General features: G+C 44.7%; 5 protein-coding genes across 5 annotated transcripts in view; 2 read left to right on the top strand and 3 right to left on the bottom strand.

The window, feature by feature from the left end:
* The first annotated feature begins 18766 nt into the window (after positions 1-18766).
* On the top strand, positions 18767-24883 carry acvr1l (activin A receptor, type 1 like). Its single transcript, XM_056295275.1, has 10 exons — positions 18767-18903; positions 19819-19902; positions 20202-20456; positions 20643-20854; positions 21220-21319; positions 21736-21882; positions 22446-22721; positions 22987-23184; positions 24029-24159; positions 24736-24883. The coding sequence occupies exons 2-10, from the start codon at positions 19830-19832 to the stop codon at positions 24865-24867; spliced, it is 1524 nt and encodes a 507-aa protein (XP_056151250.1). The 5' UTR covers positions 18767-18903; positions 19819-19829; the 3' UTR covers positions 24868-24883.
* Positions 24884-26402: 1519 nt separating this feature from the next.
* On the bottom strand, positions 26403-31963 carry d2hgdh (D-2-hydroxyglutarate dehydrogenase). The gene is made up of 10 exons (XM_056295274.1): positions 31808-31963; positions 31117-31476; positions 30167-30224; positions 29927-30066; positions 28715-28908; positions 28423-28591; positions 28057-28200; positions 27766-27908; positions 27480-27645; positions 26403-27128 (listed from the first exon to the last, which is right to left on the bottom strand). Exons 2-10 carry the CDS (start codon positions 31457-31459, stop codon positions 26866-26868), a joined length of 1620 nt encoding a protein of 539 aa, XP_056151249.1. The 5' UTR covers positions 31460-31476; positions 31808-31963; the 3' UTR covers positions 26403-26865.
* Positions 31964-35094: 3131 nt separating this feature from the next.
* LOC130126540 (RNA polymerase II elongation factor ELL-like) lies at positions 35095-50227 on the bottom strand. The gene is made up of 12 exons (XM_056296108.1): positions 49972-50227; positions 48556-48600; positions 48343-48464; positions 46824-46987; positions 44591-44880; positions 43721-43845; positions 39248-39746; positions 37407-37491; positions 37145-37211; positions 36623-36794; positions 36407-36451; positions 35095-36286 (listed from the first exon to the last, which is right to left on the bottom strand). Exons 1-12 carry the CDS (start codon positions 50104-50106, stop codon positions 36167-36169), a joined length of 1869 nt encoding a protein of 622 aa, XP_056152083.1. The 5' UTR covers positions 50107-50227; the 3' UTR covers positions 35095-36166.
* A 5907-nt stretch (positions 50228-56134) lies between these two features.
* Positions 56135-61383, top strand: LOC130126037 (ankyrin repeat domain-containing protein 34B-like). The gene is given in 6 exon segments (XM_056295411.1): positions 56135-56219; positions 56222-56312; positions 56600-56823; positions 58229-58407; positions 58964-59071; positions 61327-61383. Coding segments are annotated over 6 exon segments (744 nt in total).
* Positions 60308-70903, bottom strand: part of zgc:110158 (uncharacterized protein LOC553590 homolog) — an 11426-nt gene continuing 830 nt past the window's right edge. The window contains exons 2-13 of the mRNA XM_056296540.1: positions 68977-69036; positions 67794-67860; positions 67137-67201; positions 66876-66937; positions 66634-66679; positions 66501-66536; positions 66296-66350; positions 65915-65985; positions 65642-65720; positions 64952-64980; positions 64708-64809; positions 60308-63662 (exon numbers count right to left, since the gene is read on the bottom strand). Coding sequence (XP_056152515.1) covers positions 63633-63662; positions 64708-64809; positions 64952-64980; positions 65642-65720; positions 65915-65985; positions 66296-66350; positions 66501-66536; positions 66634-66679; positions 66876-66937; positions 67137-67201; positions 67794-67860; positions 68977-69036 — 702 coding nt within the window. The 3' untranslated portion in view covers positions 60308-63632. The remainder of the gene's footprint in view (positions 63663-64707; positions 64810-64951; positions 64981-65641; positions 65721-65914; positions 65986-66295; positions 66351-66500; positions 66537-66633; positions 66680-66875; positions 66938-67136; positions 67202-67793; positions 67861-68976; positions 69037-70903) is intronic.

Raw genomic sequence — 70903 nt, forward strand, 5'->3', positions numbered from 1 at the left:
AGTTCCATCGAAAATGAATGGGAGTGTAGAAATTGCAGGAAAGTAGAGATGGACAATTTCTCTCACTGACTACACGAACGCGTGTCTCTTAGGTCCCTTTCACACTTGAAAGTCCAAACCAAGGTCTGAACCAGAGTCTGGTTCTGGTGCTTTCACATCTGTTATTTTATAGTCATTAGGTTCAGGACTTTTGCTTTCATACCAGCGGACCTTGACTTGAACTTTTGGCTCGTTGTTGCCGCCAGGTGCGCTCGTTGTTGCCAGGTGCGCTCGTTGCCAGGCGCGCTCGCTGTTGCTAAGTGTTACTGTTTGTGTTTGTTTTATCACTTCCTATGATTGATCCGAAAGTCCGAACCTTTGATTTCACATTAGACATTCATGAACCTTGGTCTGAACCGAGATTACCTCCTGAGCTTGGACCAAAGACCGAGTCTTTGATCCCTGTACCCTGGTCCAAGAGGTTTCACACCGGGCAATCTGGTTCGGACTTTTCTGGAAAGTCTGAAAGTCCGGACTAAACAACATAAGTGTGAAAGGGCCCTTATTTTATCTACCAACGAACAGCCCGAGCAATATGGCGCTCATCAATCATCGACGTAGCTCACCCTGTCAACCCGGAAACACTTTTTCTTAAAGAGAGATTTACGTGCCCTTTCTGAAAACATTTTTTTAACATTGGGAGTTTGAATCATAACCGAAAATAGGTGTAGTTTTATGACTTCAACGCTATTGGCTACTGTCTTCCTGGGTGGGTGGGGCTCGGTACCGCTCGTCACTTGTTATTTACAAAAAATGTTGGGTAGCGAGAGCGAGAGGGAGATCCTCAGTGATGATTACAGTTTCGAGGAGGAGGATTCGGTGATAAAAATAACTGTTAGATAGATAGATGATAGATATTCAGATAAATAGATAGACAGATAGACAGACAGACAGACAGACAGACAGTTAGCTAGCTAGCTGGCTGGCTAGATAGATAGATAGATAGATAGCAATACGTCGTAGCAAGATTGATAATAAAGTCTCAGCAAAATAGCACAAACTTGAGCCAAGTAGCTAGCAGGAGGGGGTGAAAGAACAGCGTCTCCGTGGTTTTATAGCATCTCGCTATGGACACACCCTGTATGCAAATTGACTGATGTCTACGTATCCACCGGCAAAATATGTCATTGGACACCATCTACAGTCAATCACAGATCTCTCTCAAGTGTTGGCAGATGTGCTGTTTTGGCCACTAAATCAATAGGAATTTTCAGATTTTGATGTCAGTATCACTTTAAAGCAACCAGAACCTATTATGGTGAATTATGTCCATAGAGTCCGCTACATATGCCCCCCCCCAGAATTCACCATAATAGAAAAGTCAACGTGGAGGGGGGCGAACGGCCCGGCCGCAATGGCTTCGCCGAAAAGATGCAGAGGCCAGGGGCCCACAGGAGAGGCTTTAGGGACCCTGCGGTTGTGTGCGGGTAGGGTGGGGGTCGGAGGAACCTTCAGGGCCTTGTTGGGGGGGGCAGGGTAGGAGGGCGCCCCTGCAGTGGGGGCTGGGCAAGTCCAACAGGTCGGTCCAAGTTCAGGTTAGCCGGTTTGAGGCAATCCACTAAAATACGGTCTGGCTTGTTGTTGACTTCCATGACAAAGTGCTTGTTCATGGTCTCCAGAACGCAGAATGGCTCGTTGTAGTAAGGCTGCAGGACTCCATGGTTGGTGTCGTGGCGGATGAAAACGTATTCCGCCGACTGCAGACTTCCAGAGATGTGAGACTGTGGGAGGCCATGTTGCGAAATGGGGAATGGTGCAAAAGTTCTGGCGTTATCCAGGAGCGTGGTCCGTTGATGGGCTGCAGACCAGAGAAACGTGGTGTTGGGGACGAAATCCCCTTGGAGCCGCAGCTGCTGTCCATAAACCAGTTCAGCGGACGAGGACTGGCGGTCCTCCTTAGGGGCGGTCCTGATGCCCAGCATAACCCACGGAAGCCTGTCAACCCAGCTGCTATCCTCGAGGTTGACCCGAAGAGCGGCCTTCATAGAGCAATGAAACCGCTCGCACAACCCGTTGGCCTGCAGGTGGTACGTAATGGTGTGGTGGAGCTTCACCCCTATGCTCTTTGCGACTGTGTTCCAGAGCTAAGACGCAAACTGTGATCCCCAGTCTGAGCAGAGGTCAGATGGGGCAACCCAGGTCCTGATGAACGCCCGGGCTATGTCGGTGGACATCGTCCATGACAATGGGACGGCTTCTGGCCATCTAGTGGTCCTGTCCACCATGGTGAGGAGGTAAGTAAAACCGTGAGAGGGGGGCAGGGGGCCTACTAGGTCCACATTTACATGGTCGAACCTCCTTTCAGGCACCGGGAACTGTGCCAGGGGGGCTCTGGTGTGCCAGTACACTTTAAAGTGCTGACACTCCACGCAGGTGTCACCCCTGTTTCTCACATCTTTTTTGAGCCCATGACAGATGAATTTGGCCACCACTAGTCTTTGAGATGCCTTTTTGCCAAGGTGAGAGAGGCGATGGACAGCGTCGAAAACACGCCTCCAGCCAATGGGAATGACGGGCCGGGGCCGACCCGTGGAGAAGTCGCACAGGAGTGTGGTGCCAGTGTCGTCAAAAACCACGTCCTCTAACTGTAGCCCTGTGACAGCCGTCCTGAAAGCCTGTATGTCCGGGTCTTTGGCCTGGTCAGCTGCCATGCGAGCATAGTCAAGACCCAAGTGGACGGCCCCCATTATGGCTCGGGAGAGGCAGTCAGCAACGAGGTTGGTTTTGTCAGCAACACGCTGTATGTCGGTGGTGAACTCCGAGATGTAGGAGAGCTGTCGTTGCTGGTGGGTGGACCACAGCTCAGCCACCTTGGCCATGGCGAACGTCGGTGGTTTGTGGTCCACAAACGCCGTGAACTGGTGGGCCTCCACCAGGGAACAGAAGTGTCGAATAGCAAGGTAGAGAGCAAGGAGCTCCCGATTGAAGGTGCTATACTTCTGTTCACTGGGGCGTAAGTGTCTGTTGAAGAAAGTGAGCGGCTGCCAAGTGCCGTTCACCACCCCAAATGCGTAGTCCGAAGCATCTGTGGTAATGGCGATCGGAGCCTTGGGTGATGGGTGCGCCAGCCAGAGTAGTCTTGGCATCCACAAATGCCTTGTCCCTCTCCGCAGACCAGTCACAGTGTGTTTGGTGGCCTTGCCTTTCAAGGCTTCATACAGGGGTCACATGAGTTGAGCAGCTCGGGGGACAAAGTGACGGTAAAAGTTCACATGCCGAGAAACTCCTGTAGGGACTTGACTGTGAGTGGTCGCAGAAAGTTCACGACGGCGTTCACCTTTGACAGGAGGGGCACCACCCCGTCTTTGGTGACTCGGTGTCCGAGGAAGTCGATGGTGGTCAGCCCAAACTGGCACTTGGTTGGATTGACGATCAGCCTGTGCTGGCTGAGCTGCTCGAAAAGAGTCCAGAGGTGGGACAGGTGTTCTGCTTTGGAGGTGCTGGTGACAAGGATGTCGTCTAGATAGACGAAAATTAAAGGCAGGTTCCGTAGCACCGAATCCATGAGGCACTGGAATGTCTGCGTGGCGTTCTTGATGATGAACGGCATGCACAGGAACTCGAACAGTCCAAATTGGGTGATCACCACCGTTTTGGGGACATACAGCGGGTGGACTGACACCTGATGGTATCCACGGACGAGGTCCACTTTGGAAAAGATTACTTTTCCAGCCAGGTGGGTGGAAAAATCCTGGATGTGTGGGGCCGGGTAGCGGTCCGGTGTCATCGTATTGTTGAGTCGGTGGTAATCACCGCAGGGGTGTCACCCACCGCCAGGCTTTGGGATGATGTGGAGGGGTGAAGCCCACAGGCTGTTGGAGCAGTGAATGATGCCCAGACGCTCCATATTCTCGAACTCCTCCCTGGCGACGGTGAGCTTGAGCATAGACTGGTGGGCCATGTGGTGGTGATGTGGTGCTCCACTCCGTGCTTGGCGGTGGAAGACGAGAAGGTGGGTTGCGTGAGGAACTCAGCGAGAAGCCGGCGAAAATCGTCTGTGGCGGAGAGCATGCTAGACAGTCTGATGGAGTCTGCTCCACTGAGAGTACCCACATATGGCCAGAAAGTGACAGCGTCAATTAAGCGGCGGTTTTTAGCATCCACCAGCAGCCCATAGGTGCATAGGAAATCCGCGCCGAGGAGGGAACGGCCACGTTTGCCGTGACAAAGTGCCAACCGAACAGCTGTCTTCCGAAACACAGCTCCACGTACCTAGTGCCGTAAGTGCGGATGGGGCTGCCGTTAGCGGCTTCCATGGGGGTCATGTCCGCAGGACAGGATGTCTACTCTCGATGCGGGCAGGACACTCCTATGCGCGTCCGTGTTGCACAGGAACCGCCGTCCAGAAATTGTGTCTTTGATGTAGGGCAGCCTGCCAGTTCGGCCGACGCACATAGCCACTACTCAGCTCGGCGTTTCCCGCCGAGCTGAAACTGCATGGAGATCGGCACCGCTGGGCCTTGGGTCCAAACTTTGCGTGGTAAAAACACAGGCTGTGGTCCTGCCGCCGTAAAGGAGCTGTTGCTGCGGCGGCGACTGTTGTGTCTCCAGGCAATGATGAAAATGTTTGAGCAGGAAAAAAACGCGGCCGCGCAGTGCTGTTGACTAGGGCTGCACAATATATCGAAAATTTACCTTCATCGCGATATCAACATGCGCGATATACGTGTCGCAAGACTGCTTGAACTGCGATAAACGGTGCTAGGAGTTTGTGTTGACTTTGGTGCCCCCTTCTGGAAAAAAGGCAGTAGTGCCACTTGCTGATTCCGCCTCAGTAACAACAAAATAAAATTTCCATCCATCCATTACCGCTTATCCTGCTCTCAGGGTCGCGGGGATGCTGGAGCCTATCCCAGGAGCCACTGGGCGGCAGGCGGGGAGATACCCTGGACAGCCCGCCAGGCCATCACAGCCCCCCCCCCACACATACACACACACACAATTCTAACATTAGTTACTCACTCTGCAAAACTGGTAAGACATCACTTTTAAATTGAGACTGTAACGTAATCATTTATAATATAAACTCCTAGTAGTTGCTTTAAATAGGCCTAGATGTTCCTGTATTGCCATGCAACGAAGTTGGTGGTATTTGTTCATTGTCAATATAGCGGCTCTAGCCAGGTGCATCCCCCCCCAATAAAACCAGTTGCTGGAATGGAAATAATGCAAGTCATTTTTTTTTTAATTCAGTGTTCATAGACTGTTCATTGTCTGGGGTCTATGTTAGCAGTAAACCTAAAGCAGAAAGACATTAAAACTGGTGACTTCATTATGTTTATTTATCGTGAGTCATATCGTCATCGCAATATTCAACAACATTATCGCATATCACGTTTTCCAAATATTTACTCTTGACCAGCCAAGAAAAATGTATCAGCCTCTTCGGCCAGAGCACGACAGTCAGTGATGGCGGTGTTGGCTAAAGCAGCCCGCACCTGAGAAGGCAGCTGCCGCAGAAACAGTTGGATGAAGAGGAAGTCGGGCTTGTGCTCTCCCTGGAGATCCAGCATCCTGTCCATAAATTCAGACGGCTGACTGTCGCTGAGGCCTGTAGAGAGAAAAGCCGGCTGGCCCGCTCACCGTCAGAAAGTTAAAAAGTTTTTAACAGGTGAGCCTTGAGTGTCTCGTATTTATCCTGCTGCGGAGGATTTTTGAGGAGGCTCGCCACTCTGGTTACTGTTGAACTGCCGAGAGCCGACACCACATAATAGTATTTTGTGGCATCCGCGGTGATTTCCCGCAACGCGAACTAGGCTTCTGTCTGGGCGAACCAAGCCGAGGCTGACGACTCACAGAACTCCGGCAGGTTGAGAGAACTGCATAAGTAGTCATGTTCAGAAAGAGTTGTGTCTGGAAACGTCCAGCAGACAAACGTCGGGGTCACCAGTGTAGAAATTGCAGGAAAGCAGAGACGGACAATTTCTCTCATTGACTAGACAAACGCGTGTGTCTTTATTTTATCTACCAACCAACAGCCCCAGCTACATGGCGCTCATCAATCATCGCCGTAGCTCACCCTGTTAACCCGTAAACCCTTTTTCTTAAAGCGACCAGAACCTATTGTGGCGAATTATTGCACTTATGACCTCTGTTGACCAGTAGCTCTCCTGATTTCCTACGTTAAATGCACTTATTGTAAGTCGCTTTGGATAAAGGCGTCAGCTAAATGGCTGTAATGTAATGTAACTATGTCCACAGAGTCCGCTACAGGAGACTGAATTTATGAATTTGCACAATACATTGTTTCTGAACTTTTATGAAAAAATGAAAGATGATCAGTTACTTCCAGTATTGAACCAGCACATGTACACTCATCACGAGAAAATCACTGAAGGAAGGTATTGTCACAATAATCTTCTCTTGCCTGTTCATGGCATTTGAAGGTATAGGATCAACGCCCCCTTCTTGACTCTGGTCATGGGAGACATAAGCAAATACACACCAGTACAGTCAAAAGCTGAATTAGAAAAGATTTAGTTGAAATTAAAGAAAGATGCCTTAAATCTTTACCCCAACAAGCCTACTTTCTTCCGGCCCTTTTCTTGTTAAGAAGACAGAATTTAAAGAAACCGCAGAAAAACTGGAGACTTCGTCTACTAGTTAGATTTATACATGAGTGTACACTTAAAGAGTGAAGAAAATAACATGGGAGCCCTCTTACAAGTTCACTCTGACCTTGAGAGTTGAACAACTTCCCATTTATACTCTTTGAGTCCATTCAATACAATTCCATAAACCTTGGATACAGTGACAAAAGAAAAACATGGGAAACTCTGTTTAAAATATACCAGCCAAATCGTTTCGCTATATGGAATCTTGCACAACAGTCTTACCATACATCCCCATTCATTCGACTTGGGATCATGTGGTTTTGTAACATCAATTGCCCTCACTGTCAATGGACCTATGCTGCAAAACTCAAGCCCCTGGACTAGATGACACATGAAAACAGATCCTCAGGCCATGTGTTCGTCTTATGGTTGGAACATGTCACAGAAGGATTGTTTATATGCGCCTCTCAACATCAGACATGTGCTATATCTACTACTACTAATTTTGGCTGCTCCGGTTAGGGGTCGCCACAGCAGATCATCTATTTCCATTTCTTCCTGTCCTCTGCATCTTCCTCTGTCACACCAGCCGCCTGCATGTCCTCACTCACGACATCCATAAACCTCCTCTTTGGCCTTCCTCTGTTCCTCTTCCCTGGCAGCTCCATATTCAGCATCCTTCTCCCAATATATCCAGCATCTCTCCTCCATATATGTCCAAGCCATCTCAATCTTGCCTCTCTTGCTTTGTCTCCAAACTGTCCAAATTGAGCTGTCCCTCTAATATAATCGTTCCTAATCCTGTCCTTCTTCGTCACTCCCAGTGAAAATCTTAGCATCTTCAACTCTGCCACCTCCAGCTCTTCCTCCTGTCTTTTCGTCAGTGCCACTGTCTCCAAACCATATAACATAGCTGGTCTCACTACCATCTTGTAGACCTTCCCTTTAACTCTTACTGGTATCCTTCTGTTGCATATCATACCTGACACTCTTCTTCACCCACTCCACCCTGCCTGCACTCTCTTCTTCACCTCTCTCCTATACTCCCCGTTACTTCGGACAGTTGACCCGAAGTATTTAAACTCGTATGCCTTCGTCAGCTCCACTCCTTGCATCCTGACCATTCCACTATCCTCCCTCTCATTCACGCATAGGTATTCCATCTTGCTCCTACTCACTTTCATTCCTCTTCTTTCCAGTGCATACCTCCACCTCTCCAGGCTCTCCTCAACCTGCACCCTACTCTGGCTACAGATCACAATGTCATCCGCAAACATCATCGTCCACGGAGACTCCTGCCTGATCTTGTCTGCCAACCTGTCCATCACCATTGCAAACAAGAAAGGGCTCAGAGCTGATCCTTGATGTAATCCCACCTCCACCTTGAACCCATCTGACATTCCAACCACACACCTCACCATTGTCACACTTCCCTCATACATACCCTGCACCACTCCTACATACTTCTCTGCAATTCCCCACTTCCTCATACAGTACCACATCTCCTCTCTCGGCACCCTGTCATATGCTTTCACTAAATCTACAAAGACACAATGCAACTTCTTCTGGCCTTCTCTATACTTCTCAATCAACATTCTCAAAGCAAACATCGCATCTGTGGTGCTCTTTCGTGGCATGAGACCATACTGCTGCTCACTAATCGTCACCTCTCCTCTTAACCTAGCTTCTATTACTCTTTCCCATATCTTCGTGCTGTGGCTGATCAACTTTATACCTCTGTAGTTGCTACAGTTCTGCACATCGCCTTGAAAGTCGGTACCAGTATGCCTCTGCTCCACTCCTCAGGCATCCTCTCACTTTCCAAGATTGTGTTAAACAATCTAGTTAAAAACCCACTGCCATCTCTCCAAAACATCTCCATGCCTCCACAGGTATATGTCATCAGGACCAACTGCCTTTCCACTCTTCATCCTCTTCATAGTTGCCCTCACTTCCTCCTTGCTCATCCATCACACTTCCTGATTCACTATCCCCACATCATCCAACCTTCTCTCACTCTCATTTTCTTCATTCATCAGCCCCTCAAAGTACTCATTCCACCTTCTCAGCACTCTCCTCGCTTGTCAGCACATTTCCATCTCTATCCTTGATCGCCCTCACTTGCTGCACATCCTTCCCCGCTCAGTCCCTCTGTTTAGCCAATCGGTACAAGTCTTTTTCTCCTTACTTAGTGTCTAACCTGTCATAAAACTCACCATATGCCTTTTCCTTTGCCACCTCTCTCTTCGCTTTACACTGCATCTCCTTGTACTGATGTCTACTTTCTTAATCTCGCTATCACATTTCTTCTTTGCCAAGCTCGTATAATTTGCTGTACTTCCTCATTCCATCACCAAGTCTCCTTGTCTTCCTCCTCTGTCCTGATGACACACCATGTACCTTCCTAGCTGTCTCCCTCACTATTTCTGCAGTGGTTGCCCAGCCATCCAGCAACTCTTCACTACCACCTGGTACCTATCTTAACTCCCCCCTGAACTCCACACAACAGTCTTCCTTCTTCAACTTCCACCATTTGATCTTCGGCTCTGCCTTCACCCGCTTCATGTGCTATATAAGGCTCTGCCTTCACTCGCTTCATGTGCTATATAAGGATATATAGCACGTCTTCACTCAGACATGTGCTATATATCCTTGAATATTGGCACTAGTTCTTCTCCTGGATCGTCACCTTGCTGTGGTGGAGAAGCTTGCATGTACTAATGATCCCAAGAGCTCATCCGGAGCTTGGCTCCTGGTAGGGTCACCCAAGGCGGACAAGTCAAGAGGGAGGTTCCAGATGTAGCATGATCCAACAAAGACCTCAATGGCAGAACTGGAGAAAGATGTCCCCAGGTCTCAACGGCAGTGAAGGTGGACGAAGGCTACAACAGAGGGTGGGCCCCAATCATCTTGGTTCCCCAAGCCATTGGACTCTGGCCACCCCCTGCCAAGGACCGTGTGGTGGCTGTAGGCGCATCAGCCTCTCCACAAAAAAAGCTGTCATGTGCAAGCGTTCCCCCATTATGCGGCTCCAGAATGGGCCTCTACACCAACTTGAGGACCCAGAGGGACCCAGAAGGAGGACCGTCATACTCGACCATCGATGATGATGATTACCACTAGCATGAGAATAACTGTACCACGTCTTTGGAATGAACTAATTTAAGGGTGCGTTCAGTTAAATTATTCTCTTCTTTTACTGAATACAAAAATCATACAATGATCAAATTAAACGACCGTTACTAGTGGACCAATAGGGTTAAACAAACCCCTCTCACTGTTCAGAAATAATTCAGATACATTGGTTTTCACTTAGGAAAAATCCTTGTCAAAATGTCAGCTGAGTGTAGCAGTCTATTTTGTTGCCTACCAACACGGGGATCGTCGGTTCGAATCCCCGTGTTACTCCAGCTTGGCTGGGCATCCCTACAGACAAAATTGGCCGTGCCTGTGGGAGGGGAGCCAGATGTGGGTATTTGTCCTGGTCGCTGCACTAGCGCCTCCTCTGGTCAGCCGGGTCGCCCCCCGGATCGCCAGAGAGGGGGTGGAGCAGCGACCGGGACGGCTCAAAAAGAGCGGGATAATTGGCCAGATACAATTGGGGAGGAAAAGGGGGAAAACTGAAAAAAAAATAGCTTATATGCACATTCTCTTCCACATTCTGACTTGGACAGCTCGATAATATGGACAACCGACAAGCGAAGCAATGGCGTTTTTCACTCAGTCTCTTCAAGGTCTACCCAACTCACAGTTAACGACATTAGTCGCAACATCCAAGAAGCATGCCATACTTCAGTTATTAAAAAGGAGAAGGGTTTCAAACTTTACATTTCAAGCTACAGCCACAATTACTAAGGTAAGATCAGGACGTGTAATGTTAGCACCTAGCATGTTTTTGTACATTCCATTCCATTACAGTCATTTAGCCAACACTTTTATCCAAAGCGACTTACAATAAGTGCATTTAATGTAGGAAATCAGGAGAACTACTAGTCATCAGAGGTCATAAGTGCAACTTATCTCTAAACAAGCATCTAAGAGCAAAACCAGTGCTAAAGTAAAAGCGCAAGAAAGATTTTTTTTTAAATGAGTGAATACAATAAGTGCTAAGAGCAAGTAACAGGTAGTAGTTCTTGAAGAGGTGAGTTTTCAACCTGCGCCGAAAGATGGGCAGCGACTCCGCTGTCCTGACATCAGTGGGGAGTTCATTCCACCACTGTGGGGCCAGGACAAAAAAGAGCCATGACCGGGTCGATCGGCAGCAGGGGCCTCTCAGCGATGGGGCAACCAGGCGTCCATAGGCAGCAGAGCGAAGTGGTCAGGTGGGGGTGTAGGGCTTGACTATGGCCTGGAGATAGGAAGGAGATGTTCCTTTCACTGCCCTGTAGGCTAGCACCAGAGTCTTAAATTGGATGCGAGCAGCTACTGGGAGCCAGTGTAGGGTTATGAGAAGGGGAGTTGTGTTGGAGAACTTAGGGCGGTTGAACACCAGATGAGCTGCAGCTTTCTGAGCAAGCTCCAGAGGTCTGACTGCCGACACCAGGGCACCAGCAAGGAGGGAGTTGCCGTAGTCCAGCCAGGAGATGACCAGAGCCTGGATGAGCACTTGTGCCGTCTCATCGGTGAGGAATGGGCGAATCCTTCTGATGTTATAGAGGAGAAATCTGCAGGAGCGAGCAACCGATGCAATGTTAGCAGCAAACGACAGTTGGTCCTCCAGGGTCACACCCAGATTCCTCGCAGTCTTAGTTGGCGTCACCACCACCACCATTGTTGTCAATGGTGATCTAGGTCTCGGTGTGGGCAACCTTTCCCCGGAAGGAACATCAGCTCTGTCTTGTCCAGCTTGAGCTTCAGGTGGTGTGTCGCTATCCACTCCGAGATGTCAGTCAAGCACGCAGTAATGCGTGTCTCTACTTGTGTGTCAGAGGGAGAAAAGGACAAGATCAGCTGGGAGTCATCGGCATAACAACGGTAAGAGAAGTCATGCGAGCGAATAACAGAACCCAGGGATGTCGTGTACAGGGAGAAAAGGAGAGGACCCAGAACCGAAACTTGTGGAACTCCTGTAGTCAGTCTGCGAGGCTCCGACACATAGCCCCTCCATGTCACCTGGTAGGAGCGACCCGTCAGGTAGGATGCAAACATTGAGAGTGCAGAGCCTGTGACACCCAGCCCCTCGAGGGTAGAGAGGAGGATCTGGTGGTTCACTGTGTCGAACGCAGCTGACAGGTCCAGGAGTATCAGGACAGAGGAGAGAGTTTGCTCCCGCAGAGTGCAGCGATTCTGTCACTGCAAGGAGGACTGTCTCTGTCGAGTGACCCACCTTGAACCCAGACTGGTTGGGGTCAAGGAGGTTGTTCTGGTGGAGGTACAAAGAAGGTTGGTTAAAGACAGCACGTTCAAGAGTTTTGGATAGAAAGGGTAGAAGGGAAACCGTTCTGTAGTTTTTGACATCAGAGGGGTTAAGTGATGGTTTCTTGAGAAGGGGGGTAACTCTAGCAGTCTTGAAGGCAGATGGAAAGCATCCTGCCTGGAGGGAGGTGTTGATGAGGTGGCTTAGAAAGGGAAGGAGTTCAGGTGCTGTAGACTGAAGAAGAGGGGAGGGGACTGGGTCAAGGGAGCATGTGGTGGAGCGACTGGATGTGATGAGGTTGAGGACCTCACCAGGGGAGAGGGGAGTGAGGTGGGATAGGGTGGGATGTGGAGAGGTGAGGGAGGGTGCAGAGGGTGGGCTAGTGTAAGGAGCGCTACCCGGGTGGTGAGAAAAGGAGGATCTGATGTCGTTTACCTTCTTGTCAAAGAAGTTAGCGAAGTCATCAGGGAAAAGGGAGGAAGTAGGAGGAGGAGGTGGGGGTTGAAGAAGTGTAGAGAAGGTTTCAAAGAGTTTCTTAGGATTAGAGGCAGAGGATAGGATTTTAGAGTGATAGAAGGCAGCTTTAGCAGCAGAAAGGGAGGAGGAGAAAGTGGAAAGAAGAGATTGGAAGTTGAGAAGTTCCTCTGGGAGTTTGCCTTTTCTCCATTTGCGCTCTGCCACTCTTAGGCTCCGTCTGTCAGTATGTACTGAGTTGGACAGCCAAGGGGCAGGTGGAGTTGGGCGTACAGGCCTGGAGGTAAGGGGACAAAGATTGTCCAGAGAAGATGAGAGGGTAGAGAGAAGATCAGTAGCAGTGTCAGGGGGTAGGAGAGAGAATGATTCAGGAGTAGGGAGGATAGAGGTAACAGAGGAAGAAAGATCAGTGGTGGAGAGAGAGCGGAGGTGTCTATGGGTGGAAACCATGTGGGTAGGGGCAGGGGCTGAGGGGGGACAAGAGAGGGAGAGAGAGTTGGACATAAAATAGTGGTCAGACAGTTGGAGGGGAGTAACAGAGATTGGAAATAGGACAGTGTCTAATAAAGATAAGGTCCAGCTGGTTGCCGGTCTTGTGGGTAGGAGGAGAGGATGAGAGGTGACGTTTGAAGGAGGAGAGGAAAGAGAGAAGAGGATCTAGCTTGACAGTGTGGACGGTGAAGTCCCCGAGAAGGATAAGCGCAGAGTCATCAACAGGGAAGTGCGAGACAAGTGTGTCAAGCTCCTCCAGAAACTCACCAAGGGGGCCTGGTGGGCGGTACACAAGCACAATAGTGAGTTTGACTGGATAAGAGACAGTAACAGCAGGAAATTCAAAAGAGAGCGAAGAAAATTGTGGAATGGAAACAAGAGAGTATTTCTGTTTTGGGGAGATTAGCAGTCCAGTACCACCACCTCGCCTCCCTGCTCTGGGAGTGTGAGAAAAAGAGTACACATCTGACAGAGCTGCGGGTGTGGTAGTGTTTTCTGGCGTGATCCAGCTTTTGGCACCGCAGACTGGCAATTCCAGAGCCATCCCGTCACCACTTGCTCAACGTGAGTAGAGAGAGTGGGATAGATGAGATTGGTAGGGTCACAGCGCCTAGGAGTGACCCAACGTCTATGCCAGCCCCGGGAAGAGGAAAGGACAGGAATGCGAAGGAAACATAGTCTATACTAGGTACACAAAATACAGAAGACTGGCCAGATCTAAAAAGAGCAGTCCTTGCTTGATGAAATCTTGGCTTGAAGAAGTCGCGCTTGCCTTTGTTCACTCTAGCCTTCGTTCAGCCCAGACCTGTTTGACTGATGCTTGGAAGCTGACGCTTCCGAGTAGCAGCAGTGATTTAAAGAACACTGATTGCTAATTGTCTGCCAGGAGTGCAGGCCACACCCTGGCCACTTAACACCCAACTGGCCAGAGAGGTAAACTGAAACTAGGCCTATTGCCCAGAAACTGGTCACTTATGTAAAACTCTATCAAACCTCACACAAAACTATTAAAACTGCAAACAGCAAGTTACCAAGGAATTTATTTATAGGCTAAAAGGATAACTAAGTTAAAACAGCTAGGCAACAATAAATATTTAAGGACACACTAGGTGAAAAACAGCTACAGCTAGAATAAGATCCCACTAGCTGCCACTAGGAACCAGCAGAAGATCTATAGAGAAAAGGACTAACACTCAAGCCGCTGGAATAAGACTAATAGCAACTTGTTAAGCAAGAAAGATGATACTTACTCTATTCTAGATGAACCAGCAATTCAGAATCACTACAGAAGTTAAAATGTACTAGCCAATGCTAGTGTAGTGATAAGTTACTGTTAATGTTATGTTTCTATTGTTTTATATTGTTCAATAACTTGAACAATATAAAACAATGTAGTGTATATAAACAAATAATTGCCATTTACAAGATTCACATTTTATCCTCAAGATTGTATACAACTAATTTCATCATCATTGAACAAAGTGAAATGACTTCAATAAACCAACATCGAACAACTTTAACAATATAAAACAGATTTCATATAAGTATACAGATAATTGCAATTTACAGGATTGACATTTTGTCCTGAAGACAATACACATCCTCTACTACTACTACTACTACTACTACTTTGGCTGCTCCTGTTAGGGGTTGCCACAGCGGAACATCCATTTTCATCTCTTCCTGTCCTCTGCATCTTCCTCTGTCACACCAGCCACCTGCATGTCCTCACTCACCACATCCATAAACCTCCTCTTTGGCCTTCCTCTTTTCCTCTTCCCTTGCAGCTCCATATTCAGCATCCTTCTCCCAATATACCCAGCATCTCTCCTCCACACATGTCCAAACTATCTCAATCTTGCCTCTCTTGTTTTGTCTCCAAACCTTCCAACCTGAGCTGTCCCTCTAATATACTCGTTCTTAATCCTTTCTTTCTTCATCACTCCCAATGAAAATCTTAGCATCTTCAACTCTGCCACCTCCAGCTCCACCTCCTGTCTTTTCATCAGTGCCACTGTTTCCAAACCATATAACATAGCTGATTTTACAACCATCTTGTAAATCTTCCCTTTAACTCTTGCTGGTACCCTTCTGTCGCAAATCACTCCTGACACTCTTCTCCACCCTGCCTGCACTCTCTTCTTCACCTCTCTTCCACACTCCCCGTTACTTTGGACAGTCAACCCTCAAGTATTTAACTTCATATGTCTTTGTCACCTCTACTCCTTGCATACTCACCATTCCATTGTCCTCCCTGTCATTCATGCATATGTATTCTATCATTCTTCTACTGACTTTCATTCCTCTTCTCTTCAGTGCATACCTCCACCTCTCCAGGCTTTCCTCAACCTGCACCCTACTCTGGCTACAGATCACAATGTCACCCGCAAACATCATAGCCAACGGATACTTCTGCCTGATTTCATCCGTCAACCTGTCCACCACTACAAACAAGAAAGGGCTCAGAGCTGATCCTTGATGTAATCCCACCTCCACCTTGAACCCATCTGGCTGATCAACTTGACACCTCTGTAGTTACTACAGTTCTGCACATCACCCGTATTCTTGAAAATCAGTACCAGTATACTACTGTTCCACTCCTCAGGCATCCTCTCACTTTCCAAGAATGTGTTAAACAATCTAGTTAAAAACTCCACTGCCATCTCTCCTAAACATCTCCATGCCTCCATGGGTACATGTCATCTGGACCAAATGCCTTTCCACTCTTCCTCCTCTTCATAGCTGCCTTCACTTCCTCCTTGCTAATACACCGCACTTCCTAATTCACTATCCCCAAATCATCCAACCGTCTCTCTTTCTCTCTCTCTCTCATTTTCTTCATTCATCCGCTGCTAGGCGTTTTTGGGGATGGAGGTGGTGGCATCTTCAATAAAGCTACTCAGGCTTCTTTGCCCATGCCTTTACAAGAGGCCCATTTTCATAGTTTGTCAGGAGACATGCAATGGTGTACAGCTGATTAATGTTGCCAAAAAGCTGCAGTGGAATCTCTGTGTCAAAGAACTTGTGTTCCTTCACTTGGCGTATGAGGCACTCCACATGCACCCTGAGGCGTGCAATGGCCTGGGTCTCCCTGACCTCAAAGGCAGACATCTGGGACCTGCCAGAGAGAAATGCCAGCCTGTAAATCTTACACGGCACCAAGTCACCAACAAGAAAACCTCGGTCGACCAAGATGGCCAGACCAGGTCTCAAAAGGGAGAAAATTCCAGACTCTTTCATGATCTGTTCGTCACTAATAGATCCGGCATGTAGTGGAGAGATGAATGTGACCGCCCCATGAGGAGCAATCCCAAGCAGACCTTTGAGAGTACAGTGGGACTTGTATGCAGAAAACACTTCACTTTGGAGAAGAGGCGATGATGGGTACTGGTACCTCAGCTCCATGCAGTCCAGGATGACTGTAGTGTCTGCATAGTCCTTGAACTCTGCTGGCAAATGTTCCCTGATTTTCTCCTCTGGTATCCAGATCCTCACTGCCCCAAGCAAAGTGTACAGAAAGTTGCTCCACATTGTAATTATGCGACTGACTGCTGACTGGTGGACTCCATACCGGTCAGCAAGGTCACACTGTTTTGAACCCAGTGCAAGATAGTTTAGAAACATGAACATCTCATCAATGGGCTGCAGGAAACGAGTCTGTTCGAAAAGAAATGAAAAGTTACATTATGTTTCTCTCAACTTATTTTAATTCCATCAACCCTGACCTTTGTCAAGTTGTACTGTAATATTACACTATATAACAAATGCATATGTTTCCCATTAATTACATACATACAATTACATAATTAGACTGTGGCAGCCCACCACAGTCTAATTTGTCCAACCACAGTTTCATAATGAACTGGAAATATTTTACACCTGTCATGATACAACAGAAATCTCTCACTCCCAGCCAGTCAGTCAAAAATATGGTTTACAAGAGCAAGAAGTTCTTCATATATCAAGCCCCTTAATTTTGCTCTCAAAGTGCACCAGGCTGTTTCATTTAACTTTAAAATGTACAAAATGTCCTTCCAGAGGAGTATGCCCCCGGAACACACTAGTGTGTTTGAGGTCCATCCACCAGTCTTATAAAAGCCCATGGGAAAACACTGAAATGCATAATACTACAATATATAGCAATAACACAGAAATACGAAAATAAGAAATATGCAAAAATTTGGATATTACAATATACAACAGTGTTAACAGATAAATAGTTATTGCATGGTTGAATTACTGCACAAAACTGTTGCTAGAATCAGTATTGCACAGTTAAAAACATATCAATTATAAATGGGGCTATGGAGGTACTGACAGGGGTGAAATAAGTCCAAAGGGCCAGTCTATTGACACAGAGTGTCTGACACTCAAAGCAAGGAGTTGAAATGTTTGATGGCCACAGGCAGGAATGACTTCCTGTGGTGCATCATCTAATAATAATAATATCATTATTATTATAAAGAGTACTTACTGCAGTGGAACTTGGCTCTGTGAAGCTGCCTCTCTGTGCTTGTGTCACACTGACCATAGAAGGCAGTGCAGGCTCTATTTGGGCCCAGAAGCGCATGAGGAGGTCATAAGATGCAAACCTACAGAAATGCAATTCAGATTTTACCATTTAAAACTTGCATCAATGTCTACTATGAACTTAGAAGTTCGACAAATATATGATTACATTAGCCTTCGTCTCTCTCTCTCTCACACACACACACAATACTATCTGCTGCTATTACATAACAATCAGGAGTACATTTGACAATAACAGTAGTTTCATTAAATAGCCATTAAACTTTAATTGAGACAGCTGAATGTCCAAGTTTAACACAATTTAGTGCATCTAACGTTACCTCTCATCTGAGCCTCCTGGTCGTTTTACCTTGTGAAAAACCGTATGTCTCTGTCTGAGCCAGCAAAACGGTGAATGCCAAACCGCTGCTTCATTGTAAGCTTCTCGATTTGTGTCCTCAGCTGGCAGATCTCCTCTCTGAGAGACATGTTTTCATCGAGAGCTAAATCGACAACTGCAGGATCCGGAACCGAAGCGTAGTCGTGGTCCCCGGGGATTGTTTCAGCCTCCTCGTCCAGTGTGTCATCCTCCGCCGCGGGTCGCTCTCTCCTCTCCCAAACCCCCGGTCTTGGAAGTGGGACGGAGAAATTGTTCCACTCAAACAACGCCGGAACCACTCCCTTCTTTAACATTCGCCGACCTGTCTCGGACCCTGGCTCACGAACATCCTCTTTTTTAAAATGCCGGCTACAAACGCGGGTATGGTGGCTAATGGTGAAGTTGTCTCTCCCGATAGCGACAATCCATTTTCGCCTTGTATCCGCATTGGAGGGAAACGTATGAAAACTAAGTACTTTGTTGTACTTACTAGAGGCTTGGCAAAAAGGCACACAGCAATGTTCAGCTGTCGTGCTATCGGTACGTTGAAACTTAAACTTCTTTTTCTGAGACGGCCTCGCCATTTGACAAAAACCATACAAACGGTATGGATAACGGAAGCGGAATGGAAGTGAACAAGCTGGCAGAGATTTTACCGGAACTGCGTCAGCACCACTGTGTGCATTTAGCCTATTGGAAAGGGTGTTGTTCATAAACTTAGATCTGTAAAACACAAAACGTACGAAAAGTAAATGTATAACACATTGATGTTTGGGCCTTTATTCAATAAAATGGTAAAAAAGAGAAGTTATTTATGTTTTATTTTGTTCCTTATTTTTTTCCCTATGGACCTCCTACAGGCTGTAGGAGGTCCATAGGGAGGGGGACACGCACCGCCCCACAATGCATCTCGATGAGAATGTTTTGGTGACGTCACGTTTAGCTAAAAAAAAGAAGAAGAAGAAGAGCCAGTGTGTGGGCTGGGCTGTGGTCGTCCACCGCCTAGCTTTAATCGCAGGCTACACAGTCATTAATAACATAAATTACAATCATTCACACGTCAGGAGAATGAGTTAGACACCGCATTCCGTCCGTGCCAGGTAAGACAATGTTTGGATTGCTCTCTTTATGTCCTCTTGTTTAGGAAGCTAGTGTCGCCGTGCCCTGTGCTAACTACAGCAGTTAGCCTGCGGAGTCTAGCAGCGGGCAGACGTCTGTCTCCCTGGCGCCTCAGACGGCCAATAAAACCTCTTAGAGTTAATGGCCTATTAGCTTCTGCTAATTACCGAGCTTTGTATCTTTCCTATATTCCTCGGGAAGACTCGCCAGCTTCGATCTCTCAATCAATAAATCGTCGTCAAAGGGAAGCTGTGACATTGAGATCACTGACGTTAGCTCCCTGGCCAAGAAGCGATATTAGTTGTCAATTCAAGCGAGCCGCGTCGCGTTAGCATGTAGATGAGCAAATCCACTGCTTTCCTGGTCGGATAACGTTCCTCTGAATGTCACTGGTGTGATGTCCTTACGTTTGTTGAACTCTACCGCTGGTTATTTAAGATAATTCGAGCTAACCATGCGATGACACTCGAGGAAAACCTGGATCTGCCTCATATGATATTCTGCACGGTCTTTGTGCTGTGCGAGATGTTAACTGATGTAGTTGAGTATCGCATAATATGCAGTCATATGCAAACAATGTTGGCAAAATAAATAAAAAAATCAACCAATTTCAGGGTGGTCGTTTGGGGGATGAATGTGGTAATACTTTTGACTAATGTGTGGATTCTTTTTCTTTATACGATTACATACAGTAGTTCTGCTGGTGTATTAGGTTGCGCCTTCCTATTCCCTCATATCACTTACTGTCCACAGCCTTGTTACAGATTATTAGAAGAGACATAGAGGCTAAATGCTATTATACCGTGTACATCCTCTTTACAAGGGTTGACCCCATCCAATTCTCTCTGATCGTCTCTTTGTGTCCTTTTCCTTCTCTCCTTACATCCTGCTAACAGTGCACTGAAACATGGGTCATTGCAGTGTCCAAGTCCTTCTGCTGCTCTTGCTGCAGGCCCTGCAGACATTGGCTGAAGGCACAGGTACTGTTTTTGTGTGGGTTTTGTTTTGTTTTTTCATTATTTTCCTCTAACAATTGTTGTAGTTTATGATGTCTGAATTATGTATGCCTGTCTGATATTTTACAGATAGGCAACTTGACAGATGATTTCTTTTCCCTGATATGCAGATGGTTCTGATAATGCAGATTCCTTATATGTAGATGGTGCATATGTGTTAGTTTGATTGCCTCTATGTACTTAAGGCAGAGAGTCTGGCTGATAGAGAGAAAGAAAGTGAGTAAATGAGTGGTTAACACTTCATAACCTCTCCTCCTCCACAGATGGACAGCTGGTGTGTCTGTGTGACAGCCCCAAATGCCCTCAGGCTACCCAGTGTCATGGCACCCGGTGCTTCTCCTCTGTAAAAGTAGGCAGTAATGGGGTGGTGTTTGAGCGGGGCTGCCTGGAGGGCCCGGACAAGATCAGATTGAATTGCTTAACAGCACCCTCCCTTCATCAGGCAATTCTCTGCTGTGCTGTGGACATGTGTAATGGCAACACTACCAGGAGCTCAGTTATGCCTTTGCTGCTATCAGGTAGATAAGTGGCAATAAAAAACTGCATTTCTGTAGCTATTGTTAGTTTTAACAATCTCAATGATTATTTTGCCACTCATCTCTCTCTCTCTCTTTTCCTCCTGCATTCCATTTCCCCCCCTTTCCATCTCTGCCCCATACCAAACTCTGTCCAACTCCTCATCTCTCCCTCCATCTTTCCTACAGCCCCAGAGGGTGAGCCGGTCCGGTATCGTGTAGAGACTCTGGTTCTCTTTGTTCTCGGTCCAGTGGTGGTTCTGGCTTTGCTGTCTGTAGTGGCTGTCCTGGCCTGCAGGAGGCTCCACCATGGCCGTCTACAGAGGCTGCAGGAGTTTGACACCGAGCAGGGAGCCATAGACGGCCTGATCACCTCCAATGTGGGAGACAGCACTTTAGCGGTATGAAAAGTGATCCCAGTTTGTTTGCTTGTCATTTTTTAAAACCAAGAAAAAGTGTTATCTTTTTTTCACCCTTGATGCAGTGTTAAAAAGTGATGAGCCAATAAATGTGCTGTTTCAAATTGTAATAAAAAAGCTACATTTTTCTTTATAGAAAATAATCTCAGGTAGTTGGTGTTGTATTTGGCAGCTGCAATGAAGTCATGTTTCTATTTCAAGGATGTATTTCTTTCAGCCCTGATTAATATTTATTTTTAGATACTAGAGTTCTATTTGTTTTGTCATAATCACATCTCCCAATATCATCAAAGTTAAAGGTTGTGGCTTCAAAAGAAAACTTAACTGAAATTCTCCTCTGTCCGTAGGACCTGTTGGACCATTCCTGTACATCAGGCAGTGGTTCTGGTCTTCCCTTCCTTGTTCAGAGAACTGTGGCAAGACAAATCAGTTTAGTGGAGTGTGTCGGTATGTATCCTACCAAGCTCAATCTACAGACAAGCTAAAACTGGGCTCCTGTTACAAGGGCCAGATGACCACCTGCATATTGAACACAAAATTGATTAATTAATTAATTAGTTGGTTGATTTGTCAGTATTTTTTTTTTAGTTTTGATTGGGAAATTCATTTTAACAGCAGGGCCAACATTTCTGTGTCACAGAGACAGAAAACAACAACATAGATACATTAATTAAATCCAGCCCTCAGCACAACTTAAAATGTCTAATAGCAGTGGCCCCAAACCATTCTCTGAATCTTTTAGTATTGCCTGTAAAATTAAATACCACAGTAGGCACTTGTGATTGATGAACCTTTTAATGCTCTCTTTTCTTCCTTCTCGAACTTTTTCCTTTCCCTTTTCCTCTGATGAATCCTTGTCCTAGGTAAGGGTAGGTATGGAGAGGTGTGGCGGGGCCAGTGGCAAGGAGAGAATGTGGCTGTTAAAATATTTTCCTCGCGAGACGAGAAGTCCTGGTTCAGAGAGACTGAGATCTACAACACAGTTCTGCTCAGACATGAAAACATACTAGGTAAGTCTGGCTGTATTCAAGAACAATAGCTTTCATACAGAGACATCAAGATGGGGGAAATGGAGAAAAAAATTTCTGATAAGGACAGCTTGGAAGAGTTTAACTATAGAAGAGAATAGATGTGGTGCTGTGGTCATCTCTTGTCCATCAGATAGTCTTCATCCAGGATACCTGATAAAAATTGGAAGCTTAAAACATTGCATTAACTCCTACTAAAGGAAATGTATTTTGGCAAGCTGAAACTGTGTGTGGGGAGGGCTTTTTCACTTAACTTGGCTGTCTTGATGCTTTCTTTTTCTATTTTTGTATTATGAAAATCAAATGTAGCTAGGCATAAGGTTGTCAAAGTTGTTGATAGAGCAGGGAGAACTTATCCACCATCAATGGTTATTCTCTGTGCAGATAACCCTTTATCTATCTCTCTATCTAAATTGAAAAACCATGGAATCTTACCTACCATATAATCTTTTAGGCTCAATAATATCTTCTCATTTACTTCACTCTCTGTCCTACTCTGTCCTCTCTTTCACCTCCTGTCTTGTCATCTTTATCCTCCCTGACAGGTTTCATGGCATCTGACATGACATCTCGCAACTCCAGCACCCAGCTGTGGCTCATTACCCATTACCATGACAACGGTTCCCTATACGACTACCTGCAGCGAGTGGCCGTGGAGACGTCAGAGGGCCTAGCGATGGCAGCATCGATAGCGTGTGGCCTGGTGCACCTGCACACAGAGATCTTCGGTACAGAGGGGAAACCGGCGATCGCACACCGCGACCTAAAGAGCAAGAATATCCTGGTCACCAAAGAGCTGCGCTGCTGCATTGCCGACCTGGGTCAGCCATTAATCTACTATTTCTCTGTTTTCATAGGCTTGGGGTATTCCAGCCATATAGTCAGTCCATTCTTTTTTTCTTCATGTAAGCATTCAGCCATCGATTTAACCTTTTTATTAACCATTGTAGTGTGTCTTTGTTTCTGTCTCCTTCTGTCTTTACGGTGTTATCTATTTCTTTGTTCTTGTTTTTTATTTAAAACGTTTCATGTCGTGGAAAAGCTTATGTAATTACTACACTGATACCTTCTGTTTGCTTCTTACAGGGCTGGCAGTAACTCATTCCCAGGCAGACAACCTGCTAGATGTGGGCAACAACCCCAAGGTAGGCACCAAGCGCTACATGGCACCCGAGGTACTGGATGAGACCATTCAGACAGACTGCTTTGATGCCTATAAGAGGGTGGACATCTGGGCCTTTGGACTGGTGCTGTGGGAGATAGCAAGGCGCACATACAGTAACGGTAAGAGGCAGTTACATGTGCACTGCGGAGTCAGAATGTCAGTTTAAAAGCTGTATTTTGACTGATGCTCACTTAACTCGACAAACATGTCACTGTTGAAGGGCAAAACTAGTCTTGAGGCGAGTACTCAAATGCTCTTAAGAAAATGTAATTTACCACATTCATATGAGGAGCAGCAGAATCAAGTTTCGAGGAAACCTTAGCACAATAGTCTACACATGCAATATCTTCCCCATTTCTGATAAACCTTATTTTACGCATGAAATATTGAACAGTAGATTAAAAAATGGCTAAAGCTAAATACAACCCCAACTGCATAAAATCACTTGGGTGTTCAAACAGACACTGTCAGTTTGTTTTAGTTTTTATTTAGAAATATCAGCAATATTTCCGCATGTTCCGGGGTTGCATCTTGAGTGTAGTCTGTTCACTTATTCTTCCTGCTGTTGAAGACCCTGATTAACTATTGGAACAGTTTGTTTAGTCATCAAGCTTGACAGATGTGGTTGCAAAAAGTGAACGTTGAATTATTCATAGGTCTTGTTTTCATTATAAAAAGGCTAAGTTGGTTGGTTGAGATGGTAAATGTTACTGTGAACTTCAGGATACATCAAGTTCTGTGGCTGGGGGACAGAAAGGTAGTTTTCAGCCTTTGTGATAAGACTCTACTTTAAACTATATACACAGGCAAACAGACGTATACCTTCTTTTTCATGTTACTCACTTTAGTCCCTCTATGGAGACTAATAATAAACAAAAAAATCTGTAAGTTTGTGAAAGACATTTTCACATTCATAGGCTCATCAGTGTCGCACCATCTTACTTTTAATGCCATTTGTTTTAGGTATTGTAGAGGAGTACAAGCCTCCATTCTATGACCAGGTGCCAAATGACCCCAGCTTTGAGGACATGAGGAAGGTGGTGTGTCTGGAGCAGCAGAGGCCCTTCATCCCCAACCGTTGGTTCTCTGATCCTGTAAGTAATACTAGTACCAGTAATGATACTAATCATGTAATACATAATTGATTTCTGTAAGTAAATTGACATTTTGCTTGCCCTCCTTTTGCATTTGTGTGTTTGTATGTGTATGTTTACATATTGATGGTGAACACAAATCATTTTAGGTTATTAAATATATTGAAGGATAAAGTTTATGTAGACTTCTACGAATAGATACATGTAAAAAAGAGCAAGGTTGGGGAAAAAAAAAGCTTAACAAAACTGAAAAAGGCATGTCAATAGGGTTACATGCTCATCCACACTTTACTCAGATCCCCACCCAAAACATATATTTAAGGAAACCAATATTATTTAGTATTTTTTATCTTTTTAGCATGTAATTTTTGTATAATGTTCACTGTAGTAGTGTCTAGTGTCGTTGCCAGTGATTTAACAGCACCTGGCAAGCTCCCAGTGTGTATCCACAATGTGGCCATCATAGTGATCAGTGTTTTTTTTCTGTCACTCTGAATCAGTCTTTCTGCATGCTTCCCACTCAGTTTCCAGTCCTTCTCTTACCTTTCTCTCTCTCTCTCTCTCTCTCTGTCCCAGACTCTTTCTGCTCTGGTAAAACTGATGAAGGAGTGCTGGTACCAGAACCCTTCTGCCAGGCTGACAGCACTGCGCATCAAAAAGACCTTGGACAAGATCCACAGCTCTCTGGAGAAGGGCAAGGAGTCCTGAAAAAGGGAGCGCGTGGTCACAGTGGGGATATCGAGCAGGGTCGCTTAATGTCAAGAATTTTTCCGGGAGAAGTGCAAAGACTTATCAGTTCAGGTGAGGGAGGCTGATAGCGGGATGGACAAGAGGGAAGTAGTCACAAAGAAGCACCATCCATCCTTGTCCTCCCTCTCTCGCTCTTCCTTTCTCCACCTTCTTCTTTTGGTTGCCTTCTGCCACCGTCCCCCTCTTTCAGTCTGGAAGCCCATGCAGAAGTTTGGAACTGCACCATGTCAATAAGCCAGCCATTGCTGTGGGACAAAAAGCCAGTTGCCACTGTGTCTAAACTGACCCAAACTCGTGGACTGTTACAGAGCGTGAAAAACAAAGGTGGCAAATTGTATCGCCCAATGACAACGCTTTATCACCCATACAGGACTGCTCTCGGTTACGCCTTCTAAAGTAAACACCCACAGACATACACACACTCGAACACACAAACACTGCACACTGAGTGTCTCTTACCTGTTTGTTTGTTTGTTTATTATCTCTTTGACATCCTATCATGGCGTTCAGCTCAGAGACAATCATGTGTGTTCCATTCATTTAGCTTTATTGGAACAAGCCAACCGTTACCATACACCCACAAATGCACACACCCAAATACATGCATTAAGTTACAAAGGAACAGAGCCAATAGAAATCAAATGTTTTTAAACTTTTTAAAAAAAAATAGTATGATATTTATGTATTAAATCTCCACTACTACCACACTACTGAGGATATGTAAGACTGATATAAAATGGTGCGTGAAAATGACTGTATACATACGTAGGCATTTACTGTACTTGGATTTTCTGTACCCATACTGTCATTATTGGAGCTTGTAGGGAACACTGCTTTGGAAAAATAGTGAGGTAAAATAGGGCAGCCATCCCCACTGAACTTATGTTTCTTGAAAAGAAGCGGTGTGTACAAAGGGGGAAATTACAGCAGCGAGGACATCTTTTTTAAGTGGGTGGTACCTGAGATAGACGTAAGTACAAGCCAATAGGAAATAGGAATTTTTGGCCGTGTCTTATAATAGGCTGGGAGTATGAATCGTGAAAATGTCTAGATGTGTTATAAGCTTCCTCATCCTCTCTTCCTTGCATTCTGTAGAGCCGTTTCAGCTGGTCAAAACTATTCTATGCAAGGAGAAAGAAGTCAAGGGAAGAATTGCTTGTGCTAGACGGATGAACTGTTTTTCTGTGCAAGAGCTGGGGGTCATTTTCTCCTTTTTGTCTCCCATTATGCCATGTTGTATGAGTTGCTGGAATTATGACAACACTCCATCTTTATTTGGAATTCAAGTTCATTTTTAAATGGACGAAATCATTAAAATGTCAAGTTAGATGAATTTGTTCACAAGGGATGCTTGTTTTGTTTGAAAACAAATGTTGCTTTGTCTTTTTTATATGTAATAAAACATTTACTGCACTGTTATCTACCTAATAATTTACCTTCGCCATTTGATTTTTCCATAGAAGACATTGTCACAAATGAAATTTAATCTGTTTACACGATACTTTATTGATTGAACACAGGAAGGAAGCACAGGGAGTGAAATAAGTTTCTATCTGTGCTAGTAGCCAAGCAGCAGAGGTAACATTAGATAACTAGGTTTGGCCACATGCATGCGCACACACACACCTCTGGTCTAAGTCCTGGGCTTCTACAAAGTCGGGCCAATTCAAGCAAATATCAGAGGTGATGGTGAAAATGAATGATGGAGAGGGATGACTATGAAGCACCATCTTTGCTTTAAATGAGGACAGTCTGAACAAACAGACTTTCTAAACTGGTAGACAACTTACTTACGTGTAACTTGTCTTGGACATATATATCCGCACTGAAGGTGAAAACTAAGATGACTGAAATGTGTATACACTAACCTTTTCAGTATTTCATATGCCTGTAACTTAGGTGCAAAAATAACATTTCCCGAGCATGGATATAAACCAGGAATTGGTTCCATGGCAGTCAGTTCAGGTTATCTGGCAGGGTCTTATAAGGGTTGAGGATACCTTTGGGATCAAGCATGGCCTTGATGTTGCCCATCAGCTCAACAGCCTGCCTGGGTTTACTGTAGTAGATATAGTTCCTTTTCTTTAGGCCAAGTCCATGCTCAGCGCTGATGCTACCCTGGCAACCAGCTGTCCACTCATAGACGAAAGGCTCAATGGCTGCCAAGAGGGTGGGGTCTTTGGCAGAAGAAGTGATGTTCAGGTGGAGGTTCCCATCACCTACAGAGAAAAATGGAAATGTGCATACACACACACGAGACAGTGTGAGACAAACAAGTCAAGTTGATCTCCAAAAGAGAGTTTATCGTTTGACAAGACAAAGATTTGAGAATATTGCACCCAAATTAGCATTGACTAAAGTGCCAAGAGAGCACATGCAAAGAACAATATTTCAGCTGCTCACTTTATAGTCTGACAGGTGCTGGAATAAAAGAGGTAGCAAAGACGTTACCATGCGTTTCATGTTATAGTAAGCCTCAGATTCCATTGCTTGAACAACAAAAACTCTATTTACGTCTTTACTTGTGACTGAGCTGAATGCCACTGTGATTGCCTGTTCTGTAGACTCACCTACGTGTCCGTACCCCACTACACTCTTGGCCTTGCCTCTGAGGTGCTCCCTCATATCAGTTACCAGCTGGTAGATCTGTTCCACAGGGAGGGAAATGTCGTATTTGTAGGTGAAGCCGTCGTGGGTCAGGGCCTCTGTGACGCGCTCACGCATTGACCACAGGGCCTTCGCACAGGCAAAAAGGCAAGGACAGGTTTACCAGAGTCACAATGGCATTAGTACAGGTTTCCACTGTACAGTATTTTATTTTTACAGAAAAAGTAACTCATTCTGAGTTCAATCTACCTTGATTTTGGTGTCCTCGGTTGCCACAGTTCCATCGGTGATCAGTGATGATGTCATGGCCTCTTCCAGAAAAGTGTGCAGCTTCTCCTCATCATGTGTCAGGTTGGAGCCTGCCGTTTCTATGACGATATAGAAAGGGGAATCTGTGGGGAAGACACAAGCAGTTGGCATGTGAGTGCAAGCGATGGGTTAGTACATCTCTGCATCTGCATCTGTTATAGATCCTGGGAGAGTGTATACTGTGTGTGTGTGTGTGTGTGTGTGTGTGTGTGTGTGTGTGTGTGTCTGTACCAGTAATAGGATTGGGTAGTTTCAGGTACGTATTTAGCAGTCTCATGCATTCGCTGTCCAGGAATTCAAAGGCTGACAGGATTTCTCCCAACATCCCTCTGCAGAGCTGGAACGTCTGTAGCAGCTGCTCAAAGGTCTCACAGCCTTACAATAGAGAGAGATGTGGCTGATCACTTTACAGACTGGTAAAAAAAAATTAGTAAATATATTTTGTTTAAAGTGAATACAGGCTAATCTAGGTGACCAGCTAAGAATTTGTGTCACAACTTAAAAACTCCATCTGCTTCACAACACTAGTCAATAGCTGTATCACATCCAAACAAATTGTAAGGTTTATAAATGACACAGACTATTAGGGAACCCTACCCAGGAAGGCCACGTTGACAACTTTGGGTTTCCGTGGGCACAAGATGGACACAGCGGTAATTACCCCCAATGTGCCCTCTGACCCTATGAAGAGCTGTTTGAGGTCATATCCAGTGTTGTCCTTCCTCAGAGAAGCCAAGCACTCAAGCACACGCCCATCTGCCAATACCTGTACACACAGACAAACATGCACAGATTAACTCTTCTTTCAATAGTCTCTCTTCCTATTTGATTACAAGGTCTTTTACCCCTGTCTGTCTCCCGGCATTGTTCCTCCACTTGTTCCACTCACCACTTCCAGACCCAGCACCGTCCCTCGTAACGAGCCATATCGGAGCAGCCGGAGCCCACCTGCATTAGTTGCCACATTGCCCCCAATGTGGCAGCTACCTTTAGCCCCAAGATCCAGCGGCATGATGTAGTCTCTTTCTTCCAAGTAGAGAGAAAGGTTCTCTAGGATACAACCTGCTTGACATGTCAGAATACCTGACAACAAAAACAAAACAGAGGAAAACACAATACTACTCAGAATTAGAATCAGATCAGAATCACTTTATTCGCCAAAGGTAGAATGTACACAGGAGTTTGACTTGGTGATAGAGCGCAGTGAAACAAGAAAAGAGAAGAAAAGCCGAATAAGATATGGAAGAGCACACTAAGATTAAGTAAAAGTGAGAGCAGAAGTAAAAACACAAAACAATAATAAAACATAAATAAGAATATACGAACAAGTACAAGAATATGTATACAAGTTAAGTAATACTGTATACTACAATATGCTTCATATTGGACAGTCTTGGCAGGACGGTTGAGTCCAGAGTAAGGGTTGTACAGTACCATACAGTGTGTATGTGAAAGTGCATGTGTGCATGTGTGTGTATGTGGGAGGGAGCATTGACGACAAAGTGTGGAGGGCAGTCGGGGGATGAGGTGGGAGCCACGATAAGTTGTTCAGGAGAGTGATGGCCTTAGGGAAAAAATTATTCAGGTGTCTGGTGGACCTGGTCCTGATGGAGCAGAACCTGTGGTTGGATGGAAGTTTTCTGATAAGGCAGTGAACTGGTTGTGATGGATCCACCACTATCCTACTGGCCTGCTTCCTGGCACTGGCATCATGCAACACACTTACAGGCACCCGCTCTTCTAAAATGTTATAAACACACTTGTGGGGTAGGGTCTTAAATTGACAGTTATCACTCAGTAATTCTAAATGACGAAGGATGGAGTCTAAAAGAGTCTCACAGTTTTGTCAGTCAAAAGCTTAAGTTCCTTACTGTCCTTAAACACTAACTTTAAATACAATGTCATACTACATATTGAGTATATTGGGCTATACATTTTTTATAAGTAAAAGTGTCAGTTTTTTTTGGGGTTTTTTTGTTAAATAGTTAATATCTTATTCTGGATGAAACTCTTCAAATGGGAGATATCAAGTAGAAAACCAATTTAAAGCCTCTTTTTAGTTAGTTTTTTTTTAAACTATCTTAATACCAAAGTGACATACCAGAGACACTATCAAAGGAGAGTACATTGTTCATGAGAGCAGTGGAGAGGATGAGCTCATCATAGACCGGCACGCTGCCCCCAACCAAGCCAGTGTTGCCACCCTGTGGGTTAACGGCCAAATTACGGCTATGACAGTACCTGCAAGAATGAAGTAGAACATAACCATAACAAAAAAGCTGATATCTACCATACTCATGTGTCCAGCAATCTACTCATCAAACGATAATTTCTCCTTTACCTGAGAATTTGGGATACCTCCTCTGTGGTCTGAGGTCTCAACAACACTTCACTGAAACCTGCAGGAGAAACACAGGGCAAAACGAGAGGTGAAAGTAAATTAGTTATAGGTGGGGATAAATATCGATTCAGTACAAAATTGAGATAACAAGTATGGATGTGCACAAGTCCATTCTAAGGATAGGGTATGTTGTACATTGCACTTACTGTAACTGTGGTTGTAAAGTCCCCTGGGACTAAATGCTGGTCTAGGGCTATACATGGTCGATTAATCAGTGGGTGGTCAGAATGACCAGTCAAGTAATTAGCACATGTGTACACATTTAAATGACAAACAACCGGGGGTGGCGGGTACAAAGAAAAAGTTGAGACATGCCATGAGCTAGCCCAGCTGACTCAAGGTACACACAGTACATTCAGAATGTACTGTGTGTACCTCTAGTCAAACCCTAACCTCTTCTGTGTACTAAAATGACAAAGGCAATTTAAAAAAAAAAGACTCAACAAACATTGTACAAAAATCATCTTTGGTCCCTACAAACAACTGAGGATGTAACTATTCTAGATGTAAATGTAATTATTTTTACATCTCTGAATGTTTGAATTTGAATTGTTTGAAAGAAGCATACTCATGTTTTAAGCTTTTATAAAACATAGGGCTTAAGATAAATGCCTTTTGGTTTATTGCAGTTTTCGCATTTTACTGTAGATAAGAGGGGATAGAGCCTTAAAGAATCGTAATGTTGAATCTCAATAATTATAATACTAGGATATTTGAAAAATCACAAAATGAATCAAATCGGCACTAGAATATAATTGTAATATTGAATCAGGCAATACCTGCCAAACTGCCAGCCCTAGAATCAATCTTTCAAACAAGTACGGTGGTAAATAAATATAACAATTATAAACTCCAAACTATCATGAGCTGGATCAAGTTGTGGAACTTACCTCTTACTGACTTAAGCCAGTCAACATTATTAGCCTCCAGCACGTCTGGATCAGTGATGGTCCTACCAGGTAGTATCTTCCTGAAGAAAGCCAAATCCTCTTGAGTTATTTTTGAGAAAGGTAACCTCTCTGGGATTGTGGGTGAGGACACTTTGTCCCTGTCTGACCTGGGATGGAGCCTCCGAGAATAGAAGGCACACTGACCTAAGCTGGGTGAAAGAAAAGGTCTGTGGGGCCGAATGGATAAAAGTCTGTCTGTGGTTGGAGATGAGAAGGTGCTGTGGGGACACAGAGATCTGACAGCTGTCCTCAGCCTCAGTCTTCTTAGGGTGGTGACAGCCATACCAGATAGTAAACAGGCTGTAGAAAGAGAATAGGGTTTATTGTGGGTCTCTTTCCACAAAATGAAAGGGGCAAACGACAGCCATTGTGCTTATTTTTGAACATCGCGCTTTAACTGCCTGTCAATGTGCTATGTAGAGATAAACTCACTCCCAGTGATCAAGTTACGACTGTTTAGTATTCAGCACAATGTTCAGTTCACTCCATACCTGCGGAATTTGTCTATCGTGTAGACATAGTAAGCCAGTAACTTAATACACTGCAATATGTCAATTTCTGGCACATTCATGTGATTCATGTGAGCTATCGTTTCAACTAGCTAAGCCTGAAGTTATAGCAACTAGCATACCTCCTCTTACTTTCCAACAGGGTTCCTCGGGCGAGGCCGACACGTTAACGAGAGAAGCTGCATAACTCAGTCAAACACCTTTTATTCTCCGCATGTCACAAATTTTAAGCGTCACAAAGTTCAAGGGTAGCCGAGCGGCGGAGTCATCGAGTTTCAGTGTTTACTATTAGCACCTAGCCGAAGGAGGAGGGCGGTGACTCGAACTGAGAGTAAGAGGTCCAATCAAAATCCTTATTTTAATTTGAGCCAATAGGAAGGCACGGTTTTGGGACACGCGTCAGGCTGCGTATATATATCTTTGTAATGCTGAAAGTAGCGCTGTACACAGTCCGCCGTATGGGGGGGGTCTAAGTCCCGTTAAACCCCACAGTGTTAGGCCTTTTACTCAGCGTGCTTTAATTTTCGACGCACGTTATTTTCCTTTCAAAAAAATATTTATGTTTAAAGTTAAAAACATTTCCCCGTAGAAATTAATGGCGGAATGATTCAATTCTCGAACTTCTCCCTCTTTTTCTTTTCTGTTGATTCAGGTGTAGCGGGCTGTGTATGGACTTCGGCAGATAACTCATAGAAACCTGCTTTGTACACGGTGTTATGATTACTGGCTCCATTATGCATGCCCAGTAATCACTTTGTATTATGTAGTCACCTGGGGCCTCGCGTATCAATCGTTACTATGGGCAAATTTGTGCGTACACACTCATGGGATTTTTTAGCCCTGAAATTTGTCACAGAAGGCCGCGTAGAACCTGGGTAACCCCTGAATTTAGACACCGATTGGCTAACACTGATGTCTTTGCAGGCCTGGGTGATTGCTCGCTGCAAAGGGGTAGACAATAAATGTTAGGAGGAAGGAATTACAAATGAGCATCATGCTTTGTTACTAGCTGTCAAACAGTGTTGAGGGCTAAAAAATTACATGGGTGTGCACGAACAAAGTTGCCTATAGTAATGATAAACTTCATCCATTAGGGCATGCCTGTTTCCCCCGTTATTTAAACCTCTCATCTGACTCACTTTGTGATGTGTGTGAATAAAAGGGCACGGCGAGGTGCAGCCAAAGAGAAAATTGGATGACTCGATAATTTCCCGACTCCTACGGTGGCTACCCTCGTTCTGTTGGACGTTTTAGAGACGTGCATGGCAGCGCAGGCAGTTTCGCTTAAGCTGCCGGAATTTTGGGAAACCCAGTCGTCGGCTTGGTTCGCACAGACGGAGACGCAGTTCGCGCTCGGGGATATTACCGCGGAGACTACCAAGTATTACTATGTCGTCGCAGCTCTTGGAGTTCATAGGCAGGCACTACTCCTGTGTGATATCTCCACGGGTCAGCCTCGGCAGGTCTTCGAGTTGTTCACGGCCTTTCACATCCAGGCAGGAAGCAGTCACAGAGACTGGTGGCAACTAAATTCGTCTGGCACGGGGTTAAAAAGGATGTGCGTGATTGGGCTGATACCTGTGTGGAGTGTCAGCGCTCTAAGGTGCATCGTCACACCAAGGCACCCTTGGAGCAGTTCTCGGTGCCTGAAAGGAGGTTAAACCACGTCAACGTGGACCTGATGGGGCCTCCTGCCTTCCTCTCACAGGTTCACGCACCTCCTCGTCATGGTGGACAGGGCCACTTGGTGTCCAGAAGCCCGTTCCGCTGTCATCAACGACATCCACCGAGGTGGCACAAGTGTTCATTGGGACTTGGGTCACCTGGTTTGGCGTCCCATCTGACGTCTCTTCTGACTGGGGCCCCCAGTTCACATCTGAGCTGTGGAATACGGTAGCAGAAAGCCTGAGGGTCAAGCTCCATGGCATACCACCCGCAGGCCAACAGGTTGTGTGAGAGGTTCCATCTCTCCTCTTCGAGCTGGCCTCAAGGACAGCGGCTGGGTCAGGCTCCTGTGGGTCATGCTGGGGCTCAGGACAGCCCCCAAGGAGGCTCTCCAGTCCTTAACCACTGAGCTGGTTTATGGCCAGCCACTGCGGGTCCCTGAGCATTTCATCCCCAATGCCACGGCTCCTTGGTCTGTGGCCCAACAGTGGACAACGCCAGTCTTTGCACGGTCCCCACATCACAGCACGGCCTACCACAGACTCGCGTTGTGGTCAGCAACGTATGTGTTCATCTACCATGATGCCCACTGTGAACACCTTCGATGGCCTGTTTTGTGTCCTGGAGGCCGGGGGCAAGGACTTCATAGTGGACATCGGCAGCAAGCCGGAGCACATTTCTGTGGACCACCTTAAACTGGCCCACCTGGATTTGGACCAGCCTGTTAGGCTGGCTCAACCCCTGCGGCGGGGGCACCCTCCTGCTTTGACCTCACACCACCTCAAGGCTCCTAAGACTTTTCCGACGGAGGCCCCGGCCCCAATGATACAGGGCCGGGCGGGTGATCCGGGCTCTGACCTGTGAACTTTTTCTTTGCCTTTTCAGGTTTTTGTGAATTCTGGGGGGCATGTAACAGGCTCTATATGGACTTGGGCAGATAATTCGCAGAAACCTGTTTAGTACATGGTGTTATGATTACTGGCTCCATTCTTCATGCCCAGTAATCACTATGTATTCTTGTCACCTGGTGAACTTACTTGAGCCCCTCACTTGAGTCACTTTGTGGTCTGTGTGTGAACAGCCACGGTGAGATGCAGCCAAAGAGAATTGTTTGACTCAATCATGTCCTAACTCCAGGGATGAATCTTGTGTTCTTAAACTTTCAAATAAGCAACCCTTTCTGCGTTAAAACCGGCCTTAGGCTTGACAAGTCTTCAGCAAATTCAAACGTCACTCCAAAGGAACTCTATGCATAATACCAGTATGTCGCTCACTGAACACACACACACACACACACCAACTGTATAATATAATCACAGTAACCTTCAGCAACTTCACAACCTCAAGTAAACACATTGTGGCCACCTAGCAACACTCATGGAGCCCATATGAGAAGCCGTTTTGCATGGTCAACTACGTAGGTTTACGTAGCTTGCAAGCTAGAAAAGATAAGTGGTCCCGAACCACCTGCCCGTTGAGTGTAATCAACCACTTAAGAACAGCAGTAACTACCTAGTGGCAAAAAGTAGACGTCATCGTTCAGTAGAGGCTGAACTTCACAAGCATCCAAAGTGTCCTGGTAGTTCAACCAGTTAAGTTGACACCATGGGCTCAGGTCCACTGCAGTGTTCTGGGTTTATATTTGGCCTCTGCGCTTTTGCTGCATGTCTTCCCCTTTTCGTTTCCCTCTGCATTTCCTGACTCTTTCCTACTCTGTCTAATAAAGGCTAAAATGCACAAAAACTGAGTTTATTTTTTGAAAAATTAAAGTAAAAAAAGAAAGAAAGATGGAAGCAAACAAAACAAAATATGGATTGCTTTAAACGGCCATATATGTTCATTAGTACCATGGCTGAGACTCAAAGGTCAACATTTTTTAGATCATCACTACATAAGACATGTTACCTGAAACAGTCTAATGAAAAGAAAAGAAAAAAAAAGACACCGCATTATAAATTAGGGGAAAGGTTGTATATTATAACTTAATACTCATATTCAACAGACAAAATGATTATTCCCTCATGCATTACAGAAAAGTGTAAAGCATGCATTGCTTTTGAAATGAATTTGGGCATTCACTTCTTGTCCTCCAGGGCCCAAAAAAACTCAAAGTGAGAACACATGAGCCATTTAGAAACTAGAGCTCACTTCAGCTTATAATACTGTTAAGTTCCCTGAACAGGACTCTGTACATATTGATGTATACCTGTGGAACACTGTGGAGTCAGTCTGGCTTTGGAAGCCATAAAAAAAAAGGAAGGCCATTTAAGAAACAGTGGAATAAACTCACATCTGCATCCCAGCTTTTACAGGATAAGCAGGTTGGAGCCAGGGAAACAAAGGAACCTCTCCTCCCAGAAAGAAACATGTCTTGAGCTGAGTAAGTGTGGTTTCCAGTTATGTGTCTGGTCGTGCTACCGGTGAGCTAAGTCATGTCTGTTGGCAATGCAAATTTACCATTTCTTATCATTTTACCATCTCACCGGAAGTGGAAATAGTCAGATGTGTAAAAGTCAACATGACCAATGTGACAAGCTAGCAAAAATATAAAATTGCTGTTCAAATTTGGTTCACAAATGGTCTAAACATGTATCTTTTCAGAGACAATTGTTTACATCATAGGGCAAGATTCACCACGAATGCACTTTTGAACTAATTCATGTCTTTCACTTCAAGCTCCAGCAGGTAGTAGGAAGGTATGGATAATCATGCCAATAGACTCTTTATTTCCGTTTCAGTTCCGCAGTATCATCCACTCATGTATGAGGCACATTACTGGACTCTTGAGTTAGTAGTTCCAGTGTGAGTCACCAGTTTCAGGGACAGTCCATACAGAGCTGTTGTTGGTCATAGTCTGATATGAGCTTCTTTATGTGGGCCAGCTTGTTGTGCAGATATTCACATCGGATCTTCTCCTGGTTGTAATTTGGATTTGACTGCAGGGACAAAAGAAAACAATGATTTTGTGGCAACACATAGAAGAAATTCCTTTTCAGCAAATCCAGTAAGAATCAGAAAGTGATTCAATATAGGGAATTATAAATGATTTTGGATACCTTTTTAATTTTGCGATATTCCTGCAGAATCTGATTGTGAATTGTCTAAAAAGGGGGAATGCAGAATAACGACAACCATATCAACTTAAACACAGATGTAGGGATGTCTTTGGCACATTAATATTCTGTAAGACACTTTGTGACAAGCCTGTTACAACACTTAGAAATAAACTTGACTTAATGTTCACTAAGTGTTGAAAGTTGCCAATGTTGTACCTTATATTGGTGGGACCCATGGTGCAGTCGTTTGAGCTGTGTGTCCAGCTCCATGAATTGGCACGTGACACTGTCTATGCGAGCGTGCAAATTTCTGTATTCACTGTACTCTTCGTTAAAGTCCTGCTTGTAGCGCTGTCTCTGATCGTGACTGCAGAGCTTGGTGTACTTCCTGCACACAGACATTAATGGCAACACAAATGGTTGGAGAGGAACCTGTGTATTTGCCGTGTTAATGAGCTGCACAGCTTTTGCACAGCACAGACATTATTAGCGTGAACCATACAAACATAATTAGGAAAACAACAAAGGTGGACCCCCCTCCCCCCAAAAACAAAAAAGTGAATGAGTTATTGGTCCAAAAAAAAACTAAATCCAGCAAAATTAAAAAAGTTTTAAAAAAAAGTAGCCCAATAAATAAAGTGGATGAACAGTGATGTCAGTTTCTGCAACTTGCATAGAAGAATGAAAACTAATATATACTATAATCAATGAATCACAACCAAAGGAAGGCGTACTTACAATAAATAGTCTGTCATGTCATTGGCTGCTTGCAGCACATTTGAGTCATAAAACATTCCACTGTGATCTAAAACAAGACGGGATGACGGCAAATAAAAAGAAAATTTAAAAAAATTAAGATTCAAAGTTGATTCATTCAGATTTAACAAAAGATAAATAATGACAGCAAATTACTAAAGTGTCTGAGATTCAAAATTCTCAGGAAGTTTTGATCATTGACACTTGAGCTCGCAAACAAATGGCAATAGCTGTTAACACTCACCTGCACAGTCCAGGTGATCTTTGTGTTTCAAATCCTTTGAACAGATGTCTCCTTTCCTTCTTTCCCTGCCTGCAGCCTTGACCTCCTTGAAAATAAAAATGAACAACGCATCATATGATGAGAACTTTTTCATACAATACTATGGAAAAAACATAGCAGGTTGTGGGTTTCACTGTTGCAATGCAGCACACCTGCACACCTTCAAATAGCTCATATTTCCGTCCACTCGATCTGTATTAAACGCTGACATCTTCTGCAAAAGCATATATTATGTTATGGTTTATCGTGCTTTATAAATCTATTTCTATACTTGTTTTGACTTCATACATCTACAAAATATTTAATATCCATACATTTTAAGTAATATCTTCAAGCCAAAAAAAACCTTTTGTTGTACTGACGACTGGCTGAACAGGTGCTTTTGGATGCCCTATACATATGTTCCTGTGTCACATATTCTCATAACTTTTTTGCTAACACGTATCTGTATTTTTAGATTTCCTCATTTAGTTGACGCCTTTATTCAAAGCGACTTACAACAGAGTGAGTCACTAATTTCAGATTTATTCTTGTGTTACTCTACAGGAATCTTAGCGCACTAAAAAGTATTCATATCATAACCAAGAGTGCGTGTCATGTCAATGAGCGTAGGCCAAGTGTGCAATAGATAGGCCACCAAGTGATGTAGGTAATAGGAGTTTCAAATTACAAATTAGCTGGGCCCTGCCCCAAATCACAGACATATTGTTACCAAGAGTCTATGTCTTGTCAATGCAAATAGTGTAAGTGCGCAATAGGTAGATCACCATCAGTGATGTAATAGTAGAAGGGGATTCAAATTACAAATTCGCTGGACAATGGCATAAATCAGTATAACAAACAAATTTAGGGAGCATCCATGGATTTGAGTAGGCCAGGAGGAAGAAAGTTAACTATTATCATGTTATCCCAGAAAGGGGACTCAGTTCATCTTGACACGTTTATTGGGAGAAACGTTTCATCACTCATCCAAGTGACTTCATCAGTCTCAACTGACTGCAGGTATCCCCACCTTTATAAACAATACAGTTGCATAACGACCAAAACCAATGATTAGTTTCATATGCAAATTGCCATGACCATTAACTAGATTTACAATGGCCATGTCTACAATTCACAGAGGAATGGGGAATAGAAATTATTCTCTGAATAGTAAAATCCTCCAATCTACAATCCTCTGTGAATAGTACACATGGCCATTGTAAATCTAGTTAATGGACATGGCAATTTGCATATGAAACCGATCATTGATTTCGGTCGTTATGCAACTGTGCTGTTAGGGGATACCTGCAGTCAGTTTAGACTAAAGAGGTCACTTAGATGAGTGATGAAACGTTTCTTCCAATAAACATTGTGTCCAGATGAACTGATCAAACTTTCTGGGATTTCCTCACCTGGATTTTTGAGCATGCATCAAGACATTATCATATTAGTTGTGATATGCTCTGTTTTCCCTACAGCTCCCTATAACCCATACTTCTATATGTCTGTGAATGTTCTCATTCATCCAGGTCATGGTTATCCAAAGGAGTTGAATCAAGTGCAACTGGACAAGTCCAGTTGCACTTCATTCATCTCCTTTGGACATACTTTTATACTTTTTTCCCCACAGCTGTATTCTATTATTTGCTTTTGCAATGAGCAGATTTCCCCATGGGGATTAGAGAAGTATATCACAATATCTTATCTAATCATTAGAATATATATATATATATATATATATATATATATATATATATATATATATATATATATATATAAAACCAACAACAACAAAAAAACTCCAAGCTTCAAGTTCCCACCTGGTCTCTGTGTTTATGTTTACTCTTCCTCCTTTTTCTACTGTGTCTGTCCAGAATTGGGACTTTTGGAGGAGAAGGTGGGTGATGAAAAATGGGCTGCGATGGCAAAGCTGAGCCCTTGGCATCTCCCAAAGCAGTTGGGGCTGGCTCAAGTCGCTTGGCCACATCTTCTTGCTCCTTACAGACTGAGGATAAGGAGTCCATAAGTTTCTGAGGGTCGAGAGAGTTCCTGCGACTGTTGTCTTCTTTCACTTCAGTAACAAGCTTCTTAGCTCTGGCAGTGTCTTGCTGCTTACTAGATTTGGGTGTAGACTTGTCATTGGTCGTCTTGCCAGACAGGTGGGATATCCTTGGCTTCTTATTGGCCAGTGGGTCAATGTAGTCCTCCGTTAAGGAATGTTTGTGATGGCGTGCTGGCGAGGAGTTGGGGGTGTCGCGCAGCGGGCTGACCTGGATATTAGGGACCGTCAGAAGGTTCTGGTGTGGCTGAAACAGTCGCCTGGAAAGGAGTGAGACATTGATAAATTAACCTCACCATGCACTAAACCTTAAGCAATCAAACTGACATTTTCCTTTGCTTAGAACATTTCTCAAGTACTGGCTGACAAAACGTTTGACAATTCCAACAAATGCTTTCAACCTAACATAACAAGTCACTTGTCAGTGTTTAATCTACATCAATTTAGCATTGTTGGGCCACCATAGCAAAAACACTACCACCACTACAAGAGAAAATGTATTTTCAAAAAGCAATTAATCTTTAATAGCAATTTAGCTTAATGTTGCTCAAAACCAAAAACAGGTACAGCTCCAATGTTTTTGCACTTTGTGCTTTTATCACAAATCATAATAGATAAAATAGTAAAAATTAGTGTTGTACGTTAGCGCTGAAAATTACACTACGGACAAAAATGACAGCAGACGAAAACACAATTTTAACTGCAATTACAGAGGAGACAACGAATGTGTTCTTTCTTTTGTACTAAAGAACTGTGTTGTGTTCTTGATAACTATGGACTGACTCAGCATTTGACGGAGCCCACACACAACAAGGGGCAAACTCTGGACAAAATTATCGCCAAGGGTCTGAACTTTTTTTGGGGGGGGGGGGCTTTTTCTTCCCAATTGTATCCGGCCAATTACCCCTCTCTTCCGAGCCGTCCCGGTCATTGCTCCACCCCCTCTGTTGATCCAGGGAGGGCTGCAGACTCCTCCAATACATGTGGAGTCGCCAGCCACTTCTTTTCACCTGACAGTGAGGAGTTTCACCAGGGTGACGTAGCATGTGGGAGGATCACGCTATTCCCCCAGTTCCCCCTCCCCTCCGAACAGGCGCCCTGACCGACCAGAGGAGGCGCTAGCGCCGCGATCAGGACTCATACCCACATCTGGCTCAGACACGGCCAGTTGTGTCTGTAGACACTACCGACCAAGCTGGAGGTAACACGGGGATTGGAACCGGCAATCCCCGTGTTGGTAGGCAACGGAATGGACCGCTACGCTACCCGGATGCGGGTCTGAACATTTCTAAGGTTGTGGTGACTGATGTCACTTTCTCTGATCATTTCTGTGTTTTCCTTGAGAGTACTATCTCTGTACACACAAATATTCAAACAGAGGTAATCACAAAACGGCATATCACTGAAAGCATCAGCGTAATATTTATTCAGGCTTTCTCTTCCACACCCACCCTCTCTTGCATCTCAGTCAATGAGCTTGTAGATCATTTTAATTTTAAAATTACAGATGTTATCGATGCCATTGCACCCACTAAGGTGAAGGTTGTCTCTGGTAAGAAAAGATCTCCATGGGGATGTGCCACACTGGTCAGAATAAAAAAGAGTTGTAAAGCTGAACGCAGGTGGTCAAAAACAAATCTTCATGTTTATTATGACATCTATAAAGAGAGACTTCACATTTATAATTTGGAACTGAGAAATACAAGGCAGTCCTACTTCTCTGAAATCACTGACAAAAACAAAAACAATAATAATGTACGTGCCTTGCTTGCTACTGTCAACAGGCTAAGAAACCCTCCTGTGGCAGTAGCCTCTGAAATTCTATCTACCAGGGCATGCAATGAATTTGCCTCCTTCTTCAATGACAAAATTCAGAAAATTAGGCAGTCAGTACCTCCGTACTAAGTACAGGATATGCGTTGTCCCTGTGTACCCCTAAAATCAATTCAAATAGCATGACACAATTTGATCCCATCAACCATGAAAACTTGGAGGACCTTATATAACATCTGATACCCTCCTCATGCTGCCTTGATATTCTGCCATTGGGCTTTTTTTGGGGGGGGGGGGATTTTTCTCCCTTTTTCTCCCCAATTGTACTTGGCCAATCACCCTATTTTCCAAGCGGTCCCGGTCGCTGCTCCACCCCCCCTCTGCCGATCCCAGGTTCGCTGCAGACTACCACATGCTTCCTCTGATACATATTGAGTCGCCAGCCATTTCTTTTTTCTTTTCACCTGACAATGAGGAGTTTCAGCAAGGGGACGTAGCATGTGGGAGGATCACGGTATTCCCCCTGTTCACCCTACCCCCCGCACAGGCACCCTGACCGACCAGAGGAGGCGCTAGTGCAGCGACCAGGACACATACTCACATCCGGCTTCCCACCAGCAGACACGGCCAATTTTGTCTGTAGGAACGCCCAACCAAGCTGGAGGTAACACGGGGATTTGAACCGGCGATCCCCGTGTTGGTAGGCAATGGAATAGACTGCTACACTACCCGGACGCCCCGCCAATGGGCTTCTTCAAAAATGTTTATAATTGCATGGCCTCAGATCCTCTACTAATTATCAACACATCTCTTCTCTTACGCTTCTTCCCACAGGCCCTGAAAACTGCCTTCATCAATCCACTCTTAAAAAAGAATGATCTAGACACTTCACTAAGGAACAACTATAGGTCCATATCAAACCTCCCGTTCCAAAGTAAAATCATTGAAAAAGCTGTTTTTCAGCAGCTGAACAACTTCTTGGCCCCAAACAACTGTTTTGATATCTTCCAGTCAGGATTTTGACCACTCCAACACACTGAGACTGCTCTTGTTAAGGTCTTTAGTGACATCCGCTTAAACACAAGACAGTGGCAGAATCTCAGTCCTGGTATTATTGGATCTCAGTGCTGCATTTGACACAGTCGACTACAGCATATTACTAGACTGATTGGAAAAGAGGGTGGGACTTTCTGGTACAGCACTAAATTGGTTTAAATCCTACTTAAACGACAGGGACTACTTTGTGTCTATAGGTAATTACAAATCTGAGCAGACAAAAATGACCTGTGGAGTTCCCCGAGGCTCTATTATGGGGCTGCTTCTGTTTAACATAGTTAAGTTTATGTTATTATGTTATGTTAGTTCAGATTATGGAAAACAACAAAATATGTTACCATAATTATACAGACACACTTAAATCCCACACAAGCACTGAGTAAGTGCACTGACAAATCAATGATTGGATGTCTCAGAATTTTCTTCAATTAAACAAAGATAAAATTGAATGAATTGTCTCTGGAGCCAAGGAAGAATGATTAAAAGTCAGTGCTCAGCTACAATCAGTAATGTTTAAAAACCAAAAACCAAGCCAGCAATCTTGGTGTAGTCATGGACTCAGACCTGAATTTATATAGCCACATTAAGACCATCACTATAAAGTCATCTTACTATCACTTGAAGAATATATTAAGAATTAAAGGATTTATGTCTCAGCAGGATTTGGAAAAACTTGTCCATGCATTTATCTTCAGTCGACTCGACAACTGTAATGGCATCTTTACAGTCTCTCTAAAAAAAAAAATCAATTAAATAACTGCAGCTGATTCAGAAAGCTTCAGGTTGAGTCCTTACTAAGACCAAAAAAGTGGATCACATAACTCCAACTCTGAGGTCTACACTGGCTTCCTGCCTGTCAAAGAACTGATTTTAAAATTCTGCTCTTGGTTTATAAAGTACTGAATGGTTTAGAGCCAAAATACATTTCTGATCTCCTGTTACACTATGAAACATCCGGACCTCTCAGATTGTCTGGAACAGGTCTGCTTTCTGTCCCCAAAGTCAAAACTAAACATGGAGAGGCAACTTTTGGTTTTTATGCTCCACATATCTAGAACAAACTCACAGAAAACTGCAGGTCTGCTGCAACTCTGTTCTTTTAAATCAAGGCTTGAAGATTCCTGTTTGCCGCTGCCTTTTATTAAATAAAATTTGAAGCTTTTGATTATCATCTTACACTGCACTTTAACTTTTAATCTATCTTTATATTTGTTTTTAAATGTCTTTTTATTGCCTTACATTGCTTTTACATGTAGTCTAAATGCCTTTTATGTTTTACGTAATGCACTTTGAAATGCCTTGCTGCTGAAATGTGCTATACAAATAAATTTGCCTTGCCTTGTAATAAATTATACACTCCCCTTCAAATGAGCGTAGGGTCTTTATCTATTTTGGAATGAGTTACCTGAGGAGGATTCTCTTGAGGAGTTGCTGGTCACCCGTAGAATAGCCTGGCCAGTCTCTCTGCAGTTCTTTGTATAGACAGTCCTTTAAAATATACGTTTTGTCTCTGCTATTGGACTGGCCCACCTGCATGTACACACACATACACACACACATACACACACACACACACACACACACACACACACACACACACACACACAAAGTACGAAACAAACAAGCAGCCATTAATGCTGAAATAAAGGCAAGAACTTTCCATCAGAGTTCAGACTAACAGCTACGTGTCTATTCTTTCAATAACTTCAATTACGGGGATATCATTCATTCAATATTTAATATTCCTACAATGCTTAAAATGTTGTGTCTGATGTTCTAAAAATGATGTCCTACTTCAGTTTTTAGGCTGTCTCATATAGGTTTGACAGGTAACAACCTCCATTACAGCCAATTTGTCTGTCAACAACCATGTGTACTATTAAAAATGTCTTTCAACACCAAAGACCTTTTGCTCAATCATACTCTCTGGATAAACAGTGTCATTAAATGTAAAACACCCAAGTAATTCTCACTGGAGTTCAACACAGAGAATGTGTAGCTGAAAAAGGAAGCATGTGCAACCTAAGATACAAAGTAGCAGCTACTAATTCTTTTCAAACTCGTTTTCGTTTCCTTTGCTCCCAAATTTTCTAACTTCCAAGTAGGTCTTTGGTTTAAAAAAAAAAAATCATCATGGCATTTAATCAGCGTTAGTTTACATACATATCCATCCATCCATCCATTATCTGAACCGCGTAGCTTACTCTCAGGGTCGCGGGGATACATATTTCAGCTTTAAAGGAGTTGCTAAAGGTGTAGGGAAAAAATAAATTACTTCAAGCAGCAGCATGTCCAGCATGTCTTTGTCTCCAGCCGTCAGTCCATCCCTCTGTAGCCTCAGGACCATGTCAGGCCGTCTATACGGCCTCAGAGCCAGCAGGTGCATCACCCTCTCCCTCAGCGGCCTCCTCCCCACAGCGCTCACACTTCTCTTGTCTGATCCACACGCACCTTTCTTCACCTTGGATACACTGGCACCTCTCCTGAGGAGGGACTGGGAGGAGTGTCGTGGTTTGGCCAGGTTGGCCAGTGCAGGGGCTGGTGCTCGCACTGTTACCTTTTTGCCTACAAGACAGCAGACGATAGCAGATAATACCAGTCATATTAACTATCCAATAAATGAAAAAAAATTCAAAAGTGATTGGGAAATGCTCCAAATGCAGTTTGAAACCAGTCCTTATCACCCATAACAACAACAAAACATTACCAGTCAAGCTGGTGCCTGTCCCAAAGTTCAGATATTTTTAACTTACAAGAGAGACAGCAATTAGAAAATAAAATGTTGTGTCTTCAACAGACTTACTTAAACATCTTAAATCACTAAACAGTAATCATATCATAGCCAGGAGTGCATCTCTAGTGCAATTTTGTGTAAGCGCACTATGGGTTGTTCACCAATAGTGAGTGATGGGGAGATTCAAATGGTAAAATAACTGGATAATGTCACAAGTCAATATTACAGACATAGCCAAAAGTGCAATCTATCTTGTTACCATCATAAACGGCCCAGACACACTGAAAGTATTAACTGCCCCACGTCATTTAAAGCACCATATTTGATGATTCTTTGGCTCACTGCAGGCCTCTAAATAGTTCAGTTGTGGCAGCAGAAACCCATAAAAAACAGCTGTGTTTTGGTCAATGGATCCTCTGTTGAAACTCCAATTAACGCCTTTGGTGAGTGTCAGGTCGTTTAAAACAATTGGTGTACTTCAAAATACATGCGTCAGACACTTCCAATGCATTTCTGCCTCAACTGTGAGAGTGTAACAGCTCACTCTTGTCTCACTCAGTCCAGAGAGACTTTTTCACTCCCCAAATCAACATGCAGAAAGTGAATGACAAATGTTTCAGCTTCCACCAATGACCGCTATCAAGATGCCTTTGAGCAGGGCATGCAACATCCTGACTAACCCAGTGGGCATCTCAGTGAGCATTAGTAGGAGGTTGTAGTTGCACTGGGAAACTCCCAGCTGTGGAAATATGTAATTGCTAAGACACAGGGTGCTTCTGAAAAAGTATTTACGTGCTCAGTAAAATTACCATGTAGAAAAAAAATTGAGGTCGGCAACCACAGGAAACGGAAGAAAACTACTGGGTCATCATATTTCTCTACAAACTGACATGTGACTGAAAGAGAGAAGGCCTTCTTTCCCCAACTTAAACCACATTCAGGTCACAAGAATGTACATTTAATTAGCAAGGCTGATATCAATCTGAGAAATAGTAACCAGACATTGCAAAAAGCCTGTAGTAGAGGATGGGGGCATTTTCACAAATCTAGACGCTGTTTCAACTGGAAAGTCATTAAAATATGTTTGTGTGTCTGTGTATGTGCTGAGGAAAAATGACTATGACAAGCCATTCTGTTTCGCAGGAAGTGGTTTTGTGGTTGGCACTAGAAAGGCAATGGCTGAATCACTAGTTCTACTGTGTGCATGCGCAAACGCGTGTGTGTGTTAGCAATATGACTAACGCTACCTTTCTGTGTCAGTGACGACACACCCCTGACAACTTAAGTCATTTCCAGTTTACTCAGTAAAGCTTTTTTCAGTCTCTCGATAAAAGTACTGTATGATCTCCTTTTCATATGTATGTATGTGTGTGTGTGTGTGTGTGTGTGGGTACGCACAGATATGCATTATTCGAGTCCCACAAAAAAGCCCTATGTCCAATTATTTCCATTTTAACACTGTCAGCCAATACTGATCCCCAATGTTTAGACCACCATTAATGACACTGTGACCATGCTAACCATGCATTTTTAGCAATAAGATTTCTTTTTTTTTTTTTGGTACAAGAATACACAAAGACATGTAAAAATAAATGTTCTGTGCTTCACTTAACCCCCTTCACTAATTGGCTGTGGGTGCGTAATTTTCAAAAGCGCACCTAGAGATTTGACTGTCGCTCAACCCCCAAAGCTACTGCATTTCCACACACCCTTTATTCGGTATTTTACTTGCACAAAGTCATGTCCATGTGTTAACTTGGTCTGTATCTCCTACTTTGGAAGCGGTCTCCGTGCTTGATGACGATGGTTCCACGGCTCCGTGTCTCTTCTTCAACTTGGGCAATGCTCTGACGGGCTTTTTGGTACGAGTCATCTGTAGCATTGACTGTCATCTTCTTCTGAATTACTCCCACACATGACAAATGCTCCTCATCAGCACTGGGACGAGGAAAGGAGAAGAGAAAATAATTTGACAGGGTTTTTCAGACCTCTTCGCACACGTTCTATTTCACACGTTCTATTTTATTTCCAGGTTTGCAGACACGGAATTGCTCCACGCAATTTGAGGATTTTGGTCGAGTATCGGTGTGATAACAGCTTGGCCATATTGCTCGAAAGCTAAAGGTCATGTTTAAAAAGTTTCACAATATGTGAAATTATAATCAGATACAAAAAAATTGTTTTCATGTGTGCCCTGACCTTTATTCCAGATTGCCTGAATATGTCTTAAACATTTTTCCGGTGTCGGTGATTTTACAAATGTCAGCTACTTATCTGAAGACAATGGGCCTCATTCATCAATCGTTCATATAAGTACATGCTAATTTGTTCTTACATACCCATGGACTTTTTTTAGCCCTGAAGTTTGTCTCAGAGACCAGTGTAGAACCTGAGTAACACATGAATTTAGGAACCAACTGGCTAACACTGATGTCTTTGCAAGCCTGGGTGATTGCTCATTGCAAGAGGCAGACAATAAATGTTAGGGAGAAGGAATTATGAATAACCACCAGGCTTTGCTTCTGACTGTCAGACAATCTTGAGAGCTTAAAAAAGTTCCATGGGAGTGTGAGAACAAATAAGTATGTACGTACGAATGAACGATTGATGAAGAAGGCCCAATGTCTCATGCCAGAAACAGCGTTGATATCCTGTGGTTTTGTCAATGCAAGGGAGACCAACATGACTGGGAACCTCACAAAAAAAACTGTCATGATTATATTTAATAAACTGTGCTAGTTTGGACAAAATGCCTTAGACTTTTTTTAGACTTCACAATTAACAACTTTCCCCTATCGGGCACTGGAATATTTTGGGAACTTCCACATAAGCCTTGGCTTTTAGCGAGCCAACAGTGGTTGAGTTTTCAACATTATGGCATTTGCACTGGAATGGTTATTTGGAGATGCCCTGAAAGCAAAAATACACAACAGCCGTTATGGGCCAAATTTGGATTATTGTAACAAAAGCTGAAAACCTATGAAAACAAAAGATGGCCAAACCCCTTTTACAACTGGCTCAGACAACTTGTGTACTGGCTGCTTTACATTTTATAAGGTCAAAGCAAAGAAAAAGATGAGCAAACTAGGACTATTGTGGGTGTGTGTACACACAAACATACACACGCACACACACACAAGTCAAGATGCATATGAAGACAAATTCAAAATCTCTTAAATTTCAAAGTACACATTTTTTTAAAATGACTTAGTAAAAAAAAAAACCCTGAACTAAATATGATTTATTTGCCAGTTTTTATTCATGTAATGATTATGTATGTTTGTTTGTGTTACCCAGTGTTGAGCTGTTGGACACAGTCAAAGCTTCCATGTGGATTGTCGCAGACAACATTAGACAAGCCAAAGGTAAATGTTTTCTCTTCACCTCTATTCTCTTTAAAAGGGATTGTGAATCTCTGTAAAACAGAAAGACATTTAAGTGACACAAAAAATTACGAATTTTTATGAATTGGACTTCATGGAAAGATAAAGACAGATTGCTTTTACCCCTTGGTTTCCCGTGAAACAAATTGTGGGATGGGAGAGCCGACTCTGGAATACACAAGGGAGAGAAAAAATTAGCATGGTTTGAGTTGCGCAGTTACATATAGACTCACACAGAAATACAAGGACAGGATTTTTGATACTCTATTGAATGCTAAATTCTATTTTTGCTCGGTCCTCCAACACGTAGAGGTTACAGAACTGCCCCCGGAGGTGCTAGGGATTTGGCCAGGCGGATGCTTTCAGTTATGCAGGTGAACTTAAACAGCCCTGCAAATATAGCAGTACGAAATGCCAGAGTTCCTGGGCAGAAGAGATGATGAATAGTTTAATTGACCTTCTCATGAACTAGAGTCCTGAGTCCACCTGTTGATGAATTCTGAGAGTGAGCCCGCTGCCAGTAATGCTTGGCCAGTTACATGTGGAGGTGTTTTTTTTTTACGCGTGTCTGCATGATCAGGCCAAGTGGGCTATGAATAGCAGCTCTTAGGGCTAAGTATGGAAAGTGGATAGAAACAGTATTGTGTGCATGTGTGTGCATTTGTGTGTGTGCACATGTAAGGATTAGTGTGTGTGTGTGTGTGTGTAAACATGCACTATAGGTTCAGTTAAGAGTTGGGGTTTTTTCCATGTTCTTTCTTTCTCATCATGCAACCGAAGATCTGACGGGAGCAAAACTGGATGTGGTTACTCTTTCAACAGAAACGGATGGGTCTTTTTTTTCCTTTCATTGAGGACTTTTCATCTGTTTACAGGGGAATAGGGGAAGTGTAAATGGCTGTGCTGAGCCAAGTTCCTCACTTGCAGCGTTTGTTTCAAGTCTGAATGACAGTCTTAAACTGGGCCAAATGGCTATGGCTGTCTATCTGTCCGGTAGTCTTGTCTGTTCTTTTACATCCGTCTCTCCCGTTGTCGGACTGCCATCATTCACAAACTCCTAAATCACAGCGCAAACCACAGACTACCCATAATATGCAAAGAGGACAAAATGCGTGAGTTACTATTGCAGCGTGTGTTCAGGTACATTTCATTCGGTTACAACGCGGCGCCAAACGAAAGGGGGGGATCCCTTCCTTTGTCTTTCATTATCTGCATTTTACCTTCGACTGCAACATTCATCAGTGTTCACTAACAATGCTTGCCAAAAGCCAAATGACAGCGAGACGTTTCCGCATTCTATTACGCAACGGGCATTTTCATATTAGGGAGGTTAGTGGAAGGACCGCAACCGAAAACATTTGCCAACTTCGTCTCAAATACGAGTCATGATATTAGCTTTCCTCTCCCGCCTTGGCGCTTTCCCGCGATAATGTTCAACGAAGTCTAATTCACCGACCGTTCCTCCATTCGGCCGTTTCGTGTCGTTTGCTGGCAGGAGTTTACCTTACGGACTGAATATGTGAAATGAGGTTAGCCTACCTTGCTGTTGTGAAAGGCATCAATGGCTCTTGCCGCGCTGTCTGTGAGTTTAACGTGAAAGAGAGAGATGTTACCGCCACGACATAGTTTACCGCTCGACAGTCCGTAACAGTGGTTTTCCTTTATTGATGACATTCCGCGATTATGGTCAACAATCTACCTTATCAAATAATAATAATAATAATAACAATAATACGAGGCTAAATAGGCACACACGCATATCACATCAGCACCAGCCAGGACGCAATTACGGTGCCGTCAGGCAGCTATTCTAGAGTATAGCGCATTACGTCATGGTGGGGAGGGGGGGGTGATCTGTCAGCGCTTTCTATTGGTCAGAAGACGTAAATAAACCATCATATGCACTTTACGTACAGCTTACGTACAGTTTTACGCAACGCCTCTCCCTCCCCGATGTTTCACCGCATTTCTCGCTCTCGCTCTCGCCACACACACACACACGCACACACACGCACGCCTACACACACGCGCGCGCGCGCGCACGCACACACACACACACACACTCGCAATTCACGTAACATCTAGAGATTACAAGAAACTCCAGTGCAAATAAAACGAGCAAGCGATACATCAGAGCAGGGATGCTCACGTTTTTGTTTTTGTTTTTTGCCAAAAAAAGGGCCAACATTTCATCAGCCATAAATAAACCAACAGGACGTCGACTGTTTTGATATGTAACGGGTAAAAGATGAGTGCCGATATGCCTCGTAATTAATAGTCGCTCCTTTGTCCTTTAATGTCTGTTGAATGAAATCAAATCACATACATCATATCGCAATACAAACTGTTGCGAGGACTCGTCAAGTGCTCAACAAATAAGGAGCAAAATAATCCAGTGAGTCAAGTAAATTTATGAGACTACAACAGGCTGTACTGTCTCATAAAGAATTTACTTGACTAACTGGATTTTATATGTGTGTGTGTGTGTGTGTGTGTGTGTGTGTGTGTGTGTGTGTGTGTGTGTGTGTGTGTGTGTGTGTGTGTGTGTGTGTGTGTGTATATCAGACAGCCCTGATCAACAGCATATTTTAGATGCATTATTTTACTGCTTGATTTTCTCGGGACTTCATGAGTACTCAGTAGTTTTCAGTATACTTCCTCCTCACACAATTTGTACCATTATATACATGACAGAATGAGGTGCCCTGAATTTGTAGTGGTATAATACATACACAGGATTGGGGTGCAGCACTGTGTGACCCTGAAATATTCTTGTTTTGCCTTTTTTTCTTTTTTCTTTTTTTTGTAACTACTGCCTCCTCACAAACATACTTTTCTCATATTTGATATTGGTTTCATACACTAAAAGCCCTGTATTCAGGATCATGGCCAATGATTACAATAACTATGCTCAGGTACGGGCCCCCACATAATACATTGATGAATAAATAAGAACGTGACTACAAAAATTTGAAGTATAGAAAATCAAGCCTTATCAGAAAAAAACTTGGTGAAATTAATTATTTTCATTGTAGCAATTTAATTAACGCTTCAGAAAAACTGAAACTGAAGGAAGCTGGTGACGAGTCCGCATGGGCAAGAGGTTGAGCAGCTGGTGCAGTCAGAATAACTCGGAGCTGAACCTGCTCAAGACTGTGGAAATGACAGTGGACTTTAAGAGAAACCCCTCAGCATTGCTCCCCCTCACAATATCCTACACTCCTGTGTCAAATGTGGAGGCCTCCAAATTTCTGGGAATCAAAGCATGTTGAATCAGTTCATCTGGATACAATGTTTATCCTCAGATATGTTTCACTCATCTAATGCCCCTTTTCCGCTACATGGTACCAGCTCAACTCGACTTGACCCGACTCGACTTGACTCGCAGAGTGTCGTTTTCCATTACCGTAACAGTACCCCCTCAGTGTAGCTGGTCTGCATTGATTTTGGTACCCGCTCAAGGTTTTTTTTTAACCTCGACAAAGGTGGTACCAGAAAAGTGGTAACAGTTACCAAAATGCCAGTACTTTCCCGTAATGGAAAACGAAAAAGTCGAGTCGAGTTGAGCCGGTACCATGTTGTGGAAAAGGGGCATAAGTGACCTCTTCAGTCTCAACTGACTGCAGGTATCCCCACCGCTTATAAACAATACAGTTGCATAACGACCGAAACCAACAAACGGTTTCAAATGCAAACATGGGAGTGACCTTTACTAGAGTTTCAATGGGCATGTGTACTATTTATTCACAGAGGATTTGGGAATGTTTGCAATCACAGCATTGTAAGATGGTGACAGATGTACTCTTACGACCCCCTCCCTCGGTTCAGGGATGGTCATCCCCTCCTTTATAAGGGGTGGGAATACCTGCAGTCAGTTCAGACTGAAAAGGTCGCTTAGTTGAGTGATGAAACGTATCTGTCATTACACATTTTATCCAGATGAACTGATTCAACATTCAAGTTTCTAGGAACTATCCTGAAGTGGGAGACCAACATCAGCTCCATCCTCAAAAACGCCCGGCAGAAGATGTCCTTTCTGCGGCAAGTGAGGAAATTTGGCCCGCTGCAGGAGCTGTTGAGCCAGTTCTACACCGCAGTCATTGAATCTGTCCTCTGCACATCCATCATGGTCTGGTTCGGAGCAGCAACAAAACAGACTGCAGCGAACAGTATGGACAGCAGAAAAAAAAATCATTGGCACTCCCCTGCCCACCCTGCAGGACTTGTACACCTCTAGAGCCTGCAAATGGGCAGCAGGATCAGCACAGACCCCCCATACCCAGGACACAGTCTGTTTGAACTCCTACCGTCTGGCAAGCACTACAGAGCAATATGCACCAAAACCACCAGACATAGGAACAGTTTTTCCCCCCACAGGCCATCTCTCTCGTGAACACTTAACAGCATGATGCAGGAATAGACACTTATCGTGTAAGTATGACACTTTATAAACAGCCCCCTCTGGTCAAGATGTCTCACCTACAATGTGCACTACTTCTTTAAACCAGACATGCAATACATATGTGCAATTGTAACTGCACATACAACTGCTGTATACTGGTTACAAATGATTACTGTTGTTGTTATAATTATAACACAAGTATATCATATAGTATACGAAAGCCAATTTATTTGACATTGTATTCTTACAATGAATTTGCTCTCTGCATTTAACCCATCCTATTGTATAGGAGCAGTGGGCAGCTGCAGCGCCCGTGGACCAACTCCAGTTCTTCTTTCCATTGCCTTGCTCAGGGGCACAGACAGGAGTATTAACCCTAACATGCATGTCTTTTTGATGGTGGGAGGAAACCGGAGCACCCTCAGGAAACCCACGCAGACACGGGGAGAACATGCAAACTCCACACAGAAAGGACCTGGGACGGCCTGTGGTTCGAACCCAGGACCTTCTTGCTGTGAGGCACCAGTGCTAAGCACTGGGCCACCGCGCCGCCATATAGTAGTGACCTACCTTGTTGTGTTTACATAATACCTCCAGTATTCTATTTATTATTCCATTTATTTCTTTTGTTTTTCTTTTTTGTTGTCTTTTTTAAGTGGTATATGCAAGTACTAGAAGCTGCTGTAATCCAGAGTCAAATTCCTCATATGCATGAGCACGCTTGGCCAGCAAAGTTGATTCTGAAGCCGAAACTAGGATGGCACGGCCTGAGCCAACCTTGGAGAAGGTCCTTTTTATAATCATACGTTTGACATTTAATTAACAAAATGTACATACAAAGGCAAATGGCGTTTGGCAGTGAGGAAAACATACCGAAAAATTAGATTAATATGTTTGCCGCTGATCATTTGTAAACTCAAACTAATTGCTGTTTTGGTTAATTACTCCACTGGCCTTTGAGCGTAGCTGAAGTGCTCTTTTGCTTTCAGACTCTGGCTAGCGGCCAAAACCGGCAACATCCAGCAGAAATTTCTCTTTCCCTCCTTCTCTTTCTCTCTCTTTCTCTCTCTCTCTCTCTCTTTCTCTCTCTCTCTCTCTCTCTCTCTCTCTCTCTCTCTCTCTCTCTCTCTCTCTCTCTCTCTCTCTCTCTCTCTCTCTCTCTCTCTCTCTCTCTCTCTCTCTCTCTCTCTCTCTCTCTCTCTCTCTCTCTCTCTCTCTCACATGCACAAAAAAAAAAACACACACACACGGCTGCACGCATGCACGTGCATGCACGTGCATGCACACAGAAGTCAATTTTATTTATTTATTGAATGACAATTGTTTTGTTGCCTTCACAAACTGCTCTGTGAAACAACAAAGGATATGAATACAGATGAAAACAAAAGACCACAAACAAATCACACATTTCAGAGATATGAGGCCAAAGCGGCTGTGTGTGTGGTGTGTTTGATCATATGTGTGTGTGTGTGTGTGTGTGTGTGTGTGTGTGTGTGTGTGTGTGTGTGCGTGCGTGCGTACGTGCCTCCCCGTCTGTTGCTATCAGTGTTTGAACACAGGCAGTGGCCAGGGCCGTAAAAGAGACTTTCAAAGCTGACCCCTTTCAAAGGGGATTTGGGCCTTTGTAGCGCCCAGGCTTTGCAACAGGTGACATTTGCAGCCGAAAATCATTTGCAAACTTTGAATCCTCACTGCTGCCCTCACCCCTGTTCAGCCGCAGCGAGGGGGGAGGCCGAGAAGGTGCAGAGGGAGAGAAAAAGAACGAAACCGGCAGAAAGATGAGACAGCATATCTTCTCACCTTTTTCCTGTGCTTTGCAAGTTCCAAGAAGATGAGGTTGTATTATCTAACGACCTTTATCAGCCTTTGGAAGGAAGTGAAATGTTCCACATCTCTGCAGAAGATTGGTAAAGATAGACAGCTTCTTCATCGTTTGAAAAGAGTAAGTAAGAGCGCCGGTTCGAATCTCCGTGTTGCCTCCAGCTCGGTCAGGCGTCCCTACAGACACAGTTGGCCGTGTCTGCCAGTGGGAAGCCAGATGTGGGTATGTGTCCTTGTCACTGCACTAGCGCCTCCTCTGGTCGGTAGGGGCGCCTGTTCAGGGGGAGGGAGGGGGAACTGGGGGAATAGCATGACCCTCCCACGCGCTTCGCCCCCCTGGTGAAACTCCTCACTGTCAGGAGATAAGAAGCGGCTGGCCACTCCACATGTATCGGAGGAGGCATGTGGTAGTCTGCAGCCCTCCCCGGGTCGGCAGAAGGGGTGGAGCAGCGACCGGGGTGGTTCAGAAGAGTAGGGTAATTGGCTGAATACAAATATATTTATTTTGGACCCCCCCCCCGCCTTTTTTCTCCCCAATTGTACTTGGCCAATTACCCCACTCTTCATAGCCGTCCCGGTTTGTGCTCCACCCCCCTCTTCCGATCCGGGGAGGGCTGCAGACTACCACATGCCTCCTCCGATACATGTGGAGTCGCCAGCCGCTTCTTATCTCTTGACAGTGAGGAGTTTCACCAGGGGGGCGAAGCGCATGGGAGGGTCATGCTATTCCCCCAGTTCCCCCTCCCTCCCCCTGAACAGGCGCCCCGACCAACCAGAGGAGGTGCTAGTGCAGTGACCAGGACACATACCCACATCAATCAATCAATCAAGTTACATTTTTTATAGCACCCGGCTTTCCACCCGCAAACAAGGCCAATGGTGTCTATAGGGACGCCCGACCAAGCCGGAGCTAACACGGGGATTCGAACCGGCGATCCCCATGTTAGTAGGCAACAGAATAGATTGCTATGCTACCTGGACGCCCGAGATTGATAAGTAATATAGCCAGAATGCATGTATCCAGATCCAGGCTACCACATAGAGGTTAATACAGATTACAGATAAACAATGTCTTCCCTACCCTGTATTCCTAACGCATAGTACATCTGTATCCACAACTAGAGAGTTGTGTATTAATGCATAGCAAATAGTTTCTTGATGTGTCCGCCCATGATCATGTCCTCCATCTACTAAAGTGGCTCTCAAAGTTTTTGATCCTGCAGAATGAGGTGGAATAGGAAATGTAAGGCACAGCTAAAAATCGCTTACAGGAAGCACTGTGCACCAGGTAAATAGAAGTTTACAACTATTTTGTGACAAGTCCTGTATTGTCAGACATTGGAGAGGAATTGCAAGCGCAACTGGACCAGGCTCAGGTTTTACTTGAGCTCGTGACAGCTTGGTTTAACTCGTTACAACTTCTTAACAAGCTTTCTCTATGGCAGACTTGCTGAAGGACAATATTTTAGCGTTTTCTCAATGCATCCATCCTACCAGGCGGACCCCAATGCACAGGACCGTGCTGGTCGCAGTCCCCTGATTTATATCTGTATGGAGCGGGCGGGGGCTCCACCCGACTGGCTGCAGGAGGCGACCCCAGCATGGAGGACCACCCCGGAGCCTCAGCCCTCGTCTATGCCATCAATGCACAGCACCACTCGAGGTCAGCTAACTTTGTCACCTGGAGTGAGTCTGCAGAGTCTAACACTTAAATGCCTGATGTTTTGTGTCATCATCGATAGAGGGAAAAAGCAGAGTGTAAAAAGTGTACATGTGCAGCTAAAATAGATCAAGCTGTATTGTTTTAGAGTTTGTGATCATGCACACTGATGTGTCTGTCATGATGAAAAGCCTAGAACATGACACATCTTCAGTTAAGGCCACTTTTTCGCTCTAGAAAATAAACAGCGTTAAGTAGATCAGACCAATCACAACCAATGACTGACCAACACTCCAGGTGCTGGTGGATACCTGCCATGCCGCTGGTCGTGACATCATCATCATCATCACCACAGAGATGGGCGTGAGTAGGGGCCAGGCGACGAGGCGCTACCTGAACACTCCTCCATCTCCTGGTATGTCCCGCATGTACCCATCTGACATTGTGCAAAAGACAGGCTCACCCAGTTCACCCGCTGGCGAGAGCGTCTTTGATTTCCGAGGAACCGGTGTGGAGGGAGGGTACTGATGTTGCAACATGCAAGGCGATGTTGAACGTTTTATTGCCGCATACCTTCTGTGTGGAGTTTGCTTCTTCGCCCTGCATTCTCTCTTGTGATCTCCCATTTCAAAGACACACATGGGAGAAGAATTGGAGAATCTGAACTGTTTGTATGTGTAAATGGTGTGTAAATCATTGGATGGACTGGTGGACCTGCCCTGGAGGTCTCTCTGCCTTCTGCTCAGTGCTTGCTTGCATAGGCCCCAGCTCCTTGCAGCCCTGCGTTGTATTGAGCAAGGTATAGAGCACGACAAGAGACAGAAATAATGAATACGCTCGACCATTTGCTCTGCGTCAACGTTTTAAAATTAACACCATCGACGGCCCTCAGGAAAACTGTGTAGGCAGGCTATGGCTCCTTCCAGGATACCGTAAGCCAGAGGTTAAGACAGGCAAGTTTAGACAGATGAGAACACATACCTGGTGGCTGATCTCACGCCCCGAGCTGTGTGTCATTCCCGAGCAGAAAAGAGGAGAAGGAAGACACGAGGCAGGGCGAGGCTCACCCTACTGGTGCACTTCAATGAAAGGCACAATATTTACACAACTACACAAGAACTGGCTTTACCTCAACCGGGTGGCCAGGGAAGCAGCCCGCTGAGAAAGGTACTTGTACACGTCAGAGGGAATAGACGGGGCATATGAAGAGAGTAATGAATAATTTTCTGCTTCACATGATGCACGCTTTCCAAATCAGAGGCAATTTAATGTCTGGGAACGGTGCAGGGCTGAAAAAACTCAATGTGATTTTTTTTATTTTGGATTTTTGCAATATGTTTTGCAGTGTTCAAAAAATAAGAAGGGGTTTAAATCATTTCACCGGACAAATGCAGCTTTTAACTTTAAAAGCTGCATTTTGCAAAGAATTTATCACTTTGGCAGCAAACAAGGTGATTTTAGAGGGGGAAATGAGGCAGTTGTCCAAGAAGTCATTACATCAGACTAGATTTAATTATTTGTCAGACACGGTGGGATATTATTCTTAAAGAGTGGAGTAGTCATAAGAAAGTGCATCTTGCTCGATTTTGTTTTCGATTAAGCAAGAATTTTAAAATGACTGGTAGGCCCAATTAGCCTTACAATTTACAATGTGGTGATACACATATTCAGTGCTGAAATGATGCGTCATTCAGCCCTGAAACAGTAGATGTACAAACACTAGGTGATTTGGTGAACGTGGTGAGGGGGCGGGCAATAAAGAAAAACAGCAACATTAAGTACAACCTGACATGCGGTATGAGGACAGCAGGACCTCAAAGCCAGAGCAAGGAGACCTTGGTCTGACTTCCACTTCTCCTTCCATTTGTGTAGCTCCACACACAACCTTTGTCCAATTTTAACTTCCGCCACAGGCCCAAGAGACAGTAGAAGCGGCAGATTCACCCCAAGTGACCCGAGTCCAGCGAACCAGTCTGACACCCCGACCCCCAGGGGGAGGATGTGGTCTGAACCGTGGCTGGCCCGTCTCAACAAGGCTTACGAGGAGGGCATGGAGGAGAGAAGCATGCAGGAGGAGGGGGAAGGGGACGATGTAAGGGGAGAGAGAGGGGGGGGGGAGGAGGGGAAAGAGAGAGACCGAGAGGATAAACCCTCATCTCTCTGGGATGGAAGAGAGGCCAGAGCACGCCGCTCAAGGGAGGGCAATGAGATATGGAGGAGACTGTTACAATGACTGTCAGGGTAATTCCCTTCCCAGGGCTCCTCAGTCACTCCTCTGCCTCACCGAGATGCACTCATGTCAGTCAAGGCAGAGCAGACATGTCCTGGAGAGTGACCCGACATCTTTGGGCCCGGCCTTGGACAGAACTACCCCTAACAACCCTGCGATAAGCTCCCTGATTGCCTCTCCCCTCGATGGGGATTCCGTAGAAATACCCTGCCCTTCCTGTCGGTCCTCCCACTCCCTCTCCACGTGCCTCCCATCGCCAGCCAGTCTCACTCTCCCCTTAAGGTACCATCCCAGGTTATGCCATCCAGGGGTGTCAGTGTGGCATTTCAGCTCCAACCCAGCTCTTCTCCACCTTCCTCTTAACCAAGTGCTGGTGAGACCGTTTTTTCTGCCTCCGCTGTCCTCTGTCACCTCCCAGGTGGCTCCTCCTGCCCTGATCTGCAGCGAGAGGGGCAGGAGGTCTCCATGCCACCACTCGGCACAGTTGGAGCGGAGAAGAGGCGAAGGAGAGGATCCTTCTGGACCTGTAAAAAAAACCCGAGTCACACCATCTTCTCCCTGCTAACACTGCAGGGACAAGAAAAACCTTTCAGCAGCGTTCAGTCTGGTTATATCTTTGTATATGACCTTATATTTCTAGGATATATAGATGTACATTTACTGCAGATATTAAAGGCATCGAGAATGAAAACACATTTTTCACCATCATCTTTAAAACCAGTTTGAATACTGTCTACATTTCGGTGACTCGACTCCCTTTGTAACTGAACTCCTCTTGCTCCTGGAGGGAGGCGCGCTGGTGAAGCGGCATGTTTATTTAGATCCCCATAGCATAGCCTCCTAGCAGAGACCCCTCACTCCTGGCATCAGCCCATTGTGCTTGTTTAATCAATTTTAACTCGGCAAGGGAGCATTTTCTCATGAGCCAAAGCACTACTAGCGAATTCCGGGGGCCGCCGGGAACCGCCGCAGCCGGGACGTGAACCCGGGGCGACTGCGCTAACCAGTCGACTTAAAGGGTCCGACCAGGGTTCGCGTCCCGGCTGTGGCGATTCCCGGCTACCCCCCCCCCCCCCTCTTCGAATTCGCTACATTGGTGTCAGAAGTGGGACGGTGAGACCGTGAGGCCGTCGGAAGCGCGTGCTCCCAAAGGCGCGAGGGAGCTGATATGTTGAAGAGCGGGGACGCGCTTCCCCATGTAGGCGGGTAGTGTAACGACCACGAATCCGTAGACTCTCTAGCCCTTAGCTAACGGGTCGGACCCTTTAGTTGACTGGTTAGCGCAGTCGACCACCCGGGTTCGCTTCCCGGGCTGCACCCTGAATTCGCTCCATTGGTGTCAGAAGTGGGATGGTGAGACCATGAGGTCGATTGGAAGCGCGTGCGCCCAGAGGTGTGAGGGACCTGATAGGCCAACCGAAGGAGAGGGGTAGCGTAACGTGCATGGATAAGTAGACACGTTGGTCCTTGGCTAACGGGTCGAACCCTTTAGTCGACTGGTTAACGTTGTCGCTTGCGGAGAGGAAGACACCGGTTCGCGTCCCGGCTGTGGCGATGATCTCCCGGGCTACCCCCTGAGTTCGCTACAGTACAGACGAGTTTTGGGGTTCTGCGGCCTGTATAATTGGGCAAATCAGCCTCATTTTGGTCTTCGGATCATCACGTGAACATGACCGCCTCATAAGATCAGCAAGGCCAAGGCGTCGACCACCGAGACGTTCCGTCCATCCAGAGGTTCTCCTTTTCATAAACCCACCACGTGTTCATGGCAAAAGGAGTGAATTCAGTTTTATTCGTTTTTTTTTCTTTAATATGTATCTACAACAAGGGAGGACACAGGCGAAAACGACTGACGACTTGAAAAATAAAAACATAAAAAGGTAAAACAAAATTACATTTATTAACGATGCAGTTTTCCCACCTTTTTTCCGATAAGCAACATTTTTTTCGTCTAAAGAAACTTTACAATATAAAGGAACATACGAAGAAGGAACCTCTTTTTTTTTTTTTTACTACACAAGACATTTAGGATCTGAAACTACCCTAACATGAGATACAAAGCAACCCCCACCCGGCGAGGACCGACTGCGTCATATCCAATACTGCTTTGTCATCGAGAGGAAAACGAGGAACAGAACTGAAGAATCTCTCAGACTCCCCCCTCCCCTCTCCTCCCTCCCCCACTGAATGGTACAGTATTATACATCAGCACAATAGAAATACAGAAAGGATCAACGTGACGGCTTTACTTACAGGACAGAAAGAAAGACAGGGAGAGAGAGAGAGAGAGAGAGAGAGAGAGAGAGAGAGAGAGAGAGAGAGAGAGAGAGAGAGAGAGAGAGAGAGAGAGAGAGAGAGAGAGAGAGACTAGGACTGCTTTTTTTTATACAACATATTTTCAAGGTACAGGCGAGGAAACTTGTTCCCTCGTTCTCTCTCTCTACCTTCTCTATTCGATAAGGGCAAATGTGTCTGCTTGCCACTCCCCTCCCCATTTTAAATAGATTAAAAAAAAAATCCTTCATAGTAAAGTTTGTCCTCTGGTCCCGGGTGTTTCTTTTGAGAGCCAGTGTCCTGTTGTGCATGTGCCCTGCTTTACGTTTCAGTGATCCGCTGCAGAAGTTTGCTGGAGGGACAGAAGCTGAAATGCAGTTGCAGCGGTTGTCAGTGGCGACGGGCGAAGGGGGCGTGTCCCCGTGTGAAACCCCGCCTCTGTCTCCCGGTTTGCAGAAAGGAACCCCCTGAATCATATTTGAACTTTTTTTCTCTCCTTTTTCTCAGAGGAATCTGTATGACAGTGACTTAGCTAAAGTTGTATGCATACGCAGCTATCGTTGATTTTTTTTTATCTCCCTGGTCCGGTTGGGACCCCAAGACCCCAACCCAGTTGGGACCCCAACTCTAATGCACAGTAAAGGCCCAAGCTGTCTGTTGTGAGGTGAAATAGCATATGGTTCATAGCAGCTCCAGTTTGTTTTTCTCATCGCTCATATTCTCTGAGTAAAGACACGACATGTCTTTGAACAAATACCACAGTTGCCCAAATCAGCGCATCTCTGATCGATTGTTAGTTGTGATTTGAAATATCAAAACATGTCAATGATATCAAAATGCATTTTACAGTATTTACAAAAAAAAAATAAAACTCAAAAAACGATGGAGAAGTTGTACAAAATTAGAGAGAGAGAGGGGGGGGGGTGGCGGTGTGTGTGTCTGTTCTATAGGCCCGATGGAGAAGTGAGACAGGGGAAGGGACGGACGAGGACTTCTCTGAGCAAACAAACCACTCACTACAGTCACCATGATGGCGCCTTGCCGCTCCCTGATTGCTAGTTCCGCCGCGAGAAAAGCCGAAGATCTATCAGCAACCCAATTCACAGAGACCAAAAGGGACACGAGTCCTTGCACCCACAGCAAATGTAAAGAGGGAACACTGAATCCTGGGTAATTAACAAAAAAATCTTGAATGTTCTCCTCAAAGCTGTGCGGTGTATAAAGTACATCCACACAGCATAGGCAGATATAGATCACAGTGTCTTAGGGACATATCAGCGTGTGAAGCTGGCCAAAACCATCCGGGGTCATGCTACGGCTCAGCAGAGAGACTACGACGGAGCCTTGACATTGAGAGTGAACACGGACCCGAGTGGTTAGCATTGGAGGAAGCAGTTAGAACGTGATGGTCTGCGCTTCAGAGGTCGTCTGTACCTCATAGAAGAGGATAGAGGGGCCTGATAAAGTCAGCGCCGAAACAGAGAAGAAGGGACACTACTGACTGGATCCCCATATTCACACGATTGCTACAAATTCTGGGGTTCAAAACAGGGATAAGTTTGGGGGGGGGGTTAACAATGATTCACGTGACATCTCAAAGTACTTAAATAAATAGAGCTGTGCATTTCACTGCATGGTGACTACTAAAACTGGGGTTGCTTCTTCTTCTTGTTTGGTTGATTGAACCAGACAGTTGGAAAAAAACATCTTAAATTTGAATCAAGTTAAGATGCCTCTGAGGAAGACAAAAAGGGCCAATCGATAGTACCGTGATGGATAAAATCTTACCTTCCTATAGCCCCCCCTAGGGGGCGCTTTAGACACATCAAATGTGCAATAAGATTTTGACATAACAGCTAATACTATTCTACAATTCTGCCCGGGAGGATGGCAACTCAGGACAGCCAATACAAACAGTACTACACATTCTGTATGCATGTCTTTGTGTGCGAAATCCCATCTTCATCATAGCAATGTGCCCTTAGCAGAGAAAACAAAAAAGAAATAAGGACCAAATCTTAAAATTATCAGCATACCAATAGCATTAATAACAATAATACAATAACAAAACAAAAAAAAAAGCAATGATACAATACATACAGAGACAAAAAAGGAAAAATTTTCATTGAATCATCACAACACCTCCGTTGAAAATGTACACACAGAGAGAACAATATAGGGGCAAAGGAGTAGTTGCATTTATCCCAGCACTGGACTGGAGGGATCAGCAAACAAACAAACAAACAAACAAACAAACAAACAAAAGAAATTAATAATCAAAATAATTCAAGTCCAAACGTGGCTGAGAAGCTTCCAGGCAGCTGAAAACGACCTCCCTAAGTCTGTCCTCAGGGGAGGGTCGAGTGATCCAGTCTCCTCTCTCCCTCTATCTCTCACTCTCTCCACCATTTTGCTCATTCCCTCGCTCATTGTCCAGGCCCTGACAGGAAGCCAGGGAGGCTGGGGCTGGAAACAGAGAGCAGGCTCTTCCTGTGGCTCTGTAACTGCTTCCTATTCATACCGGCGGCCATCTTGCACGCTCCAGGAGGTCCCGTCTTAATTAGAGTCCCAGGATGCTCAAGGGCTGTCCCAGAAGGCTGTGCGGCCATAGGGAGAGTCCATTTGGATGGTGAGGGAGGGTTATGTGTTTGTGTGTGGGATGACAGGATTTGGGGAGGTGGTTGGGCAAAATGTCCAATCCAAGGTGAAGGAGGGATCAGGGAGGGAAAAAAAATGGCAGAGGGGTACAAAAAGGAGGGGGGGGGGTAAAATAAACAGAAACAAAATACAAAAAAAGGAACAAAATAATAAAATCACACACTCATCGTCATGTTGGGTGAATACTGAAAAGAGAGAAAGGGAAGGGGGCGGAGGGCACAGATGAGTGGATATGTAACTGACAATGTTAAAACACTAGAGGGCTCTCAAACCCAGTCCTGCAAAGCTAGAGGAAGCACAGACATAAGATCCAGCCGCGCTCCAATACATCTGACTCAAATAATCATTCTTGCATTTTTCCTATTTCCTTGATTGGTTGAATCAGGAATATCGGGGCAAGACTACAGCTCCAGCCAGTGCATCCTGTGGCTCTCCAGGATGAAGGTAAGGGACCATTACAGCTTTGCACAATGCAAGGAGACGTACCTCCCTTGTCCACCCAATGGAAGAATTGGTTTGATTTCAACTAAGGAGCCAGATTGATATTGTGAAGTGGTTTGTGTTTTGTGGCTGAGAGGTGAAGGTACCTCATTTTTACTTTTATTTACCACAAGATACAACAGAAGAAGTAGTAGGCTGGAAACGTTGGTTGGATTCATTCAATTTATCAAAGCTTCGGTGACACAAATGATATACAATGAGTTCTTATAGTGATTAGTAAGTAGCTATAATGCAAGCAGAGCTCAAGTTATATGTCCACAGGGAACTTTGCTGTTTGAAATTTGTTGTAAACTACTAGCGTCTGTTTTTTGTTGTTTACAACAGAAACAATGCACTGTTGTATGTTCCAGAGGACATTAAGAGCCAAACCTAAAGCTAAACTTTTAGCAAGACTGCTATGCTTCAACCTGGATTTCAACTGTGGCATAACAATAGCCAAAGTGGTGACCTGTTATTCCTTCAAGTATCTGAGTAACTCTGACGGCTAAAACAATAGGTGTCTGACTTCTAAACTTCCAACACGACTCCACATGTGTCGACAAATAAGACGGGTAAGTATTGTGCCCATACAACATAAAAGAAGGACTTAGCAGATTTAACCAAGGTGTTATCTAATTTCTCTTAGTGTTGTGGAGTCGGTTCAACCCTCTGCTTGCATTTTGCCACAAGTGTGTCGGAAGTCAAGGGTAAGTTGTTAAGGGTTTGAGGTCATTCACTGGCTCTACTTACACTTTCACTTTGGAATGGGTTCAAGAAGTTCCCGCCCATCTCACTGTCATCTCGCGGTGTCCCGGGAGGGTTGTTCATGCCCCCCATGTTATTAGGGGAATTCTGGGGGGAGAGAGAAATGTGCGGAGAGATGACAGGAAGTTTAACAAGACTTTCTTTGGCAGAACATCATAGGTTAGCATAATGAAGCTAAACGCTTGACTTGGGAGCTAATATAATAAGGTTATAGAAAATAAGTACTTACCTTTGGCAGCCCGTCCATATCCCCAGAGCCTGGTTGAAGGGAGGGACGAGAGACAGCATGAAAGAGAGAGAGTATGAGAGAGCAAGAAAGGGCGAGAAAGAGAGATAAAGAGAGGAGGACAGAGAAGAGAGAGAGTGAGGAACGAAAGGGATGTGAAAAAGAGATGTGAATCAGAGCGATCGCATAAAAAAAAAAAGCAGAGTGAAATTTGTTTCTCCCCAATTGTATCCGGCCAATTACCCCACTCTTCCGAGCCATCCTGGTCGCTGCCCCACCCCCTCTGCCGATCCAGGAAGGGCTGCAGACTACCACACGCCTCCTCCGATACATGTGGAGTCACCAGCCGCTTCTTTTCACCTGACAGTGATGAGTTTCGCCAGGGGGACGTAGTGTGTGGGAGGATCCTGCAATTTCTCCCAGTTCCCCCTCTCCCCCGAGCAGGCGCCTCGACTGACCAGTGGAGGAGCTAGTGCAGCGACCAGGACACTTACCCACATCTGGCTTCTCACCAGCAGACACGGCAAATTGTGTCTGTAGGGACAACCGCCCAAGCCGGAGGTAACACAAACCGGGGATTCGAAACAGCAATCCCCGTGTTGGTAGGCAATGGAATAGACCGCTATGCTACCCGGACGCCAGATTGAAATTTCTAAGTCGATAACTGTCATGCAATGCTGGTCTCTAACCCACCTAGTGATCCGTTCATGTGGTGTGGCTCCATGGCTCCCATGGCTCCCATGGGCCCGTCGGGCCCTGGTCCCATGGGAAACTAGCAAATAAAGCAAAGATGTCAGGTTGTATTGTGAAATAATCTGATAACTTCATTTGCAGGGAGTTAGGTTTATAACAAACAGGAGATTGGTCAGTATGTAAACTCATTGGTCTATTCCAGTGTAAGCATGTTTGGCCCAAGATGTTAGCGTTCGCCATACTGACTGCCCTACAGTGTGGTACAATACTCACATTGGGTCTGTTTCCTCCCGGTCCAATGGGGTTCATCATTGTATAGATGTTTTCACTGGAGTTGGTGGAGTCTGAGGGGGGGGGGGGGGGTGAAAAAGAAGAAAAACAATGACATTAGTTATGAATAAATCGCTGTTAATCACTGGCAAACTGTTGTTATTGATACCTCAGTGGATAAAAACAAAGAGGTCAAATGATTTAATAAAAGAATTCAAATGAATTGACTTCGAAGACATTCGGAAAAAATCTAAACAATCAAATAAATCAAGAAGCACAAGCTTGATTGGTGAGGGAAGACATTCATGCTTTGACAGTGGGGGGGGGGCATGTCTAAGACATTATGCTATCTGTTAGTGTTGGGGATATAGTGTGGTGACGCACCACCTGGGCTGGGCATGATGGGAGTCCCGGGTGGACCTCCTCCTCCCGGGGGACCCTGGGAAATGATGAGAGTTCAGAGGTTAAACACGCATTATCAAAACAGGTGGTTTAAATACTTGTTACATAACGTTGTTTTATCCGGGACAGTTTTGTGAGTGCACTGCGGAGGGCTGCAGTGGTTTAGTGGTAACAGAGGGCAACTCACCACATAGTTGCCCGGAGATGAGGACGAGTAAGCTATCTGCAGGGGGAAGAGAGGGGAAATAAAGAGGTTAGCAGAGGATAACCAGGCTCAGTGTATAATGGTGCTTTCTGTGTCTCAAAGGTGTCTGACTCACAGAGTTAGCATTAGGGCCCGGCCATGGTCCTCTTCCTCCTGGACCCCTGAGGGAGAGAAGGAGAGAGGAGAAGAAGAGGAGAATGACAGCAGCAGCAGAAGCAGAGAAAAGAGAAGAGAAGAAGGAGATGCATTAAGAAATTGTGCAGAGGGAGATGAAAAATAATTTTCAAATGAGATACAGAGGCAGGAGACATTCATGCGTTCAAGAAGAACAGACACGGAGATGGCATTTCAGCTTACATGTTCATTCCTGGCATGGGACCACCCATGGAGTTGGGAGGAGGCCTCATTCCCCCATAGTTCTGTGGAAAGATGAGAAAAAAAGACACCATTAATCCCAAATCCCGATAATAACCTTACAGATAAAAATAATTCAGATTGCGGCTATTGAGAACTTGTGATATCAATATCAGTTAAGTCTAGTGTGAGTTTAACTGACTTTTCGAACCTTTTTACACTTGATAAGAACATGAATGTGTCATGTATTTGGGGTTAATCTACCTGTGGTCCCATGGCCATCCCTCGAGGAGGGTTCATTCTCATTGGCCCACCCATGTTTGGATGTCCTGGAAAAGAAAAGACCCAGAGTCACATACTGACTCATGCAAAAACATGCTCGCATACATGCCCATGTGCGCCACACACACACACACACACACACACACACACACACACACACACACACACACACACGCGCGCACGCACACACACAGGCAAACACACGAATCAACATATGGCTGATCGCTTAATAAAGTCAGGAATTAAGATGTGCCACAGACAATGCTCAAACCTAATCCCATTAGTTGTAACCCCCTGGCCCCTGCAGCAGAAAGCGGCGTCCAAGACACTACAGACTGCTGCTTGAGCTGGACACAGCCCGGGAATTCAGCCCACAAATAAACCGAAATATCTGCTGAAAATGGGTTTGAGTTGATGTGGAAAGAGAAAGAAATCCCAATATTTTCATCCGGGAAAATGTCATGCCTACAAATATAATAGCTCCCATATGATAAAAAAACTTACAGAGAGCTCTTCCTAACAAAGTACACTGGACGGATCACTCCTCCACACCGCATAAATGATGACCATTCATGACAACGGACCCAGTGTCAAACCAGGCCTAACTCTTGAGTCCCCCAAATCCTGTCGCAGGCTCACCTTGCGGTCTTGTTGGGTCCAGACTGTTTGGCAGGAGAGGCTGAGAGCCAGGGATACCCCCAGGAGGCTGGCGAAGGGAAGACATGACAACCCATTTAAATATACAAACCCTGTTAACCGCTTGGATACTTTGAAATTTGTCAGACTCAGCAGCTACAGCACACGTGAAAGTAGGCAACAAACCTATTTGACACCCTAAAGACATCGTGAAGAACAGTCAAAAATGTGTTTCAAATAAAATAAAAATCTCTTAAAACATCTTAAAGCTGGGGTAGGCAAGTTTGGGAAAAGTGAGCAATTTTGACATAACCCCCCCCCCCACACACACACACTCCCAATCTGCTTCCTCCTTCCCTCCAGTAACTCCTCCTTCCAAACCAGGTACAGACACATGTCTGAGTTTGGCCACTGTAACTGGCAAAACTCATATTTTCGTTGATAATCTATGCATGTGAACATTAACTTCTTTGTAAAATCTCGTAGTTACCCCAATGCTGATGTTATGAAGCATTGTTTTACTTATAGGTGAAGTATTTATAAATATTGGTATGTCCAAGGCACCAGCATGGTGTGAGACAATCTCTGCCAAAAATCCTTATGCTGTAGAGAGTAAAATGTATCGCTTTTATTAATCTACGAATGTAAAAACTTTTCTTTTTTCGACGAATCTCTTAGTTACTCCAACAGTGATGTTGTGAAGCAGTTTTGAATCTATAGGTTAAGTATTTTTAAATATCGCTATTTCAAATATACCGACAGCACCTTGTGTGATGACACAAGATCCCTAATGCCATGAAGACAGTAAAATGCATCACAGTTGTTAAGCTATGCGTGTAAAAATGTGTCTTTTTCAGCAAACCACTTAAAGTTACACCAAAACTGATGTTATGAAACTTTGTTTCACTTATAGCCATGCATGCAAATGACTGACAGGCAGTAGGACCGCCCTATCACTGAGAGCACCCCTGATTGTTTTAGGACTACTGGGAGTGGTGAGATTTTGAGTTCCTGAAAGAAAAGAGACGCAGGGTTTTACACAGAGGCTGTATTTTCTCTCGGATCATTTCAATTACTCATAGCTTGAGAGAGCGATATGATTTTTTTTTTCAAATAACACTGAAAGAAAGTTGCCCATCCCAGTTTTAAGAGATAGTTGATAAGACTTCTAAAACAATTTGGTTACCTGATTTGGCATTCGGAGCGAGGGGCGTGGTCCACCTGGGTACCGGGGCGACATGAAAGGCTGAGCGGAGAAACAAAGAGGGAAGAGGGGGCGGAGGGACGGAGGAGAGGGACACAGAGCAAGACCTTTTCATTATTGATAAATCCGAGCGCACTCAACAAGGGTGGCGATGATGACACATGGATGAGCGTGGTGCAGGTGGGGGTGGGGGTTGGAGAGGGTGCAGCCTCACCTGCATGTCAGCCTGGTCTCATTTAAAAAAAGAAAAGACAGACACCAACTGCACTTACTCGACTCTACTACATCGGTGATCAACTCTATTACATCATCTGTGTGCATGCGTGACAGATATGGCGAGAGAGAGAGAGAGAGAGAGAGAGAGAGAGAGAGAGAGTGAGAGAGAGAGAGAGAGAGAGAGAGAGAGAGAGAGACCTCACACAGCCACCAGTACACACTGCTCTCACTGTGGTGTAAGCTGACTCGGCCCGTGGTCTGCCTGGCACAGTTAGAGACACCTCAGGCCAACAATTCCGTTGAAAATCTTAGAGGAAGCGTGTCCGCACACTCTCACAACACCAGGCGGAAACCAGAAACCACAAGAATGAAGAGCCGAGTGGCCACAGCTAATGGGCGACAGACAGCTAGCTTTACACCCACGACGGGATCCGTATCTACAGTCCTGGCTGTGTTGGGAGGCACGTGGACAGACGCACACACACACACACACACACACTAGAGCTGTGAACGAATGCCAAAAATAGGCCTCGAACGAATAACGAATATTACACACTGAGGTTCGAATGGCATTCGAATACCTTGAATTTGCATATCACCCCCAAAAATCAATACAGAGAGAGTAAGTCTATTGTAGCCCGTGTTTTTATTAACAGCATATTTATGACAACATACAACTCCAGCACATTGTCCGCACATATTAGTCCAAAAACTGTTGTTGAGCACCCCTAAACATAAAATAAATCTGACTAGGAAAAGGCCAGATGATGTTAACTAGGGCCTACTCTAAGTAACATACAAGTAAAATAAATCTGACTAGGAAAAGGCCAGATGGTGTTAACGAATTTACCGTAAGTAACATAGGCATAGTAAATTATCCATGACCCACGGGGCTTAAAAAAATAAAATCAAGAGTCCTACTCACTGTAGTAGTATAAGAAGTTGTGCTAATAGTGGTTTGCGAGAAAAACCAAAGCGTCCACGTGTTCAGACTCGAGAGCGCTCCTTTTTTTGGTGACTATGTTTCCCGCATCAGAAAAGACACACTCAGAGCGCACGGATGTCCCTGGCACGGCGAGGTATCTCTGAGCCATCTTCCCGAGGTGTGGATATTTTCCGGAACCACACGCCTTCCACCAGAGAAGTGGGTTTTGGTTGGCAGGTATCGGGACTTCAGATTCATAGTTGTTCATCTCTTTCTTGAGGTTTACACCATTCTGCAGTTCTGGTACAGCCATGCAATACGTGTCCCCAAACAACTTTGTCACGGGTTCTCTCTTCGATTTTCCCATTAACAGCCCAAAACCCAAAGAATTTCCATACGTAACTTCTCAGATGTTGTGGAGTATGAATGACTCTCGCAGGAGATGTGCTAGTGCTAGTGCTAGCGCTTGGGTCACAGCCAACGTTCTTCTCGGATTCCGCCATTTCCTGTGTTCTATGAGCCCGCCCGCTCGGCGTGGGAACTGACAAGAGCTTTTTAATTTCCGGTTTTACTACGGATGTAGGCTATGCTTATTTTCATAAAATATGTTTCACGAAACCATCATTTATTTCCATTTAAACGTGTGTGCATTAATAATAATAATATTAATAAGGGGGAAAAATATATTAAAAAAATATATTACAAAAAATCGAATTTCATATTTTCATATTCAAATTCGAATATTATTACCATAATTCGAATGTACAT

This window comes from Lampris incognitus, chromosome 16, assembly GCF_029633865.1.
Source record: "Lampris incognitus isolate fLamInc1 chromosome 16, fLamInc1.hap2, whole genome shotgun sequence".
NCBI classification, from domain to species: domain Eukaryota; kingdom Metazoa; phylum Chordata; class Actinopteri; order Lampriformes; family Lampridae; genus Lampris; species Lampris incognitus.

Coding starts and splice junctions, on each gene's coding strand:
- LOC130126540 (XM_056296108.1), bottom strand. CDS start 50,106: ATGTCATCAATAAAGGAAAACCACTGTTACGGACTGTCGAGCGGTAAA. Junction 37,492..39,247: donor AACATAAACACAGAGACCAG/GTGGGAACTTGA, acceptor TTTATTTTCAAG/GAGGTCAAGGCTGCAGGCAG. Junction 37,212..37,406: donor AGATCACCTGGACTGTGCAG/GTGAGTGTTAAC, acceptor GTCTTGTTTTAG/ATCACAGTGGAATGTTTTAT.
- acvr1l (XM_056295275.1), top strand. CDS start 19,830: ATGGGTCATTGCAGTGTCCAAGTCCTTCTGCTGCTCTTGCTGCAGGCC. Junction 22,722..22,986: donor CTGCTGCATTGCCGACCTGG/GTCAGCCATTAA, acceptor TGCTTCTTACAG/GGCTGGCAGTAACTCATTCC. Junction 23,185..24,028: donor AAGGCGCACATACAGTAACG/GTAAGAGGCAGT, acceptor CATTTGTTTTAG/GTATTGTAGAGGAGTACAAG.
- d2hgdh (XM_056295274.1), bottom strand. CDS start 31,459: ATGGCTGTCACCACCCTAAGAAGACTGAGGCTGAGGACAGCTGTCAGA. Junction 30,067..30,166: donor GAGGTATCCCAAATTCTCAG/GTAAAGGAGAAA, acceptor TCATTCTTGCAG/GTACTGTCATAGCCGTAATT. Junction 28,592..28,714: donor CGGTGCTGGGTCTGGAAGTG/GTGAGTGGAACA, acceptor CTGTGTGTACAG/GTATTGGCAGATGGGCGTGT.